This window comes from Bidens hawaiensis, unplaced genomic scaffold, assembly GCF_021521415.1.
Source record: "Bidens hawaiensis isolate Kalapana, Puna unplaced genomic scaffold, B.hawaiensis_p1.1 tig00026376_1, whole genome shotgun sequence".
Classification (NCBI taxonomy): domain Eukaryota; kingdom Viridiplantae; phylum Streptophyta; class Magnoliopsida; order Asterales; family Asteraceae; genus Bidens; species Bidens hawaiensis.
This window is the reverse complement of record NW_027494242.1, coordinates 149,197-221,285: the sequence shown is the minus strand read 5'-3', so window position 1 is coordinate 221,285 and position 72,089 is coordinate 149,197. Positions and strand designations below refer to the sequence as shown.

At 36.2% G+C, this 72,089-nt stretch overlaps 3 protein-coding genes and 1 pseudogene across 3 annotated transcripts; 2 read left to right on the top strand and 2 right to left on the bottom strand.

Moving 5' to 3' along the window:
- Window positions 1-16,687: 16,687 nt before the first annotated feature.
- LOC143573309 (thylakoid lumenal 15 kDa protein 1, chloroplastic-like) lies at window positions 16,688-18,519 on the bottom strand. Its single transcript, XM_077058222.1, has 8 exons — window positions 18,442-18,519; window positions 18,237-18,368; window positions 18,050-18,145; window positions 17,915-17,987; window positions 17,212-17,273; window positions 17,059-17,140; window positions 16,920-16,980; window positions 16,688-16,839 (listed from the first exon to the last, which is right to left on the bottom strand). Exons 1-8 carry the CDS (start codon window positions 18,517-18,519, stop codon window positions 16,788-16,790), a joined length of 636 nt encoding a protein of 211 aa, XP_076914337.1. The 3' UTR covers window positions 16,688-16,787.
- A 29,767-nt stretch (window positions 18,520-48,286) lies between these two features.
- LOC143573313 (L-type lectin-domain containing receptor kinase S.4 pseudogene) lies at window positions 48,287-50,861 on the top strand (annotated as a pseudogene).
- Window positions 50,862-51,098: 237 nt separating this feature from the next.
- Window positions 51,099-53,215, bottom strand: LOC143573312 (pumilio homolog 1-like). The gene is made up of 8 exons (XM_077058224.1): window positions 53,103-53,215; window positions 52,858-52,999; window positions 52,666-52,773; window positions 52,384-52,596; window positions 52,192-52,302; window positions 51,921-52,115; window positions 51,654-51,828; window positions 51,099-51,565 (listed from the first exon to the last, which is right to left on the bottom strand). The coding sequence occupies exons 1-8, from the start codon at window positions 53,213-53,215 to the stop codon at window positions 51,501-51,503; spliced, it is 1,122 nt and encodes a 373-aa protein (XP_076914339.1). The 3' UTR covers window positions 51,099-51,500.
- A 4,337-nt stretch (window positions 53,216-57,552) lies between these two features.
- LOC143573314 (pumilio homolog 1-like) lies at window positions 57,553-61,552 on the top strand. Its single transcript, XM_077058226.1, has 8 exons — window positions 57,553-58,536; window positions 59,681-59,822; window positions 59,909-60,016; window positions 60,085-60,297; window positions 60,406-60,516; window positions 60,593-60,787; window positions 60,880-61,054; window positions 61,135-61,552. Exons 1-8 carry the CDS (start codon window positions 57,656-57,658, stop codon window positions 61,200-61,202), a joined length of 1,893 nt encoding a protein of 630 aa, XP_076914341.1. The 5' UTR covers window positions 57,553-57,655; the 3' UTR covers window positions 61,203-61,552.
- The last annotated feature ends 10,537 nt before the right edge of the window (window positions 61,553-72,089 follow it).

The window sequence follows — 72,089 nt, the reverse complement described above, 5'->3', positions numbered from 1 at the left end:
CGAAAGTATAACAAAATTACCAAACCGACCCGACCCTTTGATCAGTCCTAAATTTAACATGAATAGTTAACAAACCGACCGAAAGTATAACAAAATTACCAAAAACGCAGCCATAACCCTAACAATCTTCCTAAGTTTCAATCTTCGATAGAAAGAACACAAGTATCATATAAGCAAAAGGAACCAAATTTCTGTTTTACAAATACATGTTCCTATGAGAAGAAATTAGGGTTTACCTCGAAAATAGAGGCATCGATGCGGGTGTTCGGTGACCGAGCGGAGATCAGGTGGAGTGCGGTGGTGTCCGGCGACGTGGTGTGGCAGGCCGGCGACGTGGTGCGGCAGGCCGGCGACCTGTGCGGCTGTGGGTGTGGTTAGGGTTTCAACATCGTATTATGTTCAGAGAGTGGATAGGAGGATATGTTTGTTGTGAAGATGTGTGAAGACAAATGAAAATAGATTATTTCTTAAGACAATAGGAGTTTTAAGATTTTTTTTTTTTAAAACAAACCGTTTTCAAAGGCTTATGTCTACGCGTCCGCAGACATAAGCCTGATGAAGACATTTGAAGCAAAAACAAACACAACCTTAGTGATTACTTTGAATGCAATCTTTAGCTGAAGGAAAAAAAGTAGTAATAATAAAATGACTTACATGGGTGAATTACTAAGTATATTCCATATTACATACTCGACCCTATTTTTTAAATAAATATATAACAATGATAACCTTAAATTTAACTTCATCATTTGAATAAGGTTTAGTTGGGTTTAAATTGAGGTTTTCGAGTCCAATTAGAATAATTAAGATTTAACAACAAAAGAAGGGGCAACACAAAATTGAGCATTAGTGAGGAAGAAACGTGGAGATGGGAGAGGAAGATGTGTGTTTGGTGGTAGTGTTGGGAAAGATAATGAGGTGATAATGTGAAGGAGAGAGAAAGAAGCAACACGAGAAGAGATGGATTATAAGAGAGACGAGTGTAAATATTCAACTAAAAAGTAACGTGTATATTTTGAAATTAATAATAAAAATGTAATTTACATAATAATATGTCATAGAAAAACATATCAAACCCACAAAGCTTGCAACAGCCTCACTCTCGATGGGATGATCGATTATTGTTCAATCCTAATGTCGTCTTTAAAATCATGCTCAAACACAACACAAACAAATGTTTCTTAGTTGATGCTACTGGTGTAATGTATATTGATCATACAAAGGTCTAATGAAAACATGTAACATTCTAAATTTGAAAACAACATCGATGTAAACGAACTATAGCCGTGCTATCTATCCCCATATCGACAGCCAGGTTGAACATGACATGGATCCAGGGATTAGCGGTGACATTTTTGCGAATTGAAACTGGACCTCCCTCAAATACATCATGTACATTCAATACTCATAAAATTTGCTGGTTTCAGGCCCCATAAACACACATAAAACTCACATACACAGAGGTTTGTGTTTTTACTGCTTGAACTCTACTTTATTAATTGCAAAGTTTTACATTATATAGAAAACAAAAATAAACCTACCCACTGCCTGCTATGTGAGGAGAGGCTAAACAAACTTACCCTACAAACTAGTAGAACAACTACAATACTCTGACTTCAAATACAATAATAAAAACATGATACATAAAACCAAATAAATAAGAGAACTAAATTCTGCTAAACCCAGCTGATTCACAACTTCAACCCGTGATCCGATAACGTGTGACCTGTACTCGACCAGAACCGACCCAAAACATCAAGATTATACCCAACAAAAATAAAAGGTTGTTTTTACAAAAAAATGAGTTCGGTTTTTCTTACTTGATTTGACAAACTAAACCAACAAGCATTGTTCATTTTATAGCAATTACAAAAAAAATATAGCAACAACGTTTAAACACCGAATTACTAGTTAAATCACTGAAAGTAAAACGTGTAGAGCCAATATTTAAAAAGAACATGAAACATATATATGCAAGTAAAATCATGGAATTGACAGGTTAAAATACATTTTACACCTAAAATCTATCTTGGTGGTAAGATTAGACATTTGTATTTTCTAGCTCAATTTTGAACAAGCAGCTTGATAGTAACGCATGAAACCTCACAGGATCTACTCTACACATGGCAGACCTAACCACATGAAAACTCCTTATAATACCATACCAAAGGGCCTTTGGCCTAGTCGTGCCGAGGTATGTGGTGTGTAAAGCAGTGCCCCATCACAAGAGGTTGGTATTGTTGTTTAAAAAAGATTAAAATATAAAAAATTTGAAAAGTTTAGGAAAACATAGAACTTGTAAAAATCTAAAAACGCATAGAATTTCAAGTACTAATTATCAAAAAAAAAAAAATCCCTTATATCCACTACTATGAATGAGATGAGTTATTCATTCATTTTTCCTTCATAGCCATTAGTTGGTGATATGGGGTTTCAGATGATCTTGATCTCCCTAGTCACATAGGGAAGAGTTGTCTTATACATTCCATCTTTCATCTCTGTCTTGATCATATTACGCTTCTTAAGAATACTCTTTGGTAGACGTATGACTGTAATATAATAGTGCATCTTGTTGTTTTTGTTCGTTCTTCCTTTAATGAACAAATTGTCGCCTATAAAATATGACTCCACATCCTCTATCTTGAGTCCAAACCATGTTTAAGGATACACACACGCCTTCTCTAGTTAACTCCATCTTCTCAAATATTCCAAATGTAACGCTTGCGTGTAGGCGGCTATCAGCAGTACTCACCTCCATATGGCATATACATTGTAAACGAGTCAATCTTCTCATCACATAATCCTTTGATTAGACATTTTCGAAGAAGTAACGGCCTAGTAACTACAATCAGTTAGAACAAGCAATATGGTCAGAATATATACCGAAGAATATTATTTATCAGTCAGATGGATATCATTACAAGATGCAAGAAAACGGAATCTGAGGTTATATATGAAATTAGCGAAGCTGCTGCTAGTCTTTACGAATTGTTTGTCTTTGAGCTTGGGAAGGGTTAACTTGAGCATTACTCGTCTTGCCAACGTTCTCAGGAAGCATCATTATCCCTTCGTAGCTTACTCGATCATGTGTTTCACCTTTGGCGACCAGCCAAGTGTTGTGTCCAACACAAACCTTCACATCCTGTATTTTTACTCGAGGCATGCATAGGAACAGACATAGGTCCTCATCACTCTCCTTATCAAATCCGGGATAATTAATCTTAACGTACTTTCCTAGTTCGTAGGAACAAGAGAGTGACTTATGTCTTGTGTTTGTTTTTGCTTAAAACATTTGCAGGAGGCTTATGTCTGCGGGCGCGCAAACATAAGACATAAGCTTCTGAAGACTGTTTTTTTTTTTTTAAATAAGATCTGCAAACTACTTTTATGGTCTTAAAAAAGAAGCTATTGTTTAACTTCTTCACACATCTTCACACTTCTTAACATCCTATCAACACCCAATGTCCAACACCACCACCCATCATGCGCCGCCGCCACCACCACCGTCCACCACCACCCACCGTCTGCCACCACCCACCGTCCACTACCACCACCCACCACCATCCTTTGATTAGACATTTTCGAAGAAGTAACGGCCTAGTAACTACAATCAGTTAGAACAAGCAATATGGTCAGAATATATACCGAAGAATATTATTTATCAGTCAGATGGATATCATTACAAGATGCAAGAAAACGGAATCTGAGGTTATCCACCACCCACCACCACCATCCAGCACCACCACAACCACCCGCCCGTCAGCCACAACCATCGTCCACTACCACCACCCACCGTCCGCCACCACCACCACCATCTGCCACCAACACCGTCGACCACCCACCACCATCACCGTCCATCACCACCACCACCCACCGTCCGCCACCACCACCCACCACCACCACCTACCATCCACCACCAACACCGTCCACCACCCACCACCATCACCGTCCATCACCACCACCACCCACCGTCCGCCACCACCACCGTCCACCGCCCTCCACCAACTATTTTACTAGACTACAGACGTTAAATGACTTCTATCTACTGGATATGTATGATAGGTAACTAATTTTCAGCTTATGGAGACGATACCCAGTTTATAAATCAAACAGTATTATATTTTCAGATTGCAGACCTTCAGACCACATCTTCAGTTGCAGACATGAAATCAGATTGCAGACAGTTTTTGTCTTCAAAAACAAACAGCACCGATAACAACCATATTTGGGAATACTAGTATAATAACTTCGGACGCTAAAGCCATTGATGTAACTTTTTGTGAAGTTAGTAGACTGCCTCCTCGTGTTCTCTAAGCAAGGACATCTGCCATGAATGCTAAGCAAACGATATGCTATTGTGGCTACTCGACAGAACGGAAGGCTGGAAGTAACCATCCCGGATCAAATAATCTGCAGTCAGGTTAGAAGGGAAGAAGCTAGGGTCACATATATGTATGCTTCGCTTGTTTTTTGGTCGAGGCTTAGTAGTAGATAATTAATACATTTAGATAAAAGATTTAGATAAATTTAGAAGAGATGTATCTAATTTAAATAGGTTTGATTATTGTAAATATCATCCCAAAATACTATTTGGGGTTGAAGCGGTTCTACTAGGATCCTGAGGGAGGTTGAATGGGTCAAAGGAATTGTTCTACGTAGGTTGCCAAAGGAAAATGCTAGATGTATTGATTTTAAAGAAAATAACGGAATGTTATGATAAATTTTCATTGCACGCTTTCTTCCGAAAATTTTTATATATAATGTAAATTTGAGACCGACCCGGTTCTAAACTGGTTATGAGCCGGTGTCGTTCTGTACATACTTATGAGCCCAAAACTAGGGGGCCCACAACCCTCCCCACCCCCACTATGGTCCACCCATGTCGTATACGGCACCTGAATCCTTAGAACCGGCTCTAAGAATAACTATAGACAGTGGCGACAATATCTAGTCTTGTAAAGAAACATATCATCTCAACATATTATAAAATCCCTCAAAATGAGATTACAAACAGAAACCAAAATTTGAGACAAAGCAGATCACCAGTTGGTCCTACATAACACATCAGCATAATAGTGGACATTAGAGCACCTCGAATGGAAGGTTTGTGAGCCCAAGTCTGGAAGATGTGTACAGGGCAAACAAACTCCATCCAAACTTAACCATAGTGGAGCAAGTTAACAAACTCCATCCAAATTTAACCATTGTGGTGCAAGTTTGTAATCTTCAAACAATGTATGGACCTCAATGGTGGCCCCTGCCTTTCGCAAGTATATAATGCGTGTGTGTGTATATATTATTTTAATATATGTTAATTAGGTTTGTGAATGTTTGGTGTTGTGGGAAATATGTAGGTTTTTTAGGGAGATTTGAAGTCTAACGTGGTATACTGAGGTGGAGATTTGTGTGTGTTTTAGCATTGCGGATGCTCTTATTGACTCTAGAAAATTTTACCACGTCTCAATACCATTTTCCAGCTGCGTAATTAAATGATTATTATTTCAATATACCCCCAAATTCATAAGCATTAAATTAAGACAGCTCCAATACACCATCAGATAGCTCCAACTAGCAGCAGGCATAAATAGAACAACAACAATAATGGTGAAGACATTGTGGATCAAAATCTGAACTACTCAACTAATGTAGATATCTGCATCATAGACATATCTGTTGGAACACAGCAAATAGGACTTCCAGCAGTCAATAACATCAAGCCACAACTTTGACCGCAAACATAGCATAAAAACTGTAGAACAGCATCGGATGTAACTTACTTTGATATTAACACAAAAAATAATAATAATAATAATAATAATAATAATAATAATAATAATATTTCCCTTCCCTAATGCTAAAAAAAACTTTATGGTATACGACATATATTTTGTCTACACATATAAGAGCAGAGTCAAAGCTAGTGTGTGTGAAAGAAATTATACCTGGGCAACGCATCTTCGTCAACAACTAGAAAGCACAAGCTTTGAAAGAAATCATACCTGGGTAACACATCTTCGTCAGCAACGCATTATCATCAATTCATCATCAACCATCATCATCACTACTTTGAACGACAGAGGATCTCCATTACGTGTAAACCTGCTCTTTCGGGACCATGTCCTATTGAACCTATATCCAATAGCGGGAAGTCAAGCCAGAAAACATAACATTCGAAATTTGAATTGTGCATATTTTTAGTATAATATCACATTGTGATTGTTTCCATGTTAAGTTGTAATTTAGTTCCTAAACTCTTGCATTCTCCTTGTATTTATATAACTTTGTAAATGAGAAAATAACAAGCAATTCAAAACTTTATATGGTATCACGCCACACCCACGATCCTATCCCCTAATTCTCTCCCTTTGATCCCTCCAACCTTAAAACAACCACTTTCTTCTTACGGCTTATCTCCCACTATTCAACCTCAAGCCACAAAACATACCATGTCTACCACCCATAACAACACTTCTGGTTTGCTACAAACACCTACAGCAGTAGCTCCAAACAAACATTACTTGGGCAAATGTCAGTTTTGTTTTGCTAAAGGGCATTCTCTCACCAATTGTTATGCTTTTAAAAAGGCTCATCCACAAATAACGTTATCTACACACCGTCACACTTCCAACATCAAACCACAAGAAAATATGATGGCGGCCGTAGCAAACAAAATCTCAAACCCTTGGATGTTCGATAGCGGTGCTTCTCACCACGTCACAAACGACCTCAGTGCCTTATCTCTACACACCCCATATGACGGTACCGAGGAACTTGTCATTGGTGATGGTTCGTCGCTCACTATTACTCATGTTGGCTCTATTACTCTTTATTTTCTAATGTTCCGTTCAAACTCAATAATGTCCTTTGCGTCCCATCTATATCTCGCAACATTATTTCTATTTCGCGTTTATCTACTGATAACGACATATTAATTCAGTTTTTCTCAAATAACTTTGTTATCAAGGATTGCCAATCAGGCCTCCCTCTCCTTCAGGGAACAAGTAGTTATGGGATCTACGAGCTTCGTCCTATGACATCTCCTCAAGTTTTTCACTTGCAGACGAATAAAGGAAGCCTTTGGCACCATCGCCTCAGGCATCCACACTCCAAAGTCATGCAATTTTTATCTCCTTTTATTTCTTCTACTTTTAATTGTCAAAGTTCTTGCAATTCACGTTGCATTAATAAAAGCCACAAACTCCCATTTTATAATTCCTCAATTACCTCTAATGCACCTTTACAAATACTATTTTCGGATGTATGGTCATCTCCAATTCAATCTTATGACGGCTTCAAATACTACATTATATTTGTCGATCATTTCACCAAATATATTTGGATATACCCCCTAAAACGAAAATCAGATTCTCTCGCCACCTTCATTCGTTTCCAAACTCTTGTTGAGAATTATTTTAATTCAAAAATTAAAACTCTCTTTTCCGATAATGGTGGCGAATACATTAAACTATCTTCCCACCTTACTACTTGTGGCATATCTCACCTTACTTCCCCACCTCACACACCCGAGCATAATGGTTATGCAGAAAGACGGCATCGTCACTTCGTGGAAATGGGGCTTACTCTCTTATCTCATGCCAAAATGCCTCTCAAATTTTGGCCATTTGCTTTTACAACTGCCACCTACCTTATCAATCGTCTACCTACCACTACTCTTCACAATAATTCCCCATTTTCTATTCTTTTTCAAAAATCTCCAAACTATGACAAATTGCGCAGCTTTGGTTGTCTTTCTTATCCGTGGTTAAAACCCTATACACATCACAAACTCCAACCAAATTCAAAACCTTGCATTTTTGTTGGCTACTCCGCCTCACACGGTGCATACCATCTTCTTGACCCTCTCACAAACCATGTCTATACCTCCCGACACGTTCATTTTGTTGAAAATATATTTCCTTATGAATCACTAACAAAGTCTCCTACCCCTCCAACTCCAAACCCCGATACATGGCTGCCTATTACTTTCCCTATTTTAAACTTACAAAATAACCAAACTCTATCTACCACTAGCCCCACCTTGGCCTCTTCCACTAATGACACACATCCCCCAAATACACACGACAACAACCACCTCCCACATCACAAACACCACCTTTAAACCAAACCACAAATAATAATAATAATAACCCCTCATCAGACCACATTCTCACAGATTCTCTCGCTTCACCTAATAATTCCTCTACATCTCCTATTATTAGCACTCAAACTTCAACTCCTAAAAATCAACCTCCTACACGGTCAGTTAGGCAACCAAAACCCAATCCCAAATATCATAATCCAAATATACTTCTATACACTGCCACACCTTTACCCATTGCCGAACCAGCAAACATCACTCAAGCTTTAAAACAACCTTCTTGGCGTAAAGCAATGCAACAAGAATATGATGCTTTACAACACAACCATACCTGGTCTCTTGTTCCACCCGAACTGCTCCAAATCTAGTTGGTTCCAAATGGGTATTTCGAACAAAATTTAAACCCGGTGGCTCCGTTGATCGACTCAAAGCTCGCTTGGTTGCAAAAGGTTTTCATCAAAGGCCCGGTATAGACTATGTGGAGACTTTCAGCCCCGTAACCAAACCTGCCACCCTTCGCCTTATTCTATCTCTTGCTACCAGTCAAAAATGGTTTCTTAGACAACTCGACATCAATAACGCTTTCCTACAAGGAACACTAACCGAGGCTGTGTACATGTCTCAACCCCCAGGATTTGTCGACTCTTCTCTTCCGAACCATGTATGTAAACTCAACAAGGCTATTTATGGCCTACGCCAAGCATCCCGAGCTTGGTATGACGAGCTTATGTCTTATCTTCTTTCGGTTCGTTTCACACCAACCATCTCTGATCCTTCACTATTTGTAAACCATTCTACTTCCTCTCCGATATATGTTCTCGTATACGTCGATGATATTATCATCACTTGACCCGATTCATCTCTCCTGAACAAGTTCATATCCTTACTTGCCTCTCGGTTTTCTCTCAAAGATTTAGGTGACCTTTCTTACTTTCTCGGTGTTGAGGTCATACCTCACCCAAATGGCATCTTCCTATCCCAAACTAAATATATCCATGACCTCCTCACAAGAGCTAACATGAGCGATTGCAAGCCGGCCTCCACCCCGATGTCCACTTCTACTCCCCTGACCAAAACTGATGGCACCTTACTTTCATCACCGACCGATTACCACGCATTTGTTGGAGCCTTACAATACCTATCTTTAACACGTCCCGACGTTGCATTTACGGTCAAAAAACTATCACAGTTCATGCAGTCTCCCACGAATATACATTGGGCAGCTCTCAAACGGTTACTCAGATATTTACAAGGCACCATGACTCACGGACTACTTATACGCCGTGATTCCCCACTACACCTTCATGCCTTCACCGATGCCGACTGGGCGGGTGACAAGGTCACTTACCGAAGCACAACAGGTTATGTCACCTATCTTGGTTCCAACCCAATCTCATGGAGCTCAAAACGTCAAGCCACTATTGCTCGTTCCTCTACCGAAGCCGAGTTCAGAGCAGTTGCATCTACAACAACCGAAGTCAAGTGGCTAATGTCCCTATTATCTGAACTTGGGTACCACTCAAATGTCACTCCAACAATCTACTATGACAATTTGAGTGCCACCCACTACTCTGCGAATCCCGTGTTCCACTCTCGGATGAAACATCTTGCTCTTGATTTTCATTTTGTACGAGAACAGGTCCGCAGTGGCTCCATACGTGTCACTCATATCTCGAGGGATGACCAACCAGCAGATGCCTTGACAAAATCACTACTCAAATACCGCTTCAATCATCCTCTCTCCAAGATTGATCTTCTCCAAATATCGTCCATCTTGCGGGGGCATATTGAACCTATATCCAATAGCGGGAAGTCAAGCCAGAAAACATAACATTTGAAATTTGAATTGTGCATATTTTTAGTATAATATCACATTGTGATTGTTTCCATGTTAAGTTGTACTTTAGTTCCTAAACTCTAGCATTCTCCTTGTATTTATATAACTTTGTAAATGAGAAAATAACAAGCAATTCAAAACTTTATATGTCGAAGGTTGACTCCTCAACTGCCGTTATAATAATTTTCCATATTACGGTATATTGAGAATGAATCATAATTTGATAATGATCCAGAGAATACAATATCACATGCCTATTCTATATGCAATCTTTTGGCAATAGTCAAGCCACAAATTCAGCCGATAATAATGAGGTGTGATAAAGGAGAATAACTAGTTATAAATGATAATCCTCATATTCATGGAAAGGTGATAATGATTTCCATATGATGATAATACTTTCCATTACTCCCTCTCAAATTGGAGCGGAAGATCTCGAATGCCTAATTTGTCGTGTAGTGTATGAAATTGTTCCGTTCCCAACGGTTTTGTTAGGATGTCGGCAATCTGTGTTTTAGTGTCGATTTTCATTGGACCTATCTCTTGTGAGTCAACCCGTTCTCTAACAAAGTGGCAGTCCATCTCGGCGTGCTTGGTTCGTTCATGGAACACGGGGTTATTAGCAATATGACGAGCCGCTTGGTTGTCACAAAACAAGGAAGTTGGTCCAAGAGGAGGCATTCCAAGTATGGTGAGGAGCCCATCCACAAAACTTCACTAACAGCATGTGTCGTTGCTTGGTACTCGGCTTCGGCGGATGACCATGAGTGACGGGTGGATTGTAGAGCCACCCTTAAGTGTCGTAACTTTAGTTAAAACGTGTGTGTTTATGTATAAATTCAAGGATTTGGATTACTACAATATGTTATGTAATGCATGTACAAATGAGGAGAAAAGGTTGCTCGAGTATCTTCAGATGAAAAGGAACAAGAGAGTCAATGCGGGAAGTCAACAGCCAAGAATTGATAAAGAAAAATGGAATTTTGAACAGGGTCTACCGTAGCTTACGGTAGCCACCGTAAGCTACGCTAGGGGTCTGCCGTAAAAAGCCACCGTAAACAGACACTTTCCACCGTAGGAACTTCAGGGCTACCGGAACTTACCGTAGCCACCGTAGCTTACTGTAGCCTCAGCATTTTGATGTCGGTTATAACTCGAAAAATGGGTTTTAAAGAACTTTTGGGTTCCATTCTTGGGGGTTCCGAACTAGACAATTGGTGTGGGTGATTTTGGTGCCTTGGAACAATATTTTGGGTGTTTCTAATTGAAGATTAACATCATAATCTTTGATTGAATTGGATTAAACATTGGATTGATGAAATCAATCATGTGTGGCTAAACCCTTTGGTGTTTCTCTTGGATGTAAGGTTATTCACAATACATTTATGTTTATTGTTCTTGAATTTGGATTGGTTATCTAATTGTTGAGGTTAGTATAACTATGATGTTTTTTTGATTATTTGTAATTTGTCCATATCGTTTTAAACCTAGTTTCATTCTATACGTTCTTGGTGTTGTTGACAATTGAGATTTAGTAGAAGGAATTAGGGTTAAGACTATATTGATTGATTATCAAGTAACGACCTCGCGTTCTAGGAATCCGAGTACTTAGTTCTTGATTAATCACAAACAATTACACTTACACAAAATCAAGATATTATGATTTATCCATTGAACTTTAATAAAAGTGTTGAGTAATAACCCGAATTCCAAGAGAAATACTTGCTTAAGCAATTGTTTACAACTTTCGTTTAGTTTATAAAATCAAATCAAAACCAACTTGAGAATTACTTTTTCGTCATTTACATTTATATTAGTTTAATTGTTGAGTTACTTAGTAACACATATTCCACAAACTCCTCGTGTTAGACACCCACTTACCGCTATCTAGTTAGTTGTATTTGGTTTATTTTTGCGTGAGTCTTCGACCTTGTGTCAGTGAGACCGCAAATTGTTTCTTGGACCGCCATGAAACGGGCGCTCCTCCCAAAAGTAACAAATATCCAGTTCGAGATCTTCTTGTGAATGGGCAACCAAGCCAATCAAAGTCATAATATACAGTAAGATTGGTTCCACCTTCTTTAGGGATCAAAATCCCCTGTCCTGGGGGTTGCCTTAAGATATCGGAGAACACGGTTGGCAGCGTCCATATGACTTTGTCTTAGGTCGCTAACGAACTGACTCAAGACGTTGACCGCATAAGCAATGTCGGTTCTTGTTGCTTGCAATTATAGGAGTTTCCCTACCATTCGACGATATATGTGCGGGCCAACCCGCGGCTCTTCATCGCCTTTATCTAGTTTCAGGTTTTGCTCCATTGGAAATGAACTCGGTCGACACCCCATCATGTCAGTTTCCTTAAGAATATCAAGTGTGTACTTGCGTTGACTTAGCAACATTCCTTCCTTTGTTCTAGCTACCTCAATCCCAAGAAAGAATTTTAAAATTCCAAGATCCTTAATGTTGAACCTTTTGTTAAGGAAAGCCTTGGTTTCTTGTATTTGTTCAAATCATTTCCAACGATGATGATGTCATCAACATAAATCAATGCAACAATGAAAATATTTTTATCTTTAAAGAGAAAAAGAGAATGACCGACCCCCGTTTGCTTGAAACCAATTCCCAACAAAGAGTTAGTGATTTTTGGTACCAATTTCTTGATGCTTGTTTAAAGCCATAAATGGATTTCTTTAGCTTACAAACTCTGTTATCTTCTGATCATCCAAAACCATCAGGTATCTTCATGTATACGTCTTCATGCAAGTCTCCATGCAAAAAGGCGTTGTTTACATCAAGTTGGTATATGTGCCATCCTCGCTTCACGGCAACGGTAAGAAGAGTTCGAACAGTCACAAACTTTGCAACTGGAGCAAAAGTCTCGTGAAAATCTATCCCTTCCATTTGGGTAAACCCCTTTGCTACGATGCGAGCCTTGTACCTTTCGGCTTCTCCGTTCGTTTGTATTTGGTTTTATAGACCCATTTTAAGTCAATCGCCCGTTTACCTTTTGGTAATTCTTTCAAAACCCAAGTCTCATTTTGTTCGAGAGCTTGGATTTCATTCTTCATGGCTTCTATCCATCTTGGATCTCGAATAGCCTGTTTATAATGTTTTGGCTCATTACACGAGGTAATAGCCAACAAAAAAAGCTTTATGGGGTTAGTAAACTTTTCGTAAGATATGAAATGTGCTAAAGGATGTACCGTTGAGGAGGTTTGATTAGGAGTGGTTTGCTTGTGGTCTATAGATGGTGGGAGTCGAACATCAAAATCATCCAGCTGCCTCAGTCGTGATCTATACCATTTCTCTCTGGGCTGCTCTATATGTTCTAATTCTGGCCCAAAATGTTCACTGTTAATGCTTTGGTGAATGGGCTAAGGAGGATCTTCTGATTCTGGCTGAAAATGTTCAGTATTAATGTGTTGCTGACTTGACACAGGAGCATTTTTAGTATTGGTCTCAGAAGCAATTTTAGTTGATGGGCCTTCTTCTCTGATTTGTTTATCTAGAATTTCAAATTTATTTTCGTGGTTTGGGCTGGTTGTTAAGTAGTTTCTGGACCAACATCAGGCCCATAATTTTCCTTTTGTTGTTCAGTATCTTCGATACTAGACCCTAATCCACTATTATTTTCTTTGTTGGGACATATATTTTCATCATTGAGTTGGGTCTTAATTTCAACTTTACCATATTCTTCATAATAATCCCATTTTGTGGGAAAATAAAGATTTCTTCTTTTTCTATTTCATTGTTGGCAAATGAAAAAATGTTTTCCATAAACTTCGTGTCTCTGAGATGATATTTTATGATGTTGAGTGTCATAAATTTTGTAGCCTTTCGTTCCTTGTGGATACCCTAAGAAAATTCCCGGTCTCCCTCTTACTTCGAATTTGTCTCCTTTGGTTTCAGTGCTTCTATAATAGGCAAGGCAACCATACACCATCATATATTCATAATTGGGCTTTTGATTATACAATACCTCATAAGGCGTTTTCTTATCGATTACTTCGGATGCCATTCGGTTTATAACGTGCGTTGCGATTAGGACACATTCTCCCCAAAACTTTGTGGTAAGTTTGCTTTAAAACGCAAAGCACGTGCCGTTTCCAATAAGTGTCGGTATTTTCATTCCACTACGTCATTTTGTTGTGGTGTATATGGACATGTCGTTTCCAAAATTATTCCCTCCTTAGCATAAAAGTCAAGCATGTGATTTGAGGTGAACTCACCCCGATTATCACATCTTATCCTTTTAATATTTTTCTCAAATTGTGTTTGTATCATTTTGTGAAAATTTACAGCCTGCTTCATGTTTATGTCTAAGGAGGAACACCCACACGGCTTGACTAAAGTCGTCGACAATGGTTAAAAAATAACTTGCACGTGTGAGGGAGGGCGTTCGGTATTTACCCCGCACGTCACAATGCCATTCGGTATAGTGACAGGTGGTTCATAGTTCCTTTTTGATATGTTTTTAAGAAGTAATCATCATAGATTATATGCTCGGTTGCACCTGAGTCAATTACCCATTTAGCATCCGTGTCAATGTTGCCTGCCATGTTTACCACCTGTGTATTTTTCTCTTTGGTTACGCCATCTTTGTTTCTAAAAATATGCACAAAGTGTTGATACTGTGCGTTGCTCATTCCCGGTATCGAACTGGCCTCATCTTCAACATGCTCACCAGAGTTTTGCCTTTCTATTCTTTGTTTGAATTCGCCCCTGAGGCTGGTCTTGTTCTACGAAAACGTGAGTCTGGGAAGTTGCTGCCTCGGTGATGATTCTTTTGGTACCCGAGGCTGCCCTTTGGTGTTTGTCATCTTTACCTCCTTTTCCTTCGTCGTTGGCCATGGTGGTGGCTTTTAGGGTTTTGGTTTGGTCTGTAATCTTTTGTTTATGTCTGCTCTGACGCCGTAATAATTTTCCATATTATGGTATATTGAGAATGACAATCATAATTTGATAATGATCTAGAGAAAACAATATCACATGCCTATTCTATATACAATCTTTTGGCAATAGTCAGCCACAAATTCAGCCAATGATAATGAGGTGTAATAAAGGAGAATAACTAGTTATAAATGATAATCCTCATATTCAACGGAAAGGTGATAATGATTTCCATATGATGATAATACTTTCCATTACGTTAGACCGTACCCCTGTGATGCGCGGGAACCTGACGGAATCCGTAAACCCTCACCCCCTGTCGGGTTCGAAACTGAGATTAAAGTCCTGATTCATCCCTTCACCTAGACGTCCTTTGAACCATCCCAAGTGAGAATTGAACCTGCATCTCTATATACGGAGGGCATGCCTCTTACCATTAGACCAAATTTTCAATACGTGATTTGGAATATGCTTTCTATGAGAATAAACGTGATTTTGGGTTGAATCGGTTTTGCTTGGGTTTTGAGAGAGGTTGACATCGAAGTTATAAATTCCGTAACCATTTTCTTTAACTCAAGGGCTGTATGGCGCAATCTTATAGGACTGTTCAAAAGGGTAAGACCCGACCCTTTTACCTAATACCCTACTCGGACCCTTTACCCTTTTAGGAAGAAACGTGGACCGAGACCCTACCCTCTAAACAATAAAGGGTCGGGTATAAATAAGGGTTTTAAGGGTCCAACCCTTTACTCTTTAAGGCTGTAATCACATCTCCTTTTTCTGCATTTACTAGTTGTACATCTCATATATGACTTTAATATATGAATCCTAAAACAATTATACTTTCATTTAATCACATAGTAAAGTCTAACTTTGAAAGTTTATCAACATTTGAACCGATGCAAATAATATTCACATTCACAAATTACATGTAGAGAACAATTCAGTGATTCCCATATATATGTTTCCAGTCAGTTGTAGGACCCTTTATTTTTATTTTTCTTGGTAGTTGGGAAATTTCGTATGAATCATATATGAAATACAAATCTCTCTTAAATTTCAGATTAATCGCGAATCTATGTATATCTATCTAGAAACTAGTAAAAAGGTTAAAGGTTTGAAAAAGGGTAGGACCCTTGAAACCCTTTTACCCTTTAAGGTGAAATTTAAATACCCTCAACCCAACCCAACTCATTTTATATATTCAGGTCTAATTAAGGGTTTTGCGAATAGGATAACCGGGTTTCAACGGTCTGATCCTTATCTTGCTCACCCCTACAATCTTGTGCTGAATTATTAAAAGTTTTGATTAATAAATCTATGAGTCATTCAGTATGCTTCTTAAACTTATTCATTAAGAAACTATAAGAACCACTAAAATGTATCTTTTTTATTGAACCAAACACAATTTATCACTAACCAATTCAAAGGTTGCTTTTTAAAATCATTTTAAGAGGCTATCTAGCATATCTTTGGTGGAAGTTTTATTTTGATTACTAATGAATTTAACACAAAATATGATTAGTCCTAAACGAGTGATATGAGATCCATATTTATTACTTGCCATTTTAAAGTTGATATTAAAACTCCCACCGGATGTTATATAAAGCTACATGCGTAGGTAGGGCATATATGTAAACATATTACTTAAAACATAAACAGAACGTTCACACAATACATAAAACTAGCCTAGTCGAGCTCGAACTTAGTCAAGGATCTTGATGTGACCAACATGCTCAAAAAACAAAATGACATCTGATTTAAAATTCTTATGATGTAAAGTTCAAGCCTTGTTAAAAGCAGTAGTAATACATTTTATAACATTAACAGATGATGAGTTTCAATCCAGTCACAATTGAGGAAGAACCTTTTGAATATTTTTAAAAGAATGATATAATTTTTACACAACTCATAACAACATCTCTCCTAAATAGGCATGCAACGAGAGTGCGGTTACACGGGTTACTTGCAAAACAATGTTTCTCTCGTTTCATTGCCCGTTGTCGGGTTCACCCTAAAATGCAGAAACAGTTGTGATCATCTTTAGAACCCAAAGAAATTAATATAACAAACTCTGGAGGTTTAGTAGATTACCCATCAGCAATTTTGCAAAGATATTCCTTCTGATCTTCTCTTAGAGGGACATCAGTGAAATCTGTACATAACAACAAAGTTCTTTAAACATATAGAAGTATAAAACTGAATACGATGATATACCCAAACGAAATTGTACCTGCGCCTGTTATGACCGATCCTCTGAAAGATGTGTTCCCTGTAACAAGTGCACCTTCCAAGTTGGCATTTGTCAAATTCGCCTGTAAAATGTTGTGTAAATTATTTGTCATAAAGATCGGTAAAATATTTAATTTATATCTTGAACATTAACCTTTGTTACGTTCGCTAAGGAGAAATCTGCGCCTCTCAGATCAGCATCAGAAAGATCAGCTCCTAAAATTAAATAAAAGTTACATAAATAATAGGCTCGTGAGCCAACTCGTGCTCGATAAGGAAGCTCAAGCTCAGGCCCGTTTATTAAACAATCTCATTTTTAGGCTGATGCTCACTTAAACCGCCTCGATTCGAGTTTTTAGCGAGCTGATCTTGAGTAGCTCACGAGTGACTTGGCTTGTTTACACCGGTCACAAGCCCAAAGTTTTAAGGCCAGTTCACTATCCGATTTGGGACCGACCGAGTTCTAAACTGGTTCATAACCAGTCCCGGCTCGTACCTATCAGGCCAAAAACCGGTATTCTTTCTTTTAACCAAAATATTAAACTTGAGTCACTAGCCCGCCCAAAGTTTTGCTTCCATTCACCATCTGATTTTGGGCCTGACCCGGTCATAAACAGGTTATGACCCGGTCCTAAACGGGTTACTATCAGGGTCCAGTTCCAAATCAAAGTAGTGGTCACCAACAACACGCCTAGGCGGCCAGAACAATCACTATTTGGTCCAGATGAGTCAAGTTTGAACACTTTATATATAAAATCTGGTCTATATATGTAAATTTGAAAAACTACATATAAATTTCAATCCTAGTGAACTACAACACTTCCAACAACAATACGCAGATAAAAACATAACGAAACCTGTCAAATCAGCATCAAAGAAGCTTGCTCCAAGCAGCTTTGCACCCTTGAAATTAGCTTGTCTCAAAATGGACTGCAGATTAAACCTCACCTTCAAATTCTAATACAATTTGAAATTGCAAAATCCACGATTACCGTTTTAAAATCCTGCTTGATCAAAGTCTTGCCGCTAAAATCCTTTCCGGTAAGATCCTGCCCTCTCGTCACTTCCAAACCGTACGGTCCTCCACCCTTGATCAATTCACACAAACAAACATTATCAAAATTAAAAGTTAGCTTATAAATATATGATGTCGGTCGACTGCGTTGTTGAAAAACAAACCTTGAATGCAAGAGCAGGATCAATGGCGAAGAAGAGTGAAGCAGAAACAAGAGCTGTAACGCATGCTTTGGACATGGATTCCGAAAACTTGATGGAAGAATCATCAGTGGATATTTTGATCTGGTTTCGTACCTGTATATATAATATATATAGTTAAGTGCTTTCTTTGATGTTGATAAGATGAAACATGAAATGAGAGGAGTACCTGTGAAGAAGAATTAGAGACTTGAAGAATAGGGAGAGAGGGCTTGGAGCAAGGGAAACTGAAGTTGAGAACCGCCATTGTCAAGTAAGTTTGTGGGGGAGAAACAACCTTGTCGAAAGAAAGATAAAGATAGATAATTCATGGGATTTTTTTATATATATTTTTCATACTTTATAAATAAATAAAACCAAAGTTTGATTTATGTTGTTTATATTTTATAAGCTTGAGACTTGTGTAATTGATTTAAAAATTAATATTTATTGTTAAGACTATGTGATATGAGATAACTAGTAAGAGTTGTTATCGTGTATGTAACCTATAATAGCAAGTCATCTCTTAAGTGAGGTGATTTGGATTTTATTGGTTAGTCCATACAATTAGATCATAGACCAAAAAGTGGGATTGTGGATGGCGTCTTTGCGGAGACGGCGGGAGTGGCCATGGCGCCGCTCGATGGATAACCCGACGTGGTGTGAGTGGCGTTATCTTACCCACATGGCATGGTGACACCTCCACTACACATAACCTAAGAGACAGTTGTTGTACAATGTTGTTTAAAACAATTTAACTATTTAATTATTTAGTCATTTTTTCTTTCAATTTAATATTTAATAGTTAACAATTAACAAATTAATGGTAATGATTTATTTTAGTGTTTTAGTCAGTTTTAAATTTGATAATTATGTGGGGTGAAAAGTGACAAATTATTGTATTTTTTATCGAAGAGTACATACATAAATATTTATGGTATTAATTGTATGTAACAAATATCACTACAAAAAAATTGGTTTAAGGCAACCTTTATTTTACAAAAAAAAAAAGTTACATTAGACCTAATGCAACCTTTTTGTTAGATAATACAATTGTTTCTTTCAAATGTAACATTTTTAAAAGATTGCATTTGAAAAAAAAAATTGCACTATGTAATAAAACGTTGCATTCGGTCTAATGTAACTGTTTTTGTAAAATAAAGATTGTGTCAGACCAATCTTTCAGTAGTGTACAATTACAAAAGCTCATTACACTACAGGAGAAGGAATAACAATATATTATTATAAATTATATGCTAAAACTAATTACAAAATCTTAATTACATAAAATTATTCTTAATATATCACGTAAGTTCAAGCAGTGGTAGGGCAGGCATTTCAATTGGATCTGAAACTCTAAAGTAAGTTATACGGTAGTAGCTACTTGATGAATATGTCAGCATATTGAAATAGAGAAGAAATATGAAGAACTCTAATGTGATTGAGCCTTCTCTTAAACAAAGTGAATATCGATCTACACATGCTTAGTTTTTTTATGTTGAACTGATTTTCAGGCAAATGCGCGGCGGAAACGTTGTCACTGTAACGATAGTGGCATTGCAAAGAGGAGCATGGAGTTAACCTCAACTACAAAATTAGCTACCCTCCTTGCGTACTCTGCTTCGGCACTGGAAGCGATCATGTTATTGAAAGAATATGAAACATAATTTCCTCTCTGTTCTCAATAAACATAACCCCTTTTATAGAGTGAATATTCGTATCTTTTATAGAACAATTATACTCTAATAATGATTACAAAATATATTCTAAATATACTTCTATTTATTCCCCCGTGGTCGAAGCAGGAGGTCGAATTCTTAGACTGGAGCGAAAATCGTCAAAGAGTAGCTTGGGAAGACCTTTTGTGAAGATGTCAACTATTTGAAATCGTGTGGGCACATGTAGAATCCGTACGTTGCCTCGTTGAATCTGTTCGCGAACAAAATGAATGTTCAATTCGAGATGTTTGGTGCGTTGATGCTGAACGGGATTGCCAGAGAGATAGATGGCGCTAACGATATCGCAATATACCAAAGTAGCAATAGATAACGGTTTATGAAGCTCTAATAGGAGATTTCATAACTAGCTGATTTCAGCTACAACATTTGTCACGGAACGGTATTCGACTTCTGCACTTGAGCGGATATAGTATCTTGCCTTTTAGACGACCGAGAGATAAGATTATTCCCAAGATAGACACAATATCCGGACGTGGATCATCGTGTATCGGGGCATCCGGCCCAATCGGCATCATGTATGCACGTAAAGAAACAGTTTTTGATGGACCAAGAGTTAAACCATTGATCGATGTCGAAAGGTCAATCAAAAATATTTATAAAACTAAGGGCAAGTAAGGTGTCGAATCCATAAGGAATCAGTGGGAAATGCAAGTCACGATCATGTTTTATTGATTAATTAACTAGGGTGGACAATCGATGTCAAGCAATTTTTGAAAACAAGTTGATTCTAAAATATTGTGGGAACAAGTCACTTACGTCGATGCCAAAGTGATGAATCGTTCTCAGAGGCCTTTAATATTAAACATGAAGCTGTATCTAGTGAATACGAACTTCTCATGTCTAGTATGTGAGCATCATTATGCCTCGGATTACGCATCAGAATCCATTCCTCGGGGACGTGAAAACGTGGTTTTAAAATAAAGTTTTCATTTTCTGTGGAAATGTAAAATATTTCTTATCATAAATTTGAGAGACATTAAGCATATTGTGATTCAGTTGTTCGACGAGATTGACATCCTCAAAAGTCAAAGTGTCATTTGAGACCTTTCCTCTTTTTTTTACTTTCCCTCTCATGTCACCTACGAAAGATACGGATCCACCTTCGAATGGTTGAACATCAATAAGTAAGGATTCGTCTCCCGTCATATGTTGGGTACAGCCACTGTCTAAGTACCAAATACTGTTGGCATGCCTACTTGACTGTACCTACATGTGACATTCGTTACTTTTCAAACCCGAAAACCCGACCCATTTTGAATTTTCGGTTTTATATATATATATATATATATATATATATATATATATATATATATATATATATATATATAAACTTTCACTTTTTATTCTAACCTTATTCTAACCTTCCTCTATATATCTATCTATATATATATATATATATATATATATCATTAAGTTTCGTTACATGTGATTATGTGACATTCGTTATTGTTTTTCATTCGTTAAATCGACTCGTTTTATACCAATCAGGCGACCTGTAACATCCCGAAATTTCTAAAGTAATATTTATTAATTATTTTGTCGGGTGAAATAAACGAGTTAGTGGAACGATAATAATAATAGCAAAATATGAAGACTTAGTAGGATAATTAGATGGGATTAGATATGGACCAAAAGGAAATATGGGCCTTCGGTCCATGGGCTTAAGGGAGTATAAATGCCCCCTTAAACCCCAATCCTTTCCATTCCATCCATTTATCCATCCTAATCTCTACACACTCCAAAACACACACAACCCGAACCAAGATCCAAAGGCGAGGACCCGAGCTCGTTGGTGCTAGATCGTCGTGACGAACCAAAGCAACAAGACCAGCTCGTGTTCGTAGTTCGACTCATTTACGGTACGTTTATATCGAGAACTTGTTCGTTTAGGTTTGGATTAGTATAGAAATGATAGATCTGTGTTTGTATGGTAAAAACGAAACCAACAAAGCTAAACTTACTGAAAATGGATATGATTTGATGGGTTAATCGATTGATAAAAGAACCGGTAACCTATATGCCTAAATCGCACCCTTTAAACATCGATGTTAGGTCGATTTGATGGTTGGGGTTTGTAGGCGCTGGTCAGACGATTCCGTGGATACCTAAATCGAGTTATTTGGTTAAGAAACGAAGATGATTAAGGGATTTAAGGACGAACAGTACCTGCAGCTGGACAACTTCGCCTGCAAGCTAAGTTCGCCTGATGAACTTCGCCTGCAAAGCTAAGTTCGCCTGATGACAACTTCGCTGCAAAGCTAAGTTCGCCTGATGACAACTTCGCCTACAAAGCTAAGTTCGCCTGATGAACTTCGCCTGAAAAGCTAAGTTCGCCTGATGACAACTTCGCCTACGGCCAAGTTCGCCTAACTGGTAACTTCGCCTAAGGCCAAGTTCGCCTAATTGGTAACTTCGCCTAAGGCCAAGTTCGCCTAATTGGTAACTTCGCCTAAGGCCAAGTTCGCCTAAGTGATAACTTCGCCTACGGCCAAGTTCGCCTGACTGATAACTTCGCCTAAAGCTAAGTTCGCCTAAGGTTTAACTTCGCCTAAAGTCAAGTTCGATTAGAAAATAAATTGAAAACCTAATGGAAAATGTGTTAAGACAGTTAATGTAAATAAAATTTTACCAAGCTGACCTGGCAGCTCGACCCCAGCCAGGGGCTCTGCCCCTTGGACCCTGCTAGGGGCTGCCGCCCCTAGACCCCGCTGCCAGGGGCGCTGCCCCCCGGACCCCCATTCGTTGTGGGTTGTATAAAGATAGAAATACAACATGAGTAGTAGTAGTTAATTGATACATGTAAATATTATACAGTTAGCCGTGCACAGCTCAAGAAGGGAATAACGATTAACGGAGAGCGTAACAGGATTCAGGTGAGTTTCTAGCCCCATTTATGTGTTATGTTTTCGGGGCTGTGTGCATACTCGATGTGTTGTTAATACATTTATCCTAAGTGATAAGTGTATGCCATATGTGATATATGTGATGGATATGAATGATTGCTTGTCGGTACGCGAACGATCTTCGGATATTGCGCGTACTGTCAGGTCAAAAATAAAGGTACGAATATTATATATCGAAGATGTATGAACATTACAAATGAATACTTGTCGGGGCGTGAACGATCTTCGGATATTGCACGTATCGACAAGAGGTATGGTTGTTAAATGAATGATGTAAAGAACGCCTAGAGTGTTCTTATGCTATAATGTAATTATTGTATATGTGAAGTATGTGTATACAGGTACACGAATGGTATGTGAGTTCTACGTTCGACATAGTAAGTTGGGATGGCAAATCCCTCTAGCTTTTGTCGGACATAGACTCGGCTGGTGATGGCGTAGCTAAGGACTGCGGGCCTTATACGTAATGTAGATGATAGATGTAAACGTAGATAGGGACGGTGGGCCTTATACGTGTTACAGATAATAGACGACAACGTAGTTAAGGACTGCGGGCCTAATACGTAAAGTAGATGATAGATGTAAACGTAGATAGGGACGGTGGGCCTTATACGTGTTACAGATAATAGACAACAACGTAGTTAAGGACTGCGGACCTTATACGTATTATAGATAGGCATCAGCATAGGAAAGGACTTTGGACCTTATAAGTGTTGTATTTGTATTGTGGTAGCATAGGGGAGGACTGCGAACCTCGTACGTGCTATGGTTTAGGTTGCAACATAGGGAAGGACTGTGGACCTTGTACGTGTTGTGGATGTAGGATGGTATAGGGAAGGACTGCGGACCTTGCACGTACCATAAATGGTGAACATAGGTAAGGACTGCGGACCTTTTACGTGTTCACGACCTTGAGTACAGGTATAGACGGCGGACTATGAACGTACTCTCGGTAGACTGAGGTTAGTGATTGTAGATATGTATGTATGTATGGTAGTAAGTATATATGTAGAACAGAAGGGTAACTAGTTAGGTATGGATATGTATCTTCGGATATGTATGTATGTGTATGTATTGTATGGCGTCCGATTAACTAGAACTCACTCAGCGTAGCTGACTTTTAGTATGCACGCAGGTGAGTAGAATGAGACAACTAGCTTGAGCGGGCACATGGTGGGCGAATAGGAGACTGGCATTTGAAGACTCAAGATGTTTTAATGTAATTGACGTTTATTTTGAAAAACAAGAATGTTTAATTAAGGCAAGTTTTGGATTGTTGTAACGTTTCATGAAAGTTTTTATATTCCGCGAAAGTTTTAATGAACTCTGATTTGTAAGAACTGTGTTTATGAGTAAATCCGACGCTAAAGTAAGGCTACCGGGTTCGGGGCCTTACACGACCCTAAATCAGGCAACCCTAAATCATCGTCTAAAAACGTATATTATCACCTAACTATCCCGTAATCATCGTATTAACGACCGGACGTATCTTGAAAACGCAATTAAGGCAATTAAACAATACACGCTCCAATTAGCACTATAAATAGGTTCCTAACATCAATCTAAACTCGTCCCAATCATTCTTTTCATCTAATACACTCTCTAAAACTAGTAATTTTTCCGTCAAGGGTCGTTTTCCGGCGAGCCATAGTTCTCCGTCAAAACACAATGATACCAAGTAAGTATTTTATGGTTTTGCTTAGTTTTTCAGTGATTAACAAAACCCCCCAACGTAATTTTGGCATACATGGTGTCAATTGACAATTGTAGGCCTAGAGTTTAAGATTGAAGATGGTGAACATGAAGATATTATTTATGTTTTTTTTATCTTTACCTAAATGAATTAACATGCTAGTTCAACTGGTTATGTCTTGAGGGTTTGGCATCAAAGACTCGGGTTTGAACCCAGGTCAGCACATATATTTTTGGTTTATTTTTTTAAACTTATTTACTTATTATTATAATCAAAATAAAATTAATAAAAATCATTAAAAATTATTAAAATTCAAATAAAATTATTTTAAGTTAAATAAAATTTATTATAAATTAATTTTATTGTTTTCATCTAAAAACCAATCTTCCAAACCCGTCAAGTTTCGTTAAAACTTTTAAAACATTTATATATTTATTTATTTTTTGTTAAACTTTGTAATTCGTTAACACCTTCATTTTCAAAATAAAATATATCGTTAACAACAAATTTTGTAAACGTTATAACATTCAAACTTAGTAATCTTATAATTAAGAAATATTAATAAATCATTAACTGGTTAATATTAATTCGTCCGTTAAACCTGATTTCGGTAATATTAATTCGTTTTAAATTCGTTAAACATTAATTCGTTAGCTTATAATTCATTAAACCATTAAAAAAGCTTAATGTTTTGTTAGCTTTTAAATTCTTTAACTTTAATTCGTTAACATAAATATTATTCAAGATATTTTTACCATTTAAAATACATTAAAACTTAAATTTAATATAATATTATAATGCCACAAAATACTAAAAAAATATATTAAAATAATGCTTAAATCCCGTTAACCAAATCTTTACAACTTTTTCTTTCCCGTTCCATAAGTCAATCGTTTCGGATTCTTTTGCGCACTTTCGGTTGTTTTGGTTTCGTTATCGTGCTTTCGGCTTTTAATTGCATGTTTATCTTCGATTTCAAGGTGAGTTTCTCACACCCTCTTTTTAACTCTTTTATTACTTTTGGGGTAGCTTATGTATTTTATTACAAATTCAAAGTATTATGATTTCGCTTACAAACTACAATTCACTATATGGACTTGTGTGTTACTTGATTATTTTCTCGAATTTACTTGCACGTGATAGCCTCAATAAGTATGATAATACGCTCCCCTTTGCACTCAGGATCATTTTGTTATGAGTGGAAAAGGGCCTCATTATCCGAGTATGTTGGTTATTACCAACTGGAAAAGACCTTACTTGCGCGATTATCCGAGTACGTTGGTTGATACCAACTGGAAATGATCTTACTTGCTCGTTTATCACTTGTTCATGAATTGTACGGTTTTATATATTTATATCAAATTGTGGGAACTCACCAACTATTCATATAGTTGACATTATTTTATACATATGCTACATGTACAAGCATTAGAGGATGATACTTGAAGAAGACACTAGACTTAGGTTATTTAAACAAATGGATAAAATGTATAGTTGTATTTATATTTTCTTGTATTCTTTGTTTACAAACTTTTGTATATGATGTTTAAATCAATTAATGATATTGTCACTTAATAGTATCACATGTGTTTTAGACAATCTGTACGTCACACTCGGGCGTTTCCGCTTAAGCCGGGGTGTACACTACATGCCATAAGCAATCAATTAGACATGGGTTTCCGAGACAAATCTATCTCTGGAAGGTTAACAATAAAATCTTTAAATTTTATTTTATTTCCTGAAAACAATTTATTTCCTGGTGAGTCATCACTTGAAGAATAGTCCTTAGGAACCCAAACAAAAACATGTTCCTTGTTTTTAATCGTATTGGACTTTGTTTTCTTTGTTTTCAAAACTCAATCCTCAAATCTTTCAAACTTTGGATTTCTTTCTTTATTTTCCCTTTTGGTTCTCCAAAATGGTTTTCTTTTTTTCTTGCTTTTTATTAACCTTGGATCTCACATCCATTTCACTGGTTTCACTTTCAACATGATCAGTCTTTGATCCAGAGCTGCTAGTAGATGTAGATCGGGACTGATTAAGCTGCTCCTGAATGTCTTTTTGTTGCTCAAACCAGTGCTTGCAAGGTGAGATTGATTGCCACACACAAAGCAGCATTTCCTACTTTGAACACCATAAGACTCATCAAAATCATAAGAATGTTGATGGTGAGGAGTAGGTGATCTTTGAAATAATGGAACATGACTGTGTTTTCCATAAAATTTCTTACCACGATCATCAAAAACATTTGTGTAATAAGACTCAAAATTAGTTTGTTTTCGATGGCCATAGTAGTTATCATAAGTGGAGTTATAAGATTGGGGGTTCTATTTATGATTAGTTGTCTGAGAAAATGATCTTTTCCAAGGTGGAACATATTTACTAGAAGTACTAGCTTGATTAACATTCTCAAATACTTTACTTTTAAATGAATTATCCTTAATCTCACAACTTGATGATGAGCAACTTGGTATGTTCATATTAACATTCTTAATTATATTTACACAATATTGAGCACACGAATCATTACACAAGTTAACACAACCAATATCAGAAACAACATCAATATTTTCATCCAAATATCATGAGCAATGCCAACATCAACATTGTCACAAATATCAACATTAATATTCGAAGATGAGTTTAATGTATTTTTCATGGAAATAGAAACATTATTAGTACAAATAGATTTAACATTTGATTGCCTTGAATTCACATCACACTCAAAAAGTGAATTTAAAACGCCATTTTTTTCACTACTCATGCCATCTTCCACTGATGCCTTATCTCCTAAACCACCTATTGAACAAGATGAACTGCCACTAGTACTCACTATTTCACTAATTGGATCTACAGTCATAGATACCTCAGGGACGAATATCTTAGGCTTTGGTACATGACCAATTCCATAGAATATTTCGTCTACTTGAGGAGTGTTAAAACTAAAGTGGGGTAGGGATATGTAGTTATGATTAAATGGTGGTGGAACAACCTCATATTCATATAAAATACCCCTCATTTGTTTAACCCCTATTTGTGAACCAATTATACCATTTAACTTATCAGAAGTCATTTCAAACTTATCTACAGTTATCTTTCTTTTGGAAAGATCCAACTTAAGTTCTTCAATTTTAACATTTAACTTATTTACTTGTTTTTTTATGACCATCAATTTGTAAAGTTGCTTCAAATAATTGTAGATGTAAGTTTGTCATGCCATCATGATGAGTCTTAATTCTATCAATAAATATCTTTTCAACTTTCTTATACTCCTGATTTTGATATTTAAGCCCAATAAGTTCTTCTAACATTCCAGCATTATGGGCTCTATAGTATTCTACTTTTTCAACACATAGTTTAGAGCATAAATGTGTGTGTACCTCGGGAATGACTGTGTTTGCTTGGCTACTTCCACCTGCATAACTTGTTGACGCATCATTTCCATTCACAAAAGTCACCCCAACAAAGTTAATTGGCATCATCAGCTCGCTCATTTGTGCCATCCAGTCGGGTTCAAAAGATTCACCCGATTGCGTCAACAAAGCTTTTCCATTTGCTTTGGATTTCCCTTGATAAGTCCTTGGAACTCCATGACCTCCAGATGAACTGTTCTACACAAACCTTCTACCCCCAGCACCAGAACCTTAACCGCCCTCACCTTCAGTCACATCCACAATCTTTACCTCACAGCAGGTTTCTTTAGGTTTGTGCACTCTCTTGCAAAGTGCCTGGCTTCATTACAGTTGTAACAAGGAAGGCAAAACCCAATGTTGTTATTTCCGGCAGTAGCACCAAATCTGTTCTTTCCATATTTCTTGATAAAGCTTGTAGCCCAGTGAACTGCCATAGCCATTTGGTACTTTATATCCAATCTCTTAAGATTTTGTTCATTAATCTCTGGCAGATCCCCTTGAGTAAATGACGGTTGCAAGAGCTTTCCTTTCAACAGTTCTTTGCGACTAGCTATGAAGGCATGGAATAGTGAAATGTGGCAGTCTTCAACTTGAAGAATGGATTTGTTGGAGCTACTTGAACTGCTTGAATGTTGATTCAGACCATGAGCCATAAGGGCTTGATTGACCACTTGATTCACAATATCTTGAATGGAATTTTGAGTTACTGAACTAGAAGAGCCAGTAGATGAAATGAAGGCTTTGTTTGGTTCGGCTTGAGTTGCATATTGAACCCTTGAGGCTTGAACTCCATCAACAGCATGAACAGTTGGGTGTGATTGAGTTAGAAAAGCAGCTCCAACTCTTGAACCTGTAAACGCACCTGCTTGATTAAGAGAGCTAATATGGTTGTTCATTCTGAGCTTCCCGTCCATCTCAAAAGATCTTATGGTAGAGATTTAAGTCCATCCGAGTTGTTGTGCTCATATCCTTGGATATCTTTATTGTAGTCACATTGTTGTTCCAAGTATATGGCAGTGAGTTTAACAACTTATGTTGACTTCAGACATCTAACGAATAATACCAGCACTTCTCATTCTTGTATTCAAAGCTTCAAATATCTCAATGAATAATGTAATGGTTTTGCCCTAACATTTCTTTTCGGCTTTCCCTCATGTCTAAATTTCCCTCAAACTTCTCAACTAAAGCATCCCAAAGTTGCTTTGCAGTAGTACATTCTCTAATGCTTTGAGTGATCTTGGTGGCTAGACACATGCTAAGGTAACCATAAGCTTTTTGATCTTCAAACATATTTTGGAGACCACTTTGTGTAAGAGCCATGACAGGAGCATCAACTTTAACACCATCTGCCACAGTTGTTGGTCTGTGAGGTCCATTCTCAATTGATCTTATAATCCAATAATCATTTTTTCTAGTAAAGTTCTTAAACCTCAACTCCCATTCTTCAAAGTTGTTATCATACCCTAAGATTCGGGGTGGTTTATTAAAGGTTCCATATTCATGTTCAAGCATCAAGAAACTCTTTAACATTATTTCAGATTCAGAAATCGTGTATGAAGCCATTTAGAAATCAGATTTGAAATCGGCAGAAATATTGAAAATTCTAAGTATTTTGAATCACAATCACAATTAATAGTAAGGCGATTGCAAAGTGAACAGTAATGTGATTCTGGTCAAAATGCGATTCTGAAGGTTTGCGATTCTGGAAATTTGCAATTCTGAACAAGGTTGCGATTCTGGATGGATGCGATTTGAATGCGAATGCGATTTGTGAGCGAATGCGATTACCGATGGGGATGCGATTGCGAAGGTGATTGCAATTCCGATTTTGAAACAAATGCGATTGTGACTGTCACACAAATGTGATTGCGATTTATGTCACAAGTGCGATTGTGATTGTCTCACCAATGAGATTGTGATTAAGTACCTGACGATACAGAATTGCAAACGTAATCTTCACAAAAATGCCCTTTTTGGCTAGAACAAGGCCCCAAACAAAATAGCCCTTAGAACTTTTACACACCCTCGATAAGCACCTAAACAAGACCAAAATCCACGGTTGTGACCCAAGAACCACAACTAGTCTAGCCGAAGCTCTTATACCAATGTAGGTCATATATCAACGGAGCTCACAACTATTCTTGGATCAATCCGTGTTGTTAGCTAGCGGAAATCACTAGCAACACAAAGGATCCCGAATCTTGTGTATTTAATTATTTACTATAAGTGAAAAGTTGTTGAGGGGATAAGAAGGAGAGAGAAAGTGAAAGAATTTTGAATTGGTAAGAGATTGGGAGTGCATGGTTATCCTTGCATTATGTATAGTTAAAGCATGTGCACCTTTCTTTCATACATAATGGCCCAATGGCCTTGTTTACAAAGCAAGGTTGCAAAAGTCGCTAGGCGGACCCTAGGCGGTTAACTGGGGAGTTGGGTGTACTCGGAGTACTCGGGGAGTACTTCGAGAGTACTCGGACATGGTAAATATAAAGAAAACTAATTTTTTGTATATTATATATATGTCAAATATAATTATTTTACTAATATTTATAACAAAATATGTAAATATCAATATAAATAGAAGAAATACACAGTAAATTATTCTAAGAATTACTAATCATAAATTAAAAAATGATATTTGTTCTTTAATATTATAGAAATAAGAATTATTTTTTATTTTTTAAGTCAAAATCGGCTCAAGTCCATAAACTAAATGTAATTATAGCTGAGATTGACCATCTCTGATCCATTCTTAGTAACTAGGCGGAGTTAAAGAAACTCCCCTCGATGACATACCTTGTAGCGAGTAGTCAGGGAGTACTTGGCCTTGTAAACCTACTTTTACAACATTGCTACAAAGGCCTCGGGCCCAAACAAAACAAATTAAACGGAAATATAAAATATTACAATCATGAATTAAGCTAACAAATACAAAAGACTTATACATCGTGAATGGGCTCTACAAAGGCCTAGCTCAAATCTTTCATTGTTAATATCCCACCCAAAGTGTTGCAAGTGGGGATCGAACTTGGGTCTCTATTAGAGAACTCAAGCCTCCTACCACTATGCTTGAATGATTGATTATGGTTTATTGGATATTTGGATAATGTAAATTGTAAATTGTTATTGATTCAGGATTTAGGGTTTATGTATAAATTGAAATTCATTAGGGATTTAGGGTTTATGTGTAAATTGAAATTGATTATGGGTTGATGGTTTCAATTTTGTTTCTTCTGAAATTGGAGAACTTGGAAGATGAAACAGCAAAGTCATATGAACAATCTTTTTAAATGAAAATTCAAAGAAAATAATCATATTGGTCTATAACCAAGTTAGTCAAGTCCCCGACCAATAATCAAACACTAAGTAAACGAATAACTCTCGTTTATATTAATCGGAAAATATAACTCAAAAGGCTGATTATCTCTCAAACCCTAACTCGGTTTAGTTTAGATCCGCCACTGCCTAGTAGATCGAGCAGCCATTTATGTGAATTTTATAAACCTCCAATCGTACTCTCTTTATTTTACTCCATGGCCCTAAATTTACTTCAATTTTTGCAATCGATAAAGTTAAAGGTAAAAACTATTATCATAAAGCTGTCACATTGAAGCTGCATTAATATTTAATGAAAATGACTTGCCTTTTATGTTTTAGATTGATCACATATTTTTTTTCACAGGTTCATGTATGATTCTGCCAAGTAGGTCGGATCTATTTGTGTACCCCTTGCATCGTATTGGTACACTAATGCGGGTTCAGTTGAGTAACATATAAAAACTAAAATATTTAAACGATATTTGTTCGGTTGGTAAAACCCGAGCATTGGCAAAACCATGAGGGAAAAAACCAGGCGTTACAACAGCGAGTCGACACGAATTCGGTCAATATCAACTACGTTCGTTACGGTATAAGCAACTTTGGCAAAACTCAAGCAATCGGCTTTGGCAACACATAAGCAAATAAAACATTTAAAACGACATTTATTCGGCTGGTGGAACCGGACGTTGGTAAAATCCGAGCATTGCATCTCGGTCTTCGCTACAGCGAGTCGACGCGAATTTGCACGGCTTCGGTTACATTCGTTTGGTAAAATCCAAGCGTAAAACCCAAAAAATAAATTTGCCAATTAACATATATAAAAAATGAAATATATAAAATGACGTTTATTCGGTCGGTAAAACTTAAGCGTTGTCGGTCCCCGGCGCTGCGACTGTGAATCGATAAAATCAGGCGCTAGTAAAACCTAAGCGTTGTAGGTCCTGGACCTTGCGGTGGTGAGTCGATAGTCGACATGATTAAGGTCGGATTCAGCTACATTTGTTACTATGCCAAAAGTAAAAAAACCCAAGCGTTGGCAAAAGCCGAGCATTGGCAAAAGTCGAACATTGAATGTCTCGGGTGTTTTTGTTGGAAAATTTTATGTAAATAAAATATTTTTTAATTGTGAATTCTTTTATTTTATATGATTAGTTGAAACTCCTTTGATTTAATCAAGACCATTCAACATGTCATTAAGTTTTGGTCAAAACTTAAATGCATTGGTTAATGTTGATTGAGGTGTTTCATTTTTTCTTTAATGATGGTTGAATGTTTCAACTCTCTACTAGTATAAATACCAAGGGAGGTCCTTGGTTGTAGACACATAAAAAACACCAGAATAACAAATTCTTTCTTGTGTTTTCTTCAATTTTCTCCCTAAAGAATTCTAACATTCTTGATCATCTTCATCATTTTCTTTAAGGTACTATTCGGGTGCTAGAGCCCTCCCCGGCAGTACATACTGCTTAGGCCGTTGTACCCTGGGAAACAAAACGGGGAGAGACCCGGAATTTGTTTTAAGGTCCCCGTGTAAAACACGATCCTCGCCAACAAAGACCATGACACCATTTTTCTTCTACACCTTTCTTGCATTATTTTATTTCAATTGTATTGTAATTTTGATATTTTCTGGTGTAATTCGTATTATAATTTACTTGCTTTCCTAGATGGGTTTGATTCCTTGTATTGTAATCATTTTATTAAAGTGTTTTATTTTTATACGCGAACGGTTTTCTACAATCTTAAAACAATTTGTTTAAAAATCACCGTTCGTGTATTCAAAATATTCTCATGTGACTCAAACTAGTTTTGTTTCACGCGGTTGCGTTTTTAAAAAACATTTTTTTTCGTTTCTATTCAAATGAGTGACTTTGTAGAAACGGAAACCGGTTACAATTCGGATTTTTTAACGCTAAACTCTTGGAAAAACCCATTGTTTGGTCCCTTCAAAGTTGGACTTAGAACACCTTCGGTGTGTTAATTCGAGAGTTCGGATTAAAAAGTTTTGCGTAACTTTAATTTAGTGGGAGCGACCACTATTAATATTTCCGAAAAACTAACTTAGCATAGTTTATTTTTCAGAAAAAAATGACATCATCATAATCGAGTAACGTTATTTTAAGAATCTGAGGATCTAGAATTCTTAGAGCAATCTATTATTTTAAAGTAACAACAATATGAGAATCTTGGATTATCGTAATGGTTAAAAATAGATGTCTATTTGAAAAACTTTCGTTATAATTTTTCAAACAAATCATGTATGCATAAAAATGAGTCGGATTAACTATTGGAGAACAATATAGAATCCGAAAATGACTGTTTTGATTAAACACATTCGAGTTTATGGTTTTGGTTATGTTTTGTTAAGTCGAATCATATATAAAAATATATAAATGTTTCATAATGCATTTTGAATCACTTAATTTTTTTTAATGAGTATGTTAGAAAAAGGTATTTTTTGAAAACCCATATAATAAAACATTTGTCAACGTTTTATCTTTCTAACAAGCGTGTTAGAAATTATTATTTGCTAAATAATATTGGTTTCAAATGTTTTGGAACATGTATTTTCTAATGTGCGTCTTAGAAAATATATTTTCTAAACCATAAAACGTTTGCGTACGTTTAGTTTTAACAAACATTTAGAAAATATCATTATTGTTAAATAATAAAGGCTTATACACTTTTACTCTCTAATGAGCGTGTTAAAAATTGTGTATTTTCTTAACCCACATTGGTTAAAATGTTTTGTAAACGTTTGACATTCTAACATGCGCGTTGGAAACAGGTTAATGTTATAAAATAAATGAATGTTTTGTGTAAACGTAACGGTTTTAACATGAGTGTTAAATACGTATTATTTTATAAATCGATGCCTTAAAATATTTATCTAAATATTTAAATTTTCTAACGAGCTTGTTAGAAACGGTTTATTATAAACTAAAGTTTTAAAACGTTGATATCTAAATGTTAATTTTCTAATAAGCATATTAGAAATGGTTAATTTATATTAACCAAAGTGTAGAAATGTTTTATCTAAGCGTTTAATTTTCTAACGAGCGAGTTATAAGTGGTTTATTTTATAAATCGAACGCCTAGAAATGGTTTTGTCTAAATATATTATACTTTCTAGCGAGTGTGTTGGAAAGGATTATATTTGTATAAGACATCTTATTTTCTAACGAGCGTGTTAGAAACAGTTTATTTAATAAACCAAAGGTCTTGAAAATCATTTTGTCTAAGCATTTATGTTCTCTAACAAGCGTGTTAGAAACAATTATATTTGTATAAGAAATCGGTTAATATTCTAACGAGCATGTTAGAAGGGTTCGATTCTGTAAAACCAAAATTATAAAAATATTTTATACAAACGTTTATTTTATTTTTAATGAGCGTGTTAGAAACGATTAAAAGCTTCAATACATTTTGTTTAAAGCGTTTAATTTTCTAACTAGCGTGTTAGACACGATTTATTGTATAAACCAAAGGGTCTTAAAAAATGGTCTTGTCAAATCGGTTAAATATTCTAACAAGCAGGTTAGAAGTTGCATAAATATTATAACGAGCGCGTTACATAATAATTTTTATTAACCCAAAGGCGTTAGAACGGTTTTAAACAACTTGATGTTGTTGTGAACAAATTAAATTGTTCAAATGTAACTACATGCGTGTAGTTAATAGTTGTTCAATGTGGGAGTACCACTGAGGGAGAACCTCAAATGAGTGATGTTGTGATTACATAGAGCTCTTGTGCGGGGAGCCTAATTGCATCACTTGAAGACATCATGGGAACGATTTCGGAGATGTATGAAATCATGTGGACATTTGGTGTTCGTGGATAGTTCGTATTGTTTGAAGCATATATTCTGTTATGAAAAATGATTCAAAATTAAGAACTATCTTCTTGCTAAGAGAAGCAAGATACTTATTGATGGTCGTTGGACATCAATAAGAAAATGTAGAACTAGGTTATCTACATTAAGTATCCTAATTTTAAGAGTTAATTTATATGCTCCCAAACGTCTTAAAAGGGTATAATATTTTCTAGTAAGCTTGCTAGAGATGGATACTCATTGAACTATAGCAGTTTATTGATTTACTTTCAAATATTGTTTGGGTTCAATATCTTCGGATAACCCATACATAGAAATTAATCAAATGTTTATAGTATAACGAATAGTGAAAGAAGATATTTGCACAAAGACAATTTGTGAGTTGTCACTATGATTAAATGTCAAGGATGAGACATCACACGCCATGTGATGAGTGTATTAACGTGGATACAAGATATGTTGAGAGTATCAACATTGTGAAGATTCACATTTGTGAATTATAACATATGAAAGAAATATATGTTATTATTGTAAATGACTTTAATAAACCATGTGTGATTTATTATAGGAGACTTACAATAACGATGGATTTGTAGTTGTGTCTACCACCATCAATGTTGTTTAAACTATGTGGAGGATTTATCCTTCATTTTGGGAGAGTATCCCAATACATGGTTTCAACGGAAATGTTTACATCAATTTAGGCACATGCAATTGTCTTGTTTGATAGTCAATATACTTGACTATATTTCAAACTTTAGTGATATTATACGGGTAACATTCATTATGTTGAATGTGTTCACCAAACTAACTCGTTTTAAGACTCATGTTTGAAGTTCTTATGAGTAAATGGTAAAGCTTTTGGAGAACAAAAGTATATATCTTAATTTGACTAATGAAGTTAAGTATGTTTGCGTAATGTACTTTAACTTTTGAGACTTTCCTAATACCAAGGTGTTAGGATGATGAATAAAGTCTCATTAATTTATCTAAACCAAGATATGAATGTTGGCAAGAGATAGTGCGGTATCTCTTGAGGCTGTGAAGAATCAGAATGATGTATCTTATGTTCACATACTAAAGTATTGTAGTCTAAAGCATGCTAGACTAATAATTGTTAATTTATATGCTCCGCGGAGATTAAATTAACTTAGAAAGCATTCATAATATGGGTACACACAAGAAGGAATTCTTATATGGGCTAAACCATAAGTATAACTTCATTAAGTCAAAATGGATAACTAGATCATGAGGAGAACTCATACGCTAGAAAATGTGGCAAGCTCACACTAAGGCATATTTGCCTAAACTGGATCAAAGTGCAAGCAATGTGGGGGATGAGCCATTTAAGAAACAACACATTATGGTATGTTGAAATGGTCTTTGAGAATGCTCTCTCAATCCTCGTGTGAAAGAGAGAACCTTTCATTACCCCTCTTAGTGATTGGATAAGTTTATCCAATAAGACTTAAATGTGGAGGTAACTTGCAATTTGATAAGAATGTGGAATGTTTGGGAATAAGGATGTTGGTAATCCAATTAAAGATTGCAAACACGTGACCAAGTGGAGTACACAAGGTCATAACAAGTCTATCTAGAATATTAGACTTGGATGCCAATTGGTAACATTCAGAATCTTGGTAGATTTCTGATATAGTTTACCAAAGGCATGATGGAAACGTGTTGAGCCTTGAAGAGCGTTTCATGTAATTCTAATGACTAAACGATCTAGGTAGAGATTATGAGTTATAGTCTTAGGAATGACAAATGGCAAGAATGACTTGTGAGTCAATAACACGTTAAAACAACTTATCTCAATTACAAATTATCGTTGTTGACTTTACAAAGTCATAGATAATGTCTATAGATCCAACAACCCGATGGTTGATGAGAGATCAAGTTGTGCAATGAGACTAAAGCTCATGAAAAAAGATATATGGAGGTAACCTAACCTAGTTGACTGGAGATCCCAAGATCTAGGTTCAATAGGACAACTAATTTATATATCTAAGGGTGGTCGCTATGGGGGCAAGCTGATATATATGTTTATATAGAAGCTAGTATATTTTATAATATATACCCCCAAACTATAAGAGTGTTTAAATATGTCCTAGTCTATTCCTACGATAAGTAGTGACAATTTTTTAGGCTAAGCATGACAAGGTTAATGATTTGTGGAAATCAAGATAACATATTGCTTTTAATGATTCGAGCGAGAATCACCTATGTGAAAGAGAACTAGGGTTGGTTCGAATGGATTTTGGGGCAAAAATCCTAGAGCTCTCGCAAAACCAGGCTAGTATGCCAGGACCATAATAGGACATGACAGTGAGGGATTGGCCGGACCAGGGAGAGTGTTGTGTGAAGTGTATTGTCGTCTACATAAATGGGGGTATGTTCAAAGACATCGTGTCTACACACCGCTAGGAGACTAAGTATGCTTCACAAAGGAAGGTTCAAAGGGTAACACATACCTACCATTCAATGCTCAACCGTTGAATTGAATCTAAAAAACTTGCATGTATGGATTGATCTCAATGTGTGGAAATGAATGAATTTTATTTTCACATGTGGGGGATTGTTGGAAAATTTTGTGTAAATAAAATATTTTTTAATTGTGAATTCTTTTATTTTATATGATTAATTCAAACTCCTTTGATTTAATCAAGATCATTCAACATGTCATTAAGTTTTGGTCAAAACTTAAATGCATTGGTTAATGTTGATTGGGGTGTTTCATTTTTTCTTTAATGATGGTTGAATGGTTTCAACTCTCTATTAGTATAAATACCAAGGGAGGTCCGTGGTTGTAGACACACAAAAAACACCAAAATAACAAATTCTCTCTTGTGTTTTCTCCAACTTTCTCCCTAAAGAATTCCAACATTCTTGATCATCTTCATCATTTTCTTTAAGGTACTATTCGGGTGCTAGAGCCCTCCCCGGCAGTACATACTGCTTAGGCCGTTGTACCCTGGGAAACAAAACGGGGAGAGACCCGGAATTTATTTTAAGGTCCATGTGTAAAACACGATCCTCGGCCACAAAGACCACGACACCATTTTTCTTCTACACCTTTCTTGCATTATTTTATTTCAATTGTATTGTAATTTTGATTTTTTCCGGTGTAATTCGTATTGTAATTTACTTGTTTTCCTAGATAGGTTTGATTCCTTGTATTGTAATCATTTTATTAAAGTGTTTTATTTTTATACGCGAACGGTTTCCTACAGTTTCAACGATGAATCGTGACAAATAACCATTTAATTATAAAATTAAAAAAAAAAAGTTTGACGTGGATCACTTTGGTTCCACCAGTTGGCCCAATAAGGGTTTAGCAACACCAAAATTGTCGATTATAGTTATTATTATTATTAGTAATAATGAATTTGGATCATATATTGAGAAGGTACATTGACTTAACTAATATTTATTTTTGAGAATGACAAATAAGTCTTATTTTTTCGTTTCAGATATTTACTTTACAACATAACTTTTTCATATAAGTATAATTATCTTCTACATAAGTACAAGGACCAAGGTTTATGTTTTGACTTTCTTGTAACCCTTTGTTTTGGTATTGTCAAATGACATAAAGTCTGAAACATGCTTGTAATCATACAGGTTTTGACATGAGCAATCCCAAACATCCCCATAGTGAACTGTAGGGTTGACTAAACTTGCATATCGTATGCTGTAGCTAAAATAATGGATTGTGGGGTGTTAATGGGTACATGAGAATTGTATTGCAAAAAATTGATGTTGAAAAAGGAGATAATTTGATACGTGCCCACGTTCCAATCTTCATGCACATGCAAGACCTTTTGGCCTCATCTCACTTTCACCATGCAACTTGTTCTTTTAATTAGTTTTCTTTCAATATCTTTATTAGTTTGTTTATTTTTTGTTAGTGGGAAGTTATCTTAGTTTAGTGGTCTAGTTCATGGTCATGTTACCTTTTATTTTGGTCAATTACTTTCAAGTGTAAGCCTATAATAGGCATTGCAAGTTTAAGAATGAACTAAGAAGAAAATTATGAAGTAAAATTTCTAGTTCTCTTTATTATTTCTTTGGAGTCTAACCTGCTCAAAGGGTCATATTTTGGGAGACCGCCAACCTTTTATCAAGCTACTATCATAATTCAAAATGCTAAGCCTGATGATGTTTGGGTGCACACATATATCCAGTTTTGACTAACAAAGTCAAAGATGATATATTGTGGCATAACAAATGCAGATTACTTATCATAGGTTTGCATATATTAATCAATTTTAACTTCTGGTCAAGTCGTCCCTTTTTTTTCAACCAAAACAACTAACGTGCCAACTTTTTTGCAGGCCTAATCAAACCTTATAACATATATATTGATGAAGTTTCGATTAGCAATCAAATGGCTCAAGAACACAATAATTTCATTCAAATGATTCAAACCGAATGATTCGGTTGATAAGCTTAAAGCTTACAAATTCTGTATTAACAAAACAAATCAGTTGATTAAACAAAATACCTAGCAACCCTATTCATAAATAAAAATAAACATTTGGGTCGGACCAACTTAATGGGCCATATGCTCTTGCATCATACTCCCGCTCTTGAAAAAAACTCGTCCTCGAGTTTTATCTCCCGAGCAAAGCCACCCGAATTAAATGGAACATCATAATCAAATAACTCGAACCGAAATACTCAGTAGACAAGCTGCACGCTTAAAGTCTTTAATCAAATATCATAAACAATAAATCTAATAGCTCTGTTATACCAGACAATAAAGGATAAACTTTGAATTTGAAATTTAAATAAATAATATGAAGAATAATCTTAAATTATTAATAAAGTTAAGGGTTTGTTTTGTTAAGTTATTTAATATGGATTATTCTAGAATAAGTTTACCTTGTTTCTCAAGTTAGGTTTGGCTTGGAGAGCAAGTTTAGTAGATCTATAAATAGGGTCTAGATTATTAGTTTTGTGAGTGTGACTCAAGAAGTCTCTTCTCCATGTAAGTTTGTTATGTTCGTGATGTTCGTTTGTTAAGTTCGTTTAAATATATGAAAAGAGTCGAGGGTTGTCACCCCAAATATCTTGTGTTAGTTTGTTCGCTTGTTCGTTTGTTTGTGTGTTTGATCTGATTGTTTGATCCGTCTGGGCCAACAATTGGTATCAGAGCATAGGCTCATTACACACCAGGTTTTTCGATTGGTTAAGGAGGTTTTTTCCCGAAACCGTGTTGTGTCCGAGAAGTTGAGATCGTTGGCTTGATAATTCAAGAAAAGAAAAGTTATTCGAATGTTATTGGTTTTGTCTTATTCGCCATAATTTGTGGCTGGAAATCATGCCTCTTAATAAGTTGAGGTGCTTCAATTAATTAGATCGAAAGAAGCATAAGCCGACATCAAATTAATTTGTTAGAGTGCCTAGCAAATAATTAATTTGTGGTGGAGGTGTAATATATAGCAAACAAATTGTTTCTTGTTCGTGAAGGAGAAAGGCGTGGGTTGGAACAAGAAAAAAAACCAGAATCGTTTGAATTGTTGCCGATCACGTTAGGATTGTGACATGTCTGGTGATAAAGAAGGGAGCTCAGGAACAGTAAAAGAATCGATAGGTGGTTTTGTTTTGTAAGTACCGAAGTTAACTTCGACCAACTACGCGTCATGGTCGGTTATGGTGAAATTATCTTGGGTGCGAATGGTTTGCATGATGCGATTGATAAGGAAAAGGGGTCTGGAATTGAAGAAAGAAAGAAGTTTATGGCGTTAGGTGTTATCTTCCAAACCCTATCTGAAGACGGTGATGCTTCATATGTCCAAGTATTCAGAACCGAAAGATGTTTGGGAAGCGTTAAGAGTTCGTTATCTTGGTGCAGAAAGAACTCAGAAAGCTCGTGTTCAAATGCTGAGCCGAGTTAGATGGATTGAAGATGGGGGAGACAGAAAGTATTGATGATTATGCAGCGAAGTTGGGTGGAGTACAGTCAAAGTACAAGAGCTTGGGAATGGTACTTGAAGAAGAGGTTTTGGTAAGAAAATTCTTGAACTCTATGCCAGATAAATATTTACCTGTTGTTTCTTCGATGGAGCTACTCGCAGACATCAAAACAATGACGTTTGAAGATGTGGTTGGGCGTTTAAAGGCATATGAAGAAAGAAACAAGTTCAAGAATGTGAATGGAAGTTCATCTCAAAGTCAGCACATGTTCACCCAAACCAAAAAGAAAGTTGAAAACTACCGAGGACATGGTAGAGGCCGTGGAAGATATAATAGACGAGGAAGAGGGAATCAAAGATGGAATGATGAACGGGTTGAATACCGGAAAAAGAACCCGGGAGAATGGAAAGATAGAAGGAAGTACGTAACGTGCTACAACTGTGATAAGATTGGGCACTACTCGAATGAATGTAAAGAGCAAAGCAAAGGGAATGAAGAAGTGAATTTGACAAAGAAGGCAGATGATATTGATCCTTCTTTATTCATGGCGGTTTGTTCAATAAAGAAAGTAAGTTTGAATGAAGAGAGGGTTATCTCTGGTGTGCTTGAAAAGGATGAAAAGAATGAAGAAACGTGGTACTTAGACAATGGTGCAAGTCATCATATGTCAGGAAAGAAAGAGTTTTTTACTACCTTAGATGAACGATTTTCGAGTCAAGTGAAGTTTGGTGATGGATCTGAGATCGAAATCAAAGGTAAAGGTAATGTGACAGTGGTAAGTAAGACTGGTGAAAAGAAAACGTTTTATGATGTTTTCTATATACCTAAGTTAAAGACCAATCTTCTTAGCTTGGGTAAGTTGGATGAAGAAGGATGTAGGATTGAAATAGCAAATGGGATATTAAGGCTATATGATCAGAAAGAGAGATTGTTGATGAAGATTCAAAGAAATCTGAATAGTACGTACAACATCAAGCTTCAGGTATGTTGTAATCAACAGCGTTGAAGTTGAAAAGAAAGAAAGTTATGATGTGAAACTGATTATGAAAGTGAAGGATATTCGGTTTGGAACGATTCCAAATGATTTGTTTGGAGTTCATGAAAGTATTGGTCAAGAACGAGTTGATGAGAAGAATCGAGTTGAGAAAGAAAATAGCAATGTGGCTTCAAAGGTAAGCACGAAAGGAACGAATGCTAAGTTTGAGGAATCGGTGAAGCAAGTATGTTATAGTCAGCTGAAAAGAAGGAATAAAAGCGAGAAGAGGAACAATTCAAGATTAAGGGGGTGAATGAAGAATAATCTTGAATTATTAATAAAGTTTAGGGTTTGTTTTGTTAAGTTATTTAATATGGATTATTCTAGAATAAGTTTGCCTTGTTTCTCAAGTTAGGTTTGGCTTGGAGAGCAAGTTTAGTAGGTCTATAAATAGGGTCTAGATTATTAGTTTTGTGAGTGTGAGTCAAGAAGTTTATTCTCTATGTAAGTTTGTTATGTTCGTGATGTTCGTTTGTTAAGTTCGTTTAAATATATGAAAAGAGTCGAAGGTTGTCACCTCAAATATCTTGTGTTAGTTTGTTCGCTTGTTTGTTTGTTTGTGTGTTTGATCTGATTGTTTGATCCGTCTGGGCCAACACAATAAAAGATAAGAAGATGTTTCAGCATCACACTCCCCTTCTTGAAAGATACTCATCCTCGAGTTTTTCCTCCAGGCCAAAACCACCTAGATCAAATGAGACATCAACACGATCCTTATTTATTACCATCAAAAGCAGCCCAAACAAATCAACTTTACTAATCGTCTCGCCCGACACTAGGCTTGTACCACCTGGGTCAAGGGAGCATCGATCCAGTTTTTGGTCATCAAGGATTTAGAAACTGACCCACCCATTTGGTGCCCACGATATTTTCTTATTTGATCAAAAGATGCAATGTTTTCCAAAATGGTATCCATAGTATAACATGGCCCGTTGTTAGCATGCACGGGATCCATGTAACATTCGTTACTTTTCAAAGTTAAGGGATTAAATTGTATTTATATTTATTCCTATTTTTAATAGATCACGAAACTTGAAGGTTTATTGTGTAAAATTAATTAAGTTATTATATTATTCTAATTACCCAGCCCCCCCCCCCCACCCACCCACCCCTCGTCCTCTCGTTTTTCCGGCAACAGGCCGGCGACGGCAAAGTCGGTTTTCCGATGCGCCCCTAATCAACCCGTAATCCTTGCTTTTGACCCGATAAGTTAGTATAACAACTTTAGACTTCGTCAATAAACGTTAATCAACATGTTAATTGGATTATAACTTCCTATAACCGTCAAATCAATCCGTGAAATTCGCCGGAAAATCGGCCTTACTCATTAATGACAATTAACGTTGATACGCTCCAATTACTACTATAAAACGGACCCAAACAATCAAAAAAACTCGTCCCTAACATCCAAATACACTAACATATCCTCTGTGATCATTAATTTGATGTTCTAAAATCGTCTCCGGCGAGCTCGTGTTCATCATCAACCAAGAATCATACCGGGTAATTTTTACATGTTTCTGATTCTTTTTTTATCGATTAACAAAACCCCTAATATAGATTTAACGAATACGGAATGGATTAAGGGAATTGAATCTAGGGTTTGGGTAATGAAGAAGATGAAGTTTAAGTTGTATTTATATATAATTCGTTTCAGTATATTTCACAAAAATAACCAGTGGCCTAGTGGTTAGAACTCTTGCATGGAAACCATCAGACCTGGGTTCGAAACACGGGTCAGGCATGATTTTTTTATATTTTTAAAACAGATTTTAATCAAGTATATTAATTAAACAAATTGTTTCAAAATCATATAAATCAACTAAAATCATTTAAAATCAAATAAAACTTTTATAAAATATAAATTATCCTTTCAACTAAAACCCAACCTTCACGTTCGTTAAACCATTACAAATCAATTATTTTTCGTTACTTTATTAACGTTAAATTTGTTAAAATGTTAAAAGTGAGTTTATAATTTCCGTTGCACTAAATTTAATTCATTAACCTTAAAATCATTAAACTTTTGTTTCATTAGACTTTCTTTCATTTAACCGTATTTCGTTAACTTATAAAACCTTAGCTCGTAGACTTTAGATTCGTTAGATTTTAATTCGTTCGTTAACTTTAATTCAATAACTTAGTTGTATTCGTTCAAGATAAATTCCTATGTAAAATCCGTGCCTCATAATTAACGTAACTTTCATATTAGCAATTAAGTCATAATATTAAATAATATAAACATTTAAAATTTCTGTTAAGACTTAGAATAATATTAGAATAATCAACGCCTTAAGATAATAAAATATATAACGCGACATCTTTAAACACTAAATAATTAACCCGTATAATCCCGTTAGTTAGTCTTTAAATTTTCTTATTTATTTTTAATTATAGTTTGACAAGTTCAATCGCTTCGAGTTCTTTAAACGCACTTTCGGTTGCTTTCGGATTTCGTTTCTCGTTTATCATCTATTTCAAAGGTGAGTTCTTCATAACCCCATTTTAACGTTTTATAATATTTTGGGGGTAGCACGTCACAAGTTTTTCTTTCGTTAGTTATGTGATTGTTTACAAACCGATTCACTTATATCGTACATGTTAATATTATTCGTGCATATTGTTTATGATTATACGTGAACTTGCTTGCAACGTGTTTATTGTTTTTATGGTGGAAGTTACGCAAACACATACACATAGTGGGAGGGTCCGACGGGACGTACCCGCGCCGTCTAATGTTACGACTTCGGTTGTTTACGTAAGGTGGTTCTCATTTCCCCGACTTCAACGGCTTCGGCTAAATGAACGGGAGGACGACACTATTTGATTTCATTTACTTTACGCTTGAATACTTATCGCATGACGATTGTAGAATCGTGAGTTTTCTATATATATGTATACGCAAAAACTTATGAAAACTCACCAACTTAATTGTTGACAAAATATATTATTTTCAACGTGCTACAGGTTGAATCGATGATGTGCTAAGGACGAAGATCATTAGTATACTCTAGGATATTTGGAATAAAGAACTTATTTACTTTTCGATGAAGTGTTATTGTTTTCTTTTATTTATGAACAATGTGTGTACTTCTGATTATATGAAATGAAATAAATTTAATAATTGTCGCTTTAATAGCGTTACGAGCTTATGAGTGATCTGTACGTTACACCCGGGTGTATTCCGCTTAAAGCCGGGGTGTTACAATCCACACCTTCATTCTTGTTCTCCATGTTATCTTCCATTTGAAATTCAAATCCTGAATTATTTGGTTTCTTAATTAAAATTGTCGCACATCTCGGAATGGGAAGTGGCGTTCCAAGCAACTTTCAAACGTCCCGGTGCTCTTCGCTGGACCGTCATGAACCACCTGAGATTCATAATTGACAACCTCAATTTTGTAAAAAAAAAAATCAAACATACCTTTCTTTTCTTTCTCGTTCACTTAAATAGTAATCCCCTTGAGAACCTTTTGCACCAATATACGTTCTTCTTCATCAAAATATATTCCGTCTTCATCGAATCTGGGTTTGTCTTCCAATAAACATCACTCTTCTTGATAGATTGGCCCGTTGAACCGAGGGTGGGGATGGTCGAAAGGATGCTCCTCTTCCTCATTCACATCGTCCCAGAAGATCGTTCCGGATTCGGTTTCCTTAAAGATGCATCTCCCGTTGTAACTCAAGATAACGGACTCGTTGGCAGAGTTGTTTGATCTCTTGTTTTATTTCAAGATCACGAACTCTCATTTGACCTCGTAATCCCATGGGCCGGGATAGACTCCATCGCTGGCCCGGGCCGCAAATCTGCGAGTGGGGAGTCTATGTTCTCCACGAGCACGTGAATTGAACATACTTCTCTCGTTTCCTCTGGCGGCAAATCTACGAAAGAGCAAGCATCTCTCTCCACGCAGATCCATTTAAACAGCCAAATCTTTGATACCAAATGATGTAGTTTCAATTAGCATTCAAATGGCTCAAGAATACAATGATTTCATTCATATGATTCAAATCGAATGATTAGGTTGACAAGCTTAGGCTTACAAATTCTTCATTAAAAAAACAACCAAGACTAAACAAAATACCTAGCAACCCTATTTGTAAATAAAAATAAATACTCGAGCCAGGCCAACTTAATAGACCATCTGCATCATCTATGGTGAGCATTTGGGGGAATAAGCTGGAGAACTTGTGGGCTTGTAATAAAGGTTGTAACAGCTTGAAGTGGGCCAGATACATGGATACCGAAGGTTTGGATATATTATTGGCATTTTTTCATTAATAATAGCGGAAAGTTAATAAATGTATTGAAGATATGCCCATGTTGTTTTTTAGTATTGGCATGCACTTTTTCCCCTTTTTATTAACTAGGACCCGCGCTTCGCGACAGGACCGTTAAATCAAACAAAAACACATACGTAAAAAAATTAAACTATAAACTTGTTGCTGACGCGAAGTCATTCTGTATCAAGTTACGATATCGAAACTAAACAAAATTCGGTTAGTATCAGCGGTACCAACACATTATATGATATGTAGAACCAAAAAAACTGGCACGTTACAACTGCGAAGCAACACAAATTCGGTTAGTATCAGCGGTACCAACACAAATTCGTAAACATAAATTAGTAAGCCAAGAAAAAGTATTTTAAACGCGAGCTATCAAACATTGAAACGCGGATATAAAACCATACGACGTTGAGATATTTTTAAATCATGAAAAAATTTTCGGTCATTATAAAGATAGACTATAAAAAATATGAAAACAAAGTTTAAGAAAACCATTTAACCGACAAATAAAACATGTAAAGCCGACACTCGTTCAAGTTTATTGTGTAAGAATATAGTTTGTTAAATATTTTATTTAGTTTAAACAAAAAATAAATTAAAGAAAATAAAAACCATCATTTTAATTGTAAAATTATGAATAATGATTTAGTGATTATAATTAATAAAATATTAAAATAGTAAATAGTAAAATGAATAGTAGCTTTGTAAGGGGAGGTGAATCCCCTTTTTAATATATATATTAATTTAGCTTTTAACAATTCTTTATAATGTTAGCTTATCAATGTGTTGCATTATTGTAAGTTTGTATTTATTGCAAACAAATACGTGTCAATTCAGAACGTTCAACGAGTTGTATGTCGATCTCAATCAAATATTGTTTTCATTCAGAATGTAAAAAAAATAATACTTCTTTTATTATGACATTAAACCATCCAACATCATATTGATATAAAACTAGTTATACATGTTAATATTTCATGCCAAGCATTGTGTAAGTAATATTTTGATACATGTTAATATTTCATACTAGCAGGGTTGGTCTCTATGGTGGGGCCCTTCAAAGCCCCTTCACGGTGCCACGTCATTGTTACGGTCTTCGAAGTCCGTCCCGCTATGGTTTAAATCCCCTTAAGCGTCCCAATATATGTGTGTGTATATATATATATTATATATATATAGTTATGTTAGAATAAAAACCCATTTGAGTTGTGAAAACTCTAGAAATTTATTCTCAACCACATGTTTTTAATTAAAAATTAAATCTTATGGTCCATAATTAAAGTTAATAAAATATGTAAAATTTTATTTACATTTCTCTCTCCTAAAAACATATATAAAAATTACTAAAAAAATATAAAAAAAATAGCAAAACATTTTTTTTATGTTTTCGATGTTTTGTATTAAATGTAACAACATATATTACATGTAACAAAAAAAACGATGTTACATAGGATTTTTATGGGTTTTCTCAACTTAAGAGGGTTTTCAAACTATACTTCTCCTATATAGATATATGTGTGTGTGAGAGAGAGAGAGATGGAGAGACGGTGTTCCGCACCGTCTTTACCGCGCCCATAGCAAGCAGTGACATGGCACCCTTAAAGCATTCTAGAATTAAAAGTACGATTCAGGAGTGCATGAGTTGCTAATTAGTAAAAAAACAAAAAACATCTACCCATACGTGTGAATAAATCCATTCTTAAATTTCTGTCTCACATGACAATATGAAGTCCACCCACTTGCAACACACCTTTGTGTTAAAACACGTGTAACATATGACCTCACTCTAAACTCTACATTAACTCTGCCGATCAAACACATTACCATCATCATCATCTTCTTCTTCTTCTTCACTCCTCTCTTCGTTCGTTCTCATGACCGACGAATGTCTCTCCCATGGCTTCTTCTTCTCCTCCTCCACCCCGTTTTCTCATCCTCCAGCTTCATCTACAACACCTTCAAACCCAGCCATCGTCACCCCAACTTAACCTTAAACGGCATCGCAGACATCACCGGCAACGGCATCCTTAAACTCACCAACGTCAGCACCCACACCATCGGCCGTGGATTCTACCCCGATCCCGTTCTTTTCAAAAACCCTGGTACCAGTAAGGTTGTTTCGTTCTCCACTGCATTCGTCTTCTCCATCGTTCCCAGGTATCGAAAACTCGGTGGCCATGGTTTGGCTTTTACTATTGCTCCCACTAAAGATTTCATCGGTGCTCAGCCCAGTCAGTACCTCGGACTCCTCAACGTCACCCTAAACGGTAATTTATAATATTATATTGGATTAACATAGATTACGGTTTATTTGTATATTGTGAGGCTCTAAACGAACCGAATCAAACCAAACAAGGTCTTGTTTATGCTCGTCGATCCGTTAAGTTTTTGCTGGGCATCTTGTCCGTCTTCATTTGTTAAGGAAATTAACTTGTATGTGAACGGTTCGAATGAGGACAAATGAACACAAACAATGTTTAATTTGATTTGGCTAACCGAGAATTGTGTTGGTGTTTATTATAGCATTCATTTCGCATGTTAATTTATATATGAATTAATGGCAAAATACGCATATATATTTTTGTTTTATAGTCAATAATTTTACTTAAATCTATATGATAAGATTATAAAATTCACTACTTTTAATGAATAAATATACACAAACAAAAATTAACGGAATTGAACGAACATCGCCTTTGTTTGTGTCCTTAATCGAACGAAATTTTTTGTTCATTGTTCATGTTTGTTCATTTATTTAACGAACAAGCATAAACACGCTTCCTGCCGAACGTTTGGTTCATTTACAGTAGTCCTAATTATTGTTAGACACCCCGTTTGATGATGAATGAATCAAGTATCTCATATTCTATATTCTTACAGGTAACGCGTCTAATCATCTTTTCGCGGTGGAGTTTGACACAGTTCAAGATTTGGAATTCAGGGATATTAATGATAATCACGTCGGTGTTAACATCAACCGGATGAAGTCGGTGAATTCAACAATTGCCGGGTTCTTTATCGATGGGAATTCGACAAAACAAAATCTCTGTTTACATAGTGGGAAAAAGATTCAAGCTTGGATAGATTATGATGCTGACAAACACCAACTTGATGTCACACTTTCGATATATTCAAACAAACCTAGTACGCCGATCTTGTCTGTTCCAGTCGACCTGTCTCCGATTTTTCAAGATTACATGTATGTCGGATTTTCGTCATCAACGGGTGTTCTTGCTAGCTCCCATTACGTATACGGATGGAGCTTTAACATGAATGAAAAGGCAGAATCTTTGGATCTTGATCTCCTGCCTTCACTTTTGCAATTTAAAAAGAATAAAAAACGGTTTGTAATTTGGTTTGCGGCTTCTATAATTTTCGCTTTTTGTATTATTGTCATCATCGTTGCGGTTTATATTACTACGAAGAAAGTTAACAACACTGATGAGGTGGCTGAAGATTGGGAGCATGATTTAGGGCCACACCCTTATTCTTATAAGGAATTAAAAGAGGCTACAAAGGGGTTTAGTGATAAAATGTTGCTTGGATTTGGTGGGTCAGGTAAGGTTTACAAAGGAGTTTTGCCCTGTTCGAAAATGGATATTGCGGTTAAGCGAATTTCCCGTCAATCTAAACATGGGGAGAGGGAGTTCTTGTCGGAGGTTTCGACTATTGGCCGGCTACGACACCGGAATTTGGTCCAGTTATTGGGTTGGGCAAGAAATAAAGGTGAGTTGCTTTTGGTTTATGATTTCATGGCTAATGGCAGCTTAGATAAGTATATTTATAGCTCTAACAACCCTAAAAAGATATTGACTTGGGATCAAAGATTCAAGATTATAAAAGATGTATCAGTTGGATTACTCTACTTGCATGAAGAATGGGAGCAAACTGTGCTTCATAGAGACATTAAAGCCGGAAACGTGTTGTTGGATTCGGAGTTAAATGGTCGGTTAGCTGATTTCGGTTTGGCTAAGTTGTATGACCATGGTTCGACCCCGATCACGACTCGAGTGGTGGGGACAGTGGGTTACTTGGCTCCTGAGCTGACCCGAACCGGGAAGCCCACCACTCTGTCTGATGTGTACGCTTTTGGAGCTCTTTTGTTGGAAGTGGTGTGTGGGCGTAGACCGATTGAGGTCAAGGCGTCACCTGAGGAACTCATTTTGGTTGATTGGATTTGGGATAAGTGGCGGGAAGGGCGTTTGCTTGAGGTGGTGGATGCGCGGCTGAAAGGGGTGTTTAATGAGAGTGAAGTTTTGGTGGTTTTGAAGGTTGGGTTGATGTGTTCTAGTGATGAGGTGTCGGTTAGGCCGTGTATGAGGCAGGTGACTATGTATTTGGAGGGAGAGGTACCCTTGCCACAGAAGTTAGGCCCGTTGTGTGATGATGGTGAGAAGGGTGGTTTTGTGGTAGAGATTAGAGAGTTTGCGCCTTCATTGATGAAAATGAAGTCGGTTTGAATGGTTAGCGGGGGGTGATGGTTTCGGCAAGGAGATCAAGGAGGTTGTGTATATAAAGATAGGAGGTACATATAGAATGTTGATAGTTTATATTTACAGTTGTTTTTATGTTTTATAGTTTTGTTAAACATATGATTTTTACTTGCACAATCAAAACTAGGGTGTTTACATGTATTTTCAGACGATTTTTACATACCAAAGATAAAACAACCAAATTAATAAGAAAACAAGTTTTGCAACATAATCATAAAAATCCATACAAAAGGAAATGAAAATTCAGGCAAACACCTACAAGCCATAAGGCTCTGCTGCACCCGGCTATATATTTGTACAGTCACGACAACCACCACGCACATACATAAACACAAACTTAAGCACTAATCTCTGCAACGGGGGGCGGCCACGGGTGTGTCTCACCCACCGAGCCTAGGCTAAAGACTCAGGTCCTAGGTATACATATATTATATATCCTCAAAACTACCTATGTACATGTTTCATACCTACAAACCCGTTTTTTATTTGCAAAAGATCACATCTCTCTCTATCGCTCAGCTGGATGTTAAAAACGAACCAAGAAACACAAACCATTCATACTCCACATTCTCAGTTAGCTTCTATACAACTCTCCATCATGTTACATTAAGCAGTAGTTGCGCTGGCGGCAGCAGCAGCAGCATATCCCGCCATAGCCCCGATCCTCCTTTCTGGAAAGTCATCAAACGAGCTCGTTAGAAATCCGAAATGTATAAATTAAAAGATAAAAAGTTAAAAACGAAAAGATAATGCATGTACCTCCAGCAGCAACAAGTTTCTCAACACGAACGACTATATGTTTTCCATAAGTATATTTCTTGAGGGCGTTTAAATGAACCTTAATACGATTAAGAATCATCTCAAGTTGCTTATCATCGCAAGTTTCTAAAACTTTCTGAACGACATAGTTAGCAAACTGATCTTTCATCATCACCTGACATCACAAAACGAATCAAAATGAGGATATAAAACAATTTACTTTATGTAACAAGAAGTTGAAATGTTTTTGTTTAATTTAAGACAAACCTGAAGTGGTTCATTCTCATCAGTGGTGCCTAGCATTTCAGTCACAAGAGTCCGACGTTCCTCTGGGGTACCAAAAGTCAAGCATTTTTCAACAACGTTTGAGGCAAATTTCTGTTGACTCATCTGAACTATCTGCCCGGTTAGTTGATCTATGATACGCTTACGTTCATGTGGCTTTCCATGTTCCAATACATGCTGTCAAAATATCAACAGTGGTTATATACCAAATTTTAACAAATATTAAAATGTACCTGTTATCTCAAAAACGTACCTGAACGACATAATTTCCATATTGATCTTGAGCCAGCATATTAATAGATTTCAGAATCTCATCCATCACTAAGCTTTGTGTTTTAGGGTCATGACAATATTCCAATACTCTCTGTTACACAAATCAAATCAAATCAAATCAAATCAAATAAGCCAGTCACGAATATTGAAAATATGAATTTTTTTTTTTTACCTGTATGACACGACAACCATATGGATGAGTTGACAAGGTTACAACTTGATCATAAAAAGTAGAGATTATAAAATGAATAGCATCTTCTGGTACACATTCAATACACTTCTGAATAACATGGTTTCCGTTTTGATCACGTACACAACGCATCACGTGACCGTCAAGCTCTGTAACCATCTTTGTTTGTTGGTCAAGGTCAACAACCTCAATAGCCTACATAAACAAAATCAAAGGTAATCTATCATATAAAAAAAGCGCGAATATTAATAAAAAAATGATTACCTTTTGGATAACCCGACAACCATACATCTGAAGACTAAGTGTTAAAACATGCCCTGTTAGCTGATCAGCCAATTCTCTTATTTGAGCAGCACTTCCATGTTCAAAAAACTAATATACAAAATAAAAAATTAATGATTAATTTATCCCAAAACACAAGGTAACTTTAAAATAAATATGCATACTATACTCTACCTTCTGGACAACATAATTACCAAATACATCAGTCATTAGTGAGTAAGCTTGAGGCATAATTTCATTAAAAACCATGTCTTTCTCTACTGTTGTAGCAGTTTCAAGCTTTTGTTGTATAAAACGACTTCCAAATTGATCCGAACTGTTCAATAAACATTTTAAGTGTACCATTTAAATGTGCAAACAGAAGCTGTAATAATCATATTAATCAGATGCTAAAAATAAAAACGGCAACAAGATAAAACCTGAATTCAACAACATGCCCCGCAATTTCAGAAAGCTCAAAACACTTGGTTTTGTTACTCTTGAACTCATCCAACAAAGAAGATGCAAAATTACCCTCATGTGCAATGCACATGACCAGATTTAATGATAAAACTTAACTGAGCTAGGGTCAAAGGACAAAACGTGTTAGAGTTTTTGAATACAAAGGATGTTTTTTGCCATTAAGTTTGCGAAAGGACAACCATTGAAAAAACGTGCAAACATAAAGGACTAGTTTTGATGTTTTGTCTTTATTTTTAATGTGGTGCTACTATTGTGTCATGTTAGAACTACTGTAATTTTGTAAGAGGATTGTTTGTTTTTTAATGTCTGTAAACTGATGGAAGATGTATAAAATGTGGTGGACGGGGTGGTGTTGGACAGTGACAGTAGTGGTGGCAGTGGACGATGGTGGTAGATGGTGGTGGACGGTGGGTGTTGGTAAATGGTGGTGCTTAACTCTATACAGACAAGATTTTAGACGTGGATGGGTCAAGTCTGTAACAAGAAGAGTTCACGCAAACGTTTTTTAATGCAACGTCTTCGAAAAACAAATAGTCTGCATATGAAAATGTCTGCGTGGCGCAGACAAAAGAGCCTGCGCATACCTTTTTAAAAAAAACAAACACCACCGTAATGTATTGCTCATGAGCTAGCGTTTAGTATGTAAGAATAAGAGATTAAATGGATGAAATAAACGTTGTTTGGTTAATCAATGGAATAGAATCACTGATTACCTCATTCATTCTATCCCCCCCCCCCCCTAAAATACCTAAAATTCATTAATTCCATCCACCCATTGTTTTTTTCATTTAATTCTCTCGTTCACATTATATCACATCCACCACCACAACCCACCAGCACCGCCACTCAGTACTAATTTTATTTTATCCCTTGATCTTTTTTTTCTACCAAACACCACAAATTAATAATTCATTCCATTCTCACTTGATAACCAAATAATAATTTAATCCGCAACCTCGCCTGTTTCATTATGTTGTCTATATAGGTATATATTTAGTATTGGGTAGTGAAATGGATGATGGGGTGCAATTGATGAGAGAATGAATGGACGAGTGAATGTAATGGATAAAGGAATTGAATAAACAATTGAATAAACTTGATCATCACCATTTCATTATGATTTTTGTTTAGCATATGGAGATAGAATGAATCACTAATTTCCGATGTTCGGTAAACAGGAAAATACGAAGAAATAAAATAAACATGACAAAAACACTATACCTCAAAATAAGAAAATTTACCAAAGTAAATGAAATGGTAATGGCGATGGTTGTGGTGGTGGCGACGGTGGTGGAGGGGGCGGTGGCTAGGGTGATGATGATGTGTAATGGTGGTGGCAGTGAGGGTGATGGAGGCGGTGGTGATGATGTTGCGATAGTGGTGGCGATCGTAGTCAGGTAGTGGCGGTCAAGTGGTAATGGTTGCCGAGCGGTGATGGCGGTGGTCTCGAGAAAGTTGGTTAAAAGGGGAATAAAATGAAAATAAAAAGGTTGCGAATGAATGGTATTGGCGTGCTTTGAGGGAATGAGATTCGTTGTGTAATAGATGATTTTATTCCATTAACCAACAAAACAATTCTTTTTGCCATTTCTGCACAATGATCAATTCCATTCGCATATCATTCCTATATACAAAACACCACCTTATATCTATAGGGGTTTTATATGAATTATGTGTCATGCTATCCGTCTATAATTATTAAACAATATATCCTCTTAAACTTTTGTACACTTTCATTCATTTCAAAGATAATCACTTCCACATTCAAATAAGAATTCAAGCTTCAAAGTCTTCGAAAAAAATATTAAAATAGGAGCAAAAAGAATAGCTTTTTTAGACTACCGACATACATCTTACTTGTGTATTTAAGGGGTCATCATTAGATATTGTTATAGTTATTTGACAAGTGAGGGTTCATCACTTTGTCGATGATTTGAGAGGGAAAGACACCATACTGATATAATGTTATTATTGTATTGTGTCGCGCTAAGAAACTCTATATTGACATAGAGTTTATTATTGATTGATTGAAGACTCACAATCTTGATATAGTGGGAATTAGAAGAATTATAAAGCCTAGTCTAACTAGTGAAGAATTTATTCACTACCTTTGGCTAGTGAAGAAGAATTTTAAAGTTTGGGAATTAAAAAAAACGACGTTACATAGTGTTTTCAAAACTCAAATGAGTTTTTATTATATATTTCTCCTATATATATATATATATAGATACATAATCAAATACATTTTATTCTTAACATGAAAACAGTGAGATCCAATTTGCTGTTATTATTAGGCTTATTTTTATAGGTGTTTGCTGTTATTTTTTGTTCGTATTTGCTAATTTTCGATTATGAAACGCTATAAGTATTTGCTTATTTATATTTTGTTGTTATTATTAGATTTATTCTTTTACTTATTTATATTTTGTTGTTATTATTAGATTTTGGGTTAGTCAGATTAGTTTAAGGATTCAAATTGGATTGAATTAAAGAAGAAACCAAACGTATTGCTACAAATTTGTGCGGCTTTATTTTAATTTTTAAGTTGATTGTGTTCTTATTTTTTCAAAGATTCGTTGGGTTATGATGGGGTTGCAGTCATGTGTCTTAAAAACAGGGGTAGCCTCTGTTACCCCTCCATCGTCGATAGTGCAAATTTATGTTTTTTGGGACGATTTTCGTATTTCGCTACCCCGAAAAAACATAATGTTACCTCTTGTTTAAAACCCAGCCAAATTAAAAGGCTATAATCACTTAAAGCTCAAACAAAGTTTAAAGCCTAACCAAATTAAAGCCCAAACCAAATAAATTCATTGTTTATTGTTCATCCGGTCACTGAACCTCCATGCTGCAACCAAGTAACTAATGGCCGGTGTTCCCTCAGTCCCTCTTTCACAGTTCGACTTCTACTTATTCAATTTAGATATTCTTCTATTTTTATCTAAATTGTTAATTTGTTTGTATCAATTATTAACTTGGAATTATTTATGAGCAATTGAATATTTGAATAATTGATTACGGTTTATTGGATATTGATAATTGTAATTCTTTAGTTATTTATGGTTTAATTCTAGATTGGAACTGATTAGGGATTTATGGTTTAAATTTTGTTTCTTCTAAAATTAGGGAATTTGGAAGATGAAGTGATAAAGTCATATTAACAATCTTTTTAAACGAAAATTCCAAGAAAATGATGATATCGGGCCGGCACCAACTTCAAACAAAAATTATTGTATGAATACGATAAAAAAAAAATCGGTTATTGTATGAAATACGACAAAGAAAAAATCGTTTACATTATATGAAATACGGCAACAAAAAAAAATTTAAACGTTACCTCTGAGATTTTAATTCTGTCACTGCAAATCATATATCCGAATCAATTCAAAAATATGTTTTTTTTTCAGGCTTTATACTAATATAAAAGTTGTCAAAACCAACGCGACCGGTCTAAATCCTATTACTATTACTGTTCCATTAACTATGTAGCCAACCTTGTGAGAAAAATAAAAGCATAACGATAATGTAATGTAATGTAATGTAATGTAATGATACATTTTACTAATAAAATACTAGAAGCCAAAACCCTAGGTTCCCACTGTATGAAGAAACAAAACCCAATCTACGCCGTCCATCAGCTCTCTTAATCCAACGGCCCTCATCACTCCACGCCCGTGCTTATCACTCTCCTACAAACCCCCCAATCCTTCTTTCTTTCCACACTCAAAATGGCCAAAACAAAACTAAGTTTATATAGAATTTGATGAAATAATAACATATGGGTTATTATCAGATGAAGCTCAAAACTTTTAAAGATTATTATTATATTAGTTTAGCTTAAAAAAGTTTTGATTTTGAAGATGATGCCTGATATTGGAATGCGATCGATGGGTTAAAACACCGAAGAGTTTAACATTAATATGTACCGGAGTGGCTCTGCGCCGCCGACGGTGGAAGGATCGTTGAATGCGGTCGCCGGAATATTCGGCGGTGAGTATTCGGAGGAGGAGCTGAGGTCTGATCCGGCTTATGCTTCGTATTATCATGCCAATGTTAATCTTAATCCTAGACTCCCTCCCCCGCTTTTGCCCAAAGACGATTGGCGCCTTTCGCAGCGCGGGAGTTCGGCTATTGGCGATACGAGGAAGCTCAAGAATACTCAGGGCGTGCCCGAGTGGGGCGATAACGGGCTTATTGGGTTGGGGTTGGGGAGTAGCAGGCAGAAGAGCATTGCAGAGATTATTCAGGTTGTGGTTTTCACTTAATAGTTTAAATTTGTTTTGAATTGGTAGAAAATTGTTGCCTTTATGTTTGTTGAGATATGATTTGTGTGTTACTTGTAGGAATTGATTGATTGATTGATTAGTAATAATATTAGTTATTGAATACATTACAGGATGATATTAGTCAGGCTGCTTCCGGTTCCAGGCAGCCGTCTCGTCCGGCCAGTCGTAACGCATTTGATGAAAGTGTTGATCTTTCTGACTCCCATTTTGGGCATCTTCAGGGGATGTCGTCCGGTTCACACGCCTATGCATCGGCTCTCGGTTCGTCTTTGTCAAGAACCACCACTCCTGATCCCCAGCTCATGGCTCGGTCGGGTAGCCCGCTGGTGCCTGCGGTTGGGGGAGGGAGGGTTAACGGGCCGTCGGACTTGGTATCTGGTTTTTCCAATTTGAATATTTCGAATAATGGTATGGTGGATGAAGAGGCCCAGTTACAGATGCGGGTTCAAAGCGCTGCCCGATATATGGGAAAAAGTGGTGGGCCGATCAATGGTCACGGGTCACCTGTGAATTCATACATGAAGGGACCCACCAATGGTTCGGTAGGGTCCCCCTCAAGTCTGTCTTTTTACGGTCTAGGTGGCGGTGGTTATATGATGAGTCCTGCATCACCAACCATGATGGCAAATCACGTTGGCGGTGTAAACATACCGCCTTTGTTTGACAATGGTGGTGGGTTTGGTTTGGGGCCTGATAGACTTATCAACCCGTTGTACCTTCAAAATTTAAGATCAAGTGATTACGTATCGGCTTTGAATGATGCAACAATCGATCGGGAGTTACTAGCAATTCAGAAAGCTTACTTGGCGGGTCTGCTATCTCCTCAAAAGTCTCATTATGGTCTTAACCATGGCTACTATGGAAACTCTGGTTATGGGCCTGGGATGTCATATCCTGGAAGCCCATTGGGCAGCTCACTTTTGCATAACTCTGCCTTTGGGCCTGGTAATCTGGCCCGGCATGGTGATCGGAGCTTGCGGTTTCCATCCGGGATTTGTAATATAGTCGGTGAAAGTTTTGCATCTTCTTTGCTAGATGAGTTCAAGAGTAATAAAACCAAGTGTTTTGAGCTTTCAGAAATTGCAGGGCATGTTGTTGAATTCAGGTTCTATCTTGTTGCCTTTTGATTTAACTTGAGTGAAGGCATAATAATAAGCTTTTAATGTATGAATAAACAGATTCTGTTTCCAATTATTTGTTTTTTTAGGTCAAATAATTTGTCTTAAGTTGTAACAAAATCGTTTATTTGGAGGTGAATTAGATATATGATAGACATATGATAACAGACCCGGTGTTTTAAATTAATTTAGCCTATGACACTCTTGACTCAACGGGTGATTGTGTTGGGTACCGCCATGGTGGTTCACTCACATGGCAAACATTGTGAAGTGCATGCTACGTGAGCACTGAGATCGTCTGCCATCACTATTAATGCGATTATGCCAATATGGGGCACACACAGTTTGACAATGACATGCAACCATACATGTTATGTGGACAGGCGATCCATGGGAGTCACCCTCTCACCACTCTCTCTTACATGCTTATTATTTCGGTTGAGCTCTGATAAGCATTTTCACATCGGAGGTTGTTTAAAGGGGAATTCCAGAGAGACTAACGGCGGTCTGTTTTCCACGGTTCATTGGTTGATTTAGTCCAGAAATGTTCATAATTTCTTCGATGGGACCTGATTTTGAACATTTTGACTAATCAGTCAATGAATTATGCAAATAAAGATCATTGTTAGCCTTTCCACAGTAAGGGTTTCCCTGTGACCACTCTTCGGCGTGAAAATGAGTATTGGAGTTTAACCAAAGTGACAAGTATCTAAGAGAGAGAGAGTAACATGAGGGTGAATGACCTTGATCGCTTGTCACTGTTATATATGAGAAGTATGGCTACCTATCGCTCTCAGAGTGTGAAAGACCCACTCACCCACATGGGCATAATGTTTTAGCCAAAGACTTATTAGCGGTCTTGTAACATGCACTCCACACAACGTGCCACTTAAGCAATGACTTTTTGAGCTGGCATCATATCGCTTCATGTGTCTTCTTTTAGCATAGCTTGAGAATTTTTTTTTTAAATCTCTTTTAGCATTTTAGGAACCATGCTTTTTAAAATTGTCATTCTATATATTAATCTCTTTACATTCTGAATTTGCAAATCGTTCAAGAATCTGATTGTATGGTTATCACAACTCCAATTTGCACATTTACATAGAACTCTCAAAATGCTTTGTTGAACAGCTCGGATCAATTTGGAAGTCGTTTTATTCAACAAAAGCTTGAAACCGCTACAGTAGAAGAGAAAGACATGGTGTTCAATGAAATTATGCCTCAAGCATACTCACTAATGACTGATGTATTTGGCAATTATGTTGTCCAGAAGGTAAGATAATGCATATTTGTTTGAAGGTTACTTTGTGTTTTGGAATAAATTAATCATTTATAATTTTGTGACTTCACTTTATGTAGTTTTTTGAACATGGAAGTGCTACTCAAACAAGAGAACTGGCTGATCAGCTCAACGGACATGTTCTAACACTTAGTCTTCAGATGTATGGTTGTCGGGTTATCCAAAAGGTAATCAATTTTTATTAGTATCAGAGTTTTTTTATATGCTCGATTACCTTTAATTTTGTTTCATGTAGGCTATCGAGGTTGTTGACCTTGACCAACAAACAAAGATGGTTACAGAGCTTGACGGCCACGTGATGCGTTGTGTGCGTGATCAAAACAGCAATCATGTTATTCAAAAGTGTATTGAGTGTGTACCAGAAAATGCTATTCATTTTATAATCTCTACTTTTTATGATCAAGTTGTAACATTGTCAACCCATCCATATGGTTGTCATGTCATACAGGTAAAAAAAAGAAAAAAAATTTCTTATTTTCAGTATTCTGTTTATTACTGATTTTTATCATTTGATCAATGGCAATATTTAAATTTCTTGAAATATTTTATGTAACAGAGAGTCTTGGAGCATTGCCATGACCCTAATACACAAAGCTTAGTGATGGATGAAATCTTGAAATCAATTAATATGCTGGCTCAAGATCAATATGGAAATTATGTCGTTCAGGTACGCTTTTGAGATAACAGGTACGTTTAATATTTGATAAATTTGGTATATTTAACTACTGTTGATATTGTGACAGCATGTATTGGAACATGGAAAGCCACATGAACGTAAGTGTATTATAGATCAACTAACCGGGCAGATAGTTCAGATGAGTCAACAGAAATTTGCCTCAAACGTTGTTGAAAAATGTTTGACTTTTGGTACACCGGAAGAACGCCAGGCTCTCGTGACTGAAATGCTAGGCACTACTGATGAAAATGAACCACTTCAGGTTTGTCTTAAATTAAACAAAAACATTTTAAGTTCTCATTACATTTATTTAATAGCTTTATATATTTATTGTGATACATTTTGTGATGTCAGGTGATGATGAAAGATCAGTTTGCTAATTACGTCGTTCAGAAAGTTCTAGAAACATGCGATGACCAGCAACTTGAGATGATTCTTAATCGTATTAAGGTTCACTTAAACGCCCTCAAGAAATATACTTATGGAAAACATATAGTCGCTCGTGTCGAGAAACTTGTTGATGCTGGAGGTACACACATTATCTTCTGATTTTTATCTTTCAATTTATACATTTTGGTTTTCTAACGAGCTCGTCTGATGACTTTCCAGAAAGGAGGATCGGGGCTATGGCGGGATATGCTGCTGCTGCCGCCGCCGCCAGCGCAGCTACTGCTTAATGTAACATGATGTTGAGTTGTACAGCTAACTGAGAGTCTGAAGTATGGATGGTTTGTGTTTCTTGGTTCGTTTTTAGCATCCAGATGAGAGAGAGAGAGAGAGATGTGATCTTTTGCAAATAAGAAACGGGTTGTAGCTATGAAACATGTACATTGGTAGTTTTAAGGATATAATATATATATTGTATACCTAGGACTCGAGTCTTTAGCCAAGGCTCGAAGGGTGAAAGTTGAAACACACCCGTGGCGCCCGTTGCAGAGGTTAAACCATAAGTTTGTGTATGTGGTGATTGTCGGTCGAGGCTGTACAAACTGTAAGGGTTTTTATGATTTATGTTTATGTTACCAAACTTGTTTTGTTGTCAGTTCGATTGTTTGAATGCTTCATTAAAGTTGTATGCACCATGCCATCATCAGAACATTATATCTGGTTTTCAAAAGCTCGCATTGAAAATAACTTTGTACACCAAATAATAAAGCTCAAAAAACACAACTAATATCAAATGTATGGAATATGGCCATTTGTTATTAGTTGTGATTTTTGATATTTGTTATTGGTTTGAAATTTTGATTTGAGCTTTTAAAAACCTACTACCAGTTTTGACTCGAGGCTTGGTAATAGTCACAGCACATGCTTTACACACACCACATGATCAATTCAAGATTGAACCTTGCATCGTTCATGCTTGTGTATTTTGTTTGGAAATATAAAACTTTAAAACATAATATTAACAGAAAACAAGCAAACTTCACATAATATTAACAGAAAACAAACAAACTTCACTGACGTTAGTTTGAAAAGCAATCAAATCAAAATAAGCATTCAGGAAACATTCCCGATAAACATAAAAGAATGATTCGGGCTACTTTTCTTCTTGCATTGGGAAAACAGTTGACAACATAAACATTCATATACCAATCTAACAAACATAGTGACTAACTGACTACGAAAACTGTTTTTACATTTCATGTGAAAAGTCTTGCACCTTATAAACTGAAGCACATCCAAAACGCATTTAAGAACATAACCAAAGCAAAACCTATAAGTATTCATTATCAAACAATCATTTTTATTATCTATCTATCTATTTTTTTTAAAATTAAATGATATCAAACATTACTATTACTCTACAAACGGATGGACATGCTTTTTTGGATCTAAATGAGCTTCCTATTGAAGAAGATGCTATTGAATTTGTCGGGATACTTTGTCTTCATCTCTTGAGTGTTCTTCTCCATACAGGTTACTTTGAAATTCCTTTTAGTTATTGGGTATCACGATGGAGTCGAGAAGAGGCTCAATTCAATAACGTCTCTCAATCATACAAAGAAGGAACTTTGGATATTACATCATCTTTTGCAGAAAACAGTGATCCTATAACTAATCAGTTGAGTTGGTTCAATGCCCTATTATCTAAAAACATAGGGACGACCTAGGCAAAAGCGAATGAAAAGTAGGAAGGAATTAGCGAGACAAATAAAGCATTGCAAACTTTGTAGATCTTCTAATCGCAACTTCAGAAAATGTCAAAATCGGCATGCTTCTGATATTTACAGTGAAGTAGATTGCAACCGAATCTTTCATTATAAATGTTGAAAATGCTTCTTTTATTATCATATAATAATGAAGTTACTTCTTTTGATGCCCTAAACTTTTATATTTTAATATTAGTAAAGCCACTGTTAGTTTCGGTGTAAAACAAAGCCACTTTCATATTTTAATATTTTTTACATATAAATAAATAGAAAAATAGTGGAAAATTAGAAATGATTAAAGAGTAATTTTAGAGGGAATTAATAAAAAATTATTTTGGTAGTCATAAATGGAAGGAAAAGTTATAAAGAAATAATAAAATGTTAAATATGGTAGTTATTATAAATTAATGAAATTAATATTAAATATTAATTTTAATAAAAATATTCTCATAATAAATGTTATGTGCCCTTAGAGTATATGTTAGAAAATCCATATTTATATCGCTAATGCATATAAGTATTTTCCACTTGTTTAAATTCATCACAAATAATCATTCTTTTGACTTCTCTTTTAGTTTCATTGAAAGATTTACTTCTTTAAATGGATTTCGTTTGAACATTCTAAAATATATTTTCTAAGAAATATTTCAAATGTAACACCCAAATTTTCAAGACATTTTGTATATATTGTTAAAAAAAGATATTTTTATATAAAATGGTAAAAGGTGTTGATTTAGCCAACAATTCATTTTTAATTTAGCTAAGGTTGTTTGTTGTGAGATAACTAACAAGAGCTAGTTATTCTGTCACGTCATTACTATACTGGCTATCTGTTAATTTAAGTGTTATGGGTTACTAGTCACTACCCCATTAAAATAATAATTAAGCTATTTAAAATTAAAAAAAAAGGGAAGTGGTAAAATGGGTCGAGGTAAATTTTTTTGATCGGTTACCCAATATTTTCTTTGATAGTGAAGTGAACCCACCATTTGTTTCGTACAACACTGTTAGGTGACGCTCCCCACCTATGACCTATGGCTACCCATATAAATTGGCCAGTGTGGTGTAGCATGCTCCATAAGTCCATAATACTCATGCACATGGATGCCACCTTCATAACACATAGACTAAGACAATATGGAACATGTGACCATGGTGTAACATTTCAACTATGGAGACTTTCAAAGTGTCAAAACTATTGAATCTCTTATTACTAAACCCAAATCACAAATGTTACTAACAAGAAATACACAAGATCACAAATATACAATCTAGATTCTAGATTAGAAACAAAAACCTAAGCTCTGGTCTTTAACACAATGATCTTACAAAATAAACTTATATACTCGTAAAAACAACGGGGACATCAATGTGAACCATAAACGCTCAAACCCTAAACTGAACGGTAGAGAAAAAACAAGATAGGAGCAAGACCAACTGATCGATAGGACAAAACCCTTAGTTTTATAATAAACGATCACACGACTATCAGGATCCGAAACAACTACTAGCCATCCCAATTCTTCTTCTTGTGCTTAGGCTCCAACCCCAACTATCTCCAAGTTAACATGGAGAACTTGAGCCCATCTTGCATGAGTCAAGCCCAAACTGAAGACCAAATCCAACATACAAAACAAACACAATTATATTAGAATTGATATTATAATTATTAACGGCTGAATGTTTAAATATCAACAATTAAAACAATAACCTCACCAATATTTTTCAATATTAGTCACTATTGAATTGAACTAACAGTATATTTTAGCACCAAGCAATTAATACAGTATGGTTGCTTAGAATTCCCCGATGAAAACATTTTGTAGTTATAATAATATAAACGTATCAACTTTATGGTTTATTTGGAAGTCGAGAGATGACAAAATCTTTAACCACAAGTGATGCGATCTAACCGAAGTTTTCTAGGAGAAAGGGTCAATAAACGTGAAAACTTGCATAAGTTAGATTGGTCCCTTTATGAAAATCAATTGTTTTTTATATTGCATAACTTGTTAGGATTAAACGCACACACGAAACCGAACACGACACGAAAGCAATAAACGAACACGAGGATTTAACGTGGTTCGGTCTAAACTGACCTACGTCCACGGGTGGCAACTAGGTATATCTTTATTGAGTGACCAAATATTACAAGTACATAATGTTGTTTATATAGAGACTGAACTAGGGTTAGTAAATTATTATGCAAGAAATCTAAACCGGGCCGGGCTTGGGCCCGACCGCCCACACCCGTCTCCTCTTTTGACTTCATATAATAAACCGGGCCAACAAGGCCTACGAACCCAACAATCTCCCACTCGGAGGCCTTGAGTACTCTCGTCTGCACTCCTGATTGTACTTCTGTAATCTGAACATTAAACTTCTTCTAGTTGCCACCGCCTTCTCATCAATTAACCTGAAGGCCCGTTGAAGTTCCCCGGAGCTCCAACACGTCAGTCACGGCTAAAACTGCCCCTGACCCGTTCTCTGTCCCTACCGGCTCCCACTGAAACAAACTACCGGATCCCGAGATACTCTGAGAACAAACACTCTCCATATTCAACAAGTAATTCACTGGAGAGACTTTTACAGCTGGAATACTGGTTTTCTTAATCCACTGTCGACCTGGAACTGTAACTGAAACACGACCTGTGCTCCCACTGTCACGATGTCCCCCAACTGATTTAACCTTCCTAGCTCGTTCATCCTGAATCTTCACTTTGGCTCTGGGTTTGTTACTTGCAAAACGAACCTTCTTCTGCCCACGAGATTCTGTGAACCGGATTTTGTCTTTCACCAAAACTAGATCCACTCCTTTCGATGACATGCCGACCATATACAATGAACCAATTTTCTTTCCACGAGCAACAACGAGATTCCCTTTGACTACTTTCCACTGCCCATTCCCGAACTTAACATCGTGCCCTTGGTCATCCAACTGCCCAACTGAAATCAAACGTTTCTTCAAACTTGGAATAACCCTCACGTCTTTCAAAGTCCAAGAAGTACCGGCTGAAGTTATCAAATCAACGTCTCCCATACCCGTAACCTCTAAAATATCATCATTCGCTAGTCGAACCTTTCCAAAATCCCTAAATTTAAGATTCTTCATCGTTTCACTACAGTGAGTGGCATGAAACGATGCACCAGAATCCATCACCCAAGCATCAACGCTACTCTCAACACTACAAACCAAAGCCTCATCACTACTGACCCCGTCATCTGTGTCGTCTTCTGTAACGTTCACCTCTTTCTTACCATTCGGACACTGATTCCTGAAGTGTCCTTTCTCTTTACAACCCCAACATTCAATATCCTTACGAGTCTTAGACTGACTCCTCTTCCTGCTCCCACTGCCTCGCTGTTTTCCCCTACCTCTACCTTCTGTGACTAGCATATTTCCTGATGATTCACCTGAACTTCTGCGTCTTGAATCTTCTCCCAGAATCAGATCTCGAATCCCATCGAAAGTAATATTTGTAGACGAACTACAAACTGCAGTCACTGTTTGCGACCAACTGTCGGGCAAAGAGGATAATAACAAGAGGCCTTGAACTTCATCATCAAACTTAATGTCAACTGACACTAAGCGGGACAAGATCGAATTAAGATTATTGATATGAGTTGTAACTGACCCACCCTCTTTCATTCTTGTTGTCACTAGCTCTCGGATAAGATAGACTTTATTCGCTGCCGAAGGCTTCTCATACATGTTGGATAGTGCGTCCATCATACCACGGGCTGTGGTTTCTTTCATGACGTTAAACGCCACATCTTCCGACAACGACAATGTAATACAAGCCCTAGCTTTCTTGTCTAACTTCTTCCAATCTGCTTCTGACAACTTTTCTGGGTTTTCATCCTCAAACACTACATCCAAGTCTTTCTGACAAAGTAGTGCCTCAATCTGCATCTTCCACCAACCAAACTTCTGTCCGTCAAACTTCTGTATCGAAACCTTTCCGTCTTCTGCCATGGCAATGACTAAAACGAAAAACTGGATAAAACAGAGACAGACACAGCAACACGAGCCTGAACTTAACGATTGTTCTACTGAACTCTGTTAAAAATCAACCTATTTTAAACGTGCAGCGGAATAACGAACTAAAAATCAGAAAACTGAAACTTTAAACTGAAACGATAAAACCTGACAAACGCGGTTGGTACTGGTTCTAAGTTTCTTTAACGCTTCTTCTGATTTAACAACTGTTCTTCAAAAATAGGATCTTGATTCAATTGCTCTTGACCCAAATAATTCTCTCGGTTAATTAACAAAAGGAAAAACTAAAAAAGACTTTTTTTTTCTTTTACGTTATACGGATTGCAACAAAGGAAAAAATATTCCTTTACTTTTTCTTGATAGCAACGAACTCCAAGAAAAAATAATAATTCAGCTTCCTTTTCACTTTGTTCAATCCCAAGTATTGTCTCTGCTCGAAACAATGGAGAATTTCAAAACTCCGAAAACGCACAGGTTCTCTACCAAAACTAAACTTCGCCAATTCTAAGCTATGGTTGAACAGACAATCAAGAACTCAGCGACGCTAGACACCTGCCTTAGAGTCCACGGTGACGATCTTTGATTTCTGGATCTGACCGAGTAAACAAGAGAGGTCGCGGTGGTGGCGATGCGGTGCTCAAGTACTTTCAAACAGAACCTCAACTCAGTACGTCGGACAGCGACGGCGGCCGTAAACCCTGACGACGACTTGTTGCGGCAGCAACAAAACTCGGTGGCAGCGGTTAATTATCTGCCGACCCTTACCGATTCTGATGCGGCGGTAACGAGCGACTCTACGTGTTCTTCGTGTGATCCGAACCTAAGCTCTGATACCACTTGTTAGGATTAAACGCACACACGAAACCGAACACGACACGAAAGCAATAAACGAACATGAGGATTTAACGTGGTTCGGTCTAAACTGACCTACGTCCACGGGTGGCAACTAGGTATATCTTTATTGAGTGACCAAATATTACAAGTACATAATGTTGTTTATATAGAGACTGAACTAGGGTTAGTAAATTATTATGCAAGAAATCTAAACCGGGTCGGGCTTGGGCCCGACCGCCCACACCCATCTCCTCTTTTGACTTCATATAATAAACCGGGCCAACAAGGCCTACGAACCCAACATAACTAACAACATGCGAGAATAAAAAGTTAAATTTCTAAAGGAAAGCTTACAATCGTTTTATATATTTTAAATTTGATCATTTATAACGTCCCATGCTAATTGTAATTAGTGTTTAAAACTATAAAATAAATAGATTAATTTGAGTTCTTTGTAAATCAATTTGAGATGACACTATGTTAAAAACGACTTACTTTGATCTTGCCAGTGGACTTGGGTTCTATTTCTTTTTTCTTAAAAGGTCTGTAATGAGCTTATGTCTGTGGACACACCGACATAAGTTTCTGAAGACAGTTTGTTTTTTTTTTCCTTAAAAAAGACATAAAATATGCTTTTATGGTCTTAAAAAATAAATCAATATCCAACTTCTTCAAACCTCTTCACACTCTACCACCGCCCACTGTCTACCACCACCACGACCCATCGTCCGTCACCACCACCACCACCACCTCCCACCACCACCGTTGACCACCACCGTCGTTGACCACCACCACCGTCTACCATCACCACCACCCACCATTCTCCACTACCACCGTTCACCACCTACCACCATCGTCTACCACCAATCGCCCACCACCACCACCACTGTCCATCATCTTCCATCACCACCGTCCACTAAAACTGCCACTGTCCACAACCACCACTCACTACCATAGTTTATACACCACCACCAATTATTTTAGCAGTCTACAGACATATTAAAAAACAAACACTTTTCTTCTTACAGACTTTAGAGGTTTGGTCCACATCTTCTTTTACAGATGTCTGCAGATGTGGTCCGTAAATTGCAGACATTTTACCTCTGAAAACAAGTAACACCTTAATAATTTCCCGATTGACTAGATGTCTAGACCCATAAAATCCTTACGTTCATGTTATTATTCTTTTTCTATATTTTTACATATGCTGCCTAACAATTCAGATATATTATCCAACTAATGATGATGTATATCAAATCCAACATCGTCAGTATAACAATTATACATACATATTTATATATATGCTACAATTGTTTTTTTCTCACCTACATTTGCAAAACTTTAGAATTTCCTACCTGCTTTCAACATAAAGACAAGTTAGTTATTACAACATACATCTATTATTTATAGTTATAATATATGTAATTAGGTATACAGATTGAAAAAAAAAAGGTAGCTCCTTTATTATCATTCAGTTGAAGAAAATTCAGAAATAAGCCTTTTGAAAGTAGCCTTAGTCAATAGTTTATTATATTAGTAAAAAATTAAGAATGTATTCTAAGGAAATTACCAGATAGTTTACGGCTTTCAAACAATATTAGGGATGGTTATAACTTATACGTACTTTACTTGCTAGAGTTGTGTTTCAAACATAATGTATAAAATAAGATTAGATTAGATTAGCAAATATTAACATTGTAACGTCGAATAACTTGTTTTATATATAGATACTCTCAAAAAATCACTTTTTATAATTTTCTTTTCTTTTAAACCATCCACAAGCAGCTGTGTTTGTGGAGCTAACGGACCAGATAACATGGCACCTGAATAAGTAAAGTCACATTCATGGGAGTTTTTGGGTCACTATTGTAGGGACCATGAACGAGAGCTTGTGGCCCCTCAAATTAAATTATTATGTTTCTAATCATAAGTTCCTATTTATCCATTTAATTTCACACGTACATATAAATATTATTTTTCTTATACACGATAATTAATCCACTTATTAAACAACCATGTTAACAAAGAAAATTACTCTAGCTAATTATGCATGATAATTATCTTAGTTACACGTAGGCAGGTAAACGAACCAACATTTATGAACTGCTTGGCCGGAAGTTTCTACGTGCTTGTTTATTTAATAAACGAACGAGCATGAGCAATTTTTTTTGTTCATTTTATTAAGGGGGTGTTTGGGTGAGCTTTTAAAACTTGCTTATTTGCTTGTTGAAAAGCAAAATTTGTTTGGCAAAGCTCCTCTTTTCAAAAGTTGCTTTTACTTTTCACAAAGCAAATAAGCAAATAAGCAATTTTAAAAGCTCAGCCAAACACCCCCTAAACGAACAAACACACGTTTTGTTCGTTCATTTATGTTCATGAACATCCGTTAATGTTTGGTCAATTATGTTTATTTGCTTTCGTTTATGTTTATTCAATAATGCTCATTTAACTTTGTTGGTTTTTGTTCGTTTGTGTTCGTAAACTATTCGTTTAGATTTTTAAATGAAAAAACACGAATATGTCAGTTTTTTTAATAAACAAACATGTAGACAACAATTAGTTTGATTATATGTTAGTGGTTAGTTGAAGTTAAATGAACGAACACGAACATGCTCCTCGTTCGTATTCGTTAACAGACTAACACTTGCACAGATAATTACCCTCTATATAAAACAACTATTAATAAAATATAAAATTACTAGTACAATTAAAATGTATAACTACTACCATAATTACTTTGTAATGTGATTACTTGAACAATAACGTAATTATTTGCATACTTGAAAAATAGTATTTGAACAATATATAAAATGATTATTCAACTAAATTAAGTAATTACATTAAAAAACAATTACTCTAGTTATATTTAAAACTACAAAAATGTCAACGTTGTGAGAGAAAGAGATTTCTTAAAATTTTAAAAACTTATAAACGCAAACGGTTATTTTTCCATTATTTCAAACTTATAAAATTTTAATGTTTTCTGTTTTACCTTAATGTTTTATCACATATTTCTTTTTGAGAATTTGCACTTATGTCATTATGTGTATTAGTTATTACAACGCCATTTGTAATTTTGACGTACATGCACACTCTTGTTACTTTTAATAATTATTTATACGCAGTCGACGTGTACATACAAATAAAAATATAACAAAAATTGGCAAGTATGGTATACCTAGCTTGCCATACGGCCATACTCCTCGCCATAAAAGTCCAAAACTTATTTTTGACTCACATACTTGCAAGTTTTAATAATTTTTATATGTATATGCGTACATACAAATATAATATAATAAAAACTGCAAGTATGGTATACCTAGCTGGCCATAGCCCTCGTCGTAGAACACCAAAATATATATTAAAAGAAAATGTCAATGTACAAACGTGGAGGTAACCTCAAAATATGTATAATTTTTATATATCTTTTATACAAAGCTTTGGTTCTTATATTCTTGGCCGGTAACCTAAATATACTGAAATATCTTTGGACCCGACACCGTGTTATCCAAATATGTACGAGAACCTCCATCAATCATAATCAAGACCGTTTTCTAACTTTAACTTGAAAATATTTACTTTTATATTTGTTATATATTGACGATCATTTTAACAATAAGACTATGTGTAGTGAAGGGGCTATAAATTAGAGATAAGTGACATGCGATGTATGTCAGCAAATGATTTTGTAGCCCTATCACATTGTCACGTCATCTTTTTTTTTCCGACTTACACTTAAATTAAACAAATAAAAACTCATTAAATTAATAAATAAAAAAATACATTAAAATTAAAAAAAGAAAAAAAATACATAACAAAAAGAAAAGAAAAGAAAATCGTTAAAATTCGCACATTTTTTTGTATTCCTCGTTGTTACAATAATGCGGCCTCTTCGGTAAGCCCCTTTGAGACGAGGTACTCCTGGTCTCGTTCAATTTGCCGCAATTCAAATACACAGGCGAGCCGATCGTTGGTTTCGTTGTTAGCTTGGTAGGTAGCGAAACGTTCCACGTTTTGGGTTTCGAAACGACTGAACATATCGTTTAGTCGGTCCAATTCTTCGCACCCCCCACATCGGCTCGTGTCGACGACGAACCCTCCACGTTTTTGTATTCCTTTTTCTTCCTCACCGGGGGGGGGGGGGTCGAGCCAACTCTTGTACGTCATCGTCCCCTAAATTAACTGCAACATCCTCGTCGAAGTTATGGGCATCGTAGGGTATTGCGGGTGTGATCGGATTTGTCAAAAACGAGGTATTCGACTGTTTTGTAGCCGAGGATTATGTGCCGGATCGTCGAGCGACTGGAACGGTGCGTTCCCCGTTCCATTACGGGCAAACCCGAAGTTTCTCCCAAGAAGTCAAATACTTAAACGCCTTCCCTTGCCGCCCTTTCGGTTGCCCTTGAGTTCGAAAGTTGGTTAACGCTCGAGATTGGATGTTGACGTAGATTTTCCTGTTACTCCAACCGGTTCGCTTCAATCGGTTGTATATCCCAGCATATTTTTGGCATTCTTGGTTTATGACTTTCCAATGGGCTTGAACCGTTTTTTACCCAGCATTCAACTGGTTTGGTCGT

What these genes read in the sequence shown, in the direction of transcription:
- LOC143573309 (XM_077058222.1), bottom strand. Translation starts at nt 18,519, where the DNA reads ATGGCGGTTCTCAACTTCAGTTTCCCTTGCTCCAAGCCCTCTCTCCCT. An exon ending in CCTTAGCGAACGTAACAAAG is followed by an intron (nt 17,141 to 17,211) that starts GTTAATGTTCAA and finishes AACATTTTACAG; the next exon opens with GCGAATTTGACAAATGCCAA. An exon ending in ATCGGTCATAACAGGCGCAG is followed by an intron (nt 16,981 to 17,058) that starts GTACAATTTCGT and finishes TGTTATGTACAG; the next exon opens with ATTTCACTGATGTCCCTCTA.
- LOC143573312 (XM_077058224.1), bottom strand. Translation starts at nt 53,215, where the DNA reads ATGTGCATTGCACATGAGGGTAATTTTGCATCTTCTTTGTTGGATGAG. An exon ending in GTAATTATGTTGTCCAGAAG is followed by an intron (nt 52,774 to 52,857) that starts GTAGAGTATAGT and finishes TTTGTATATTAG; the next exon opens with TTTTTTGAACATGGAAGTGC. An exon ending in GAAACTTGTTGCTGCTGGAG is followed by an intron (nt 51,566 to 51,653) that starts GTACATGCATTA and finishes ATGACTTTCCAG; the next exon opens with AAAGGAGGATCGGGGCTATG.
- LOC143573314 (XM_077058226.1), top strand. Translation starts at nt 57,656, where the DNA reads ATGTCGTCCGGTTCACACGCCTATGCATCGGCTCTCGGTTCGTCTTTG. An exon ending in GGGCATGTTGTTGAATTCAG is followed by an intron (nt 58,537 to 59,680) that starts GTTCTATCTTGT and finishes TTTGTTGAACAG; the next exon opens with CTCGGATCAATTTGGAAGTC. An exon ending in GCAATTATGTTGTCCAGAAG is followed by an intron (nt 59,823 to 59,908) that starts GTAAGATAATGC and finishes CACTTTATGTAG; the next exon opens with TTTTTTGAACATGGAAGTGC.